Source organism: Lepeophtheirus salmonis, chromosome 8 (genome assembly GCF_016086655.4).
Source record: "Lepeophtheirus salmonis chromosome 8, UVic_Lsal_1.4, whole genome shotgun sequence".
Classification (NCBI taxonomy): domain Eukaryota; kingdom Metazoa; phylum Arthropoda; class Copepoda; order Siphonostomatoida; family Caligidae; genus Lepeophtheirus; species Lepeophtheirus salmonis.
The window spans coordinates 6,206,283-6,278,371 of NC_052138.2; the positions used below are offsets into that span (position 1 = coordinate 6,206,283).

General features: G+C 31.5%; 1 protein-coding gene and 1 long non-coding RNA gene across 2 annotated transcripts; both read left to right on the forward strand.

Annotated features, from left to right (window-relative positions):
* The first annotated feature begins 2,282 nt into the window (after positions 1 to 2,282).
* Positions 2,283 to 26,800, forward strand: LOC121122930 (uncharacterized). The gene is made up of 2 exons (XR_011781515.1): positions 2,283 to 2,412; positions 25,770 to 26,800. It is a non-coding gene; the product is annotated as an uncharacterized lncRNA (long non-coding RNA).
* Positions 26,801 to 69,049: 42,249 nt separating this feature from the next.
* Positions 69,050 to 69,592, forward strand: LOC121122902 (BTB/POZ domain-containing protein 6-like). Its single transcript, XM_040717981.1, has one exon. It carries the CDS (start codon positions 69,050 to 69,052, stop codon positions 69,590 to 69,592), a length of 543 nt encoding a protein of 180 aa, XP_040573915.1.
* Positions 69,593 to 72,089: the final 2,497 nt, after the last annotated feature.

The window sequence follows — 72,089 nt, forward strand, 5'->3', positions numbered from 1 at the left end:
TACCCTGCACACTTCATAGCTACAACAAAGTTTTTTTTACATTTTTTATTTTGTCAATGTAAAGGCTTCTAACTATAAGAGTCTAGACAACTACTATTTTTGATGCACTAGATTCATGCCCCTTAAAGCCAGCCCTACTTGACTCAAGTTGTCTAATACTAGTAACACAAGGGCAATTTACAATGACTAGTAACTTGTATTTAGTACTAATCCATTTAAGGACAAAATACAAAAAGTCAACTCCTGTATATTATACATAAATTATGTGCTACTTCTTACCCCCTCACCAAAAGATGTATTTAACAATAAAAAAATACACATTTGTACATTAATATATTAGTTAAATTTTTGCAGAGTTGTAAATCGCATTAATGTTTTAGTAATATATGATCATACATTGAATGAATTAATGGCATTGTAATGCAATTCATTACGGATCAATAATCAAGTATAATACACAAATAGCGATAAGTTATTCTTTACAAACATCATATACGGATGATAAATTTAATCAATTACACTATCCATTAGCATTTTTACCAGCTGGTGAGAACCTTCATTTATTATTCTTGTTTAAACCATACCACACAAAAATGAATTTAAAATTTCCAATTGCAGTAAATTGGGCTTGTAAAGTCTGTTTTTAAAAACCCCATTTTTTTGTTATAATTTCGATTCAGAGCCATATTTCGAAATGAAATAACTATTTCGAACAAAAATTGTAAAAGATATTACAACTGATGAAAAACATAGCAGCATTCAAAAGATAAAATATTTATGATACAACATGTTATTATAGTAATCCAAATGGGTTTAATTATACAAAAAACAAGTAAATTCAAAAGTCTTATTTGGAAGTTAATATTTTCTATATTGTAATTTAGATTTATATGACAACTTCAAAAAATTTGCTACCAAATAATAAAAATTATTAAACTTTTGAAAGAATATTTAATAAATTGTTTTTTGGAGCTCAAGGAGACTAAATAAAGGGTTAAACTATAAATCAAAAAGTAACTGCCTTATATATGTAAAAACACTTTACGAATTCTATATCTATAAAAATCAAAACAGTTATGGATAAAATAAGAAATCGGTAAAAGTTGCAGGTTCGTTTTTTTTTTTTTTAAAGGCAAAAAAATATATTTCAAATACAATATTGGATTCGTAGATTAAAAAAAGTTTGTATAAATTTGTGATATTTAACTGAAATATCTGACATTTTCTGAATTTTTTTAAATTTTTTTGATCATCAACCAATTTTCAATCTTTAAGCTAAAATGTAACAAAACAATGTATTTTAGACATAATTTTTTCAATACTTGCAAAAATAAACCAGTTATCCAGGATTACGTTTTCAATTACATTATTCCTCATAACAATTTTGGTTTTGCAGGTACGGATAAAAAATCTTCGTAGGTTTGTGGTCCTCTTTACAATACCAATAAATGTAATTTTCCATCTTTTATTTTATTTTTGGAAAATTAGTTCAAAAGAGTTTTTTTCAATTTTCTTTGCAAATTCTGATTGACAACTTTTTGCCAAAAATAAAAGATGGATTTCTCATCTAGGAAATTTTTCTTTAGTGTAATTGTTAGTATATTATTTGAAGTTTATAAGCCACTCCCTTCTTGTCGCAGCTGCTTGTAGCTAAGCCAAAGAAACGTCATTACAGCTGAGCTGCATCTAATACAAAAACATTCTTAAAATTGTCTGGGTTGCCTTGTACATTTTCAGTTTTTTTGTTTTTTTTTAAACATACCCAAAATAAAAACGATAAGCAACACTAATCATTTATATAAACAAAAACGGATTGAACGTTCGTGTGTGCTCATAAAAGACGAAGAGTAATCTTGAGGATTTGTTGCGTAGATATAATTGTAAACCCTTACTGGACTCAGAGTAGAATTGAGGATCGACATCCAAGTAATTCTAGCTAATGTACTTGTTTATTTATTTAAAATCATCCTCCCTTATCACGACGTCATGACAGCTGAGCTGCTCTCATCCAAAACATTCTTCAAATGTTGAAATTGTCTATAATGATGTTCAGTTTCTTTTTTTTTAACATTCCCAAATACACACAATTTTCATCACTAATGATGATACTATTTTTCTCTAGAATCTACTATTTACATATGTACATCATTGAGTAAACGAAGGAAAATATAGACATACGTATCTATGTAAACGTGAATAACTTTTTGTACAAATAGTAGATAAATTTCGCAATGGAAAAAAAAGAAAAACTAAACCCTGCCAAATTTTGAACTCAAAGGAGGGAGTGTGTTTAGTATTTGAGTTACATGTCAGTTGTAAATATGTTGTGTATAAACCGGTTTGATAGTTAAAGCGTTATTTATTACCTTTGTTCAATATTTTTTTTTTTAACGAGTGATGAGTTGGGCTGAGGTAAGTAGTTATACAAATTATATAATTGTGACCTGTCAACAAAAAAGAAAGCAGTTATAGAAAAAAACATTATCAGCTGTTTTATATTTTAAAAAAGGGATCCAAGTATTTTTTATAAACCTTTATTGGTCGATATTAGGTTAGTACTGGGTAGTCCATTGAAATCTCAACACTCACTAACTCACTCATCAATGAAGGTTGAGTGATAGAAGTTAATTATTATTTCAATTATTTAAAGCCTAAACAATTAGTTACAAAACAAAAACAAAGCCCAAGCTCTCTAGCTTACATACAAGTTGAGAAAATGACACATGCACGGGATCAACAAATTTCCTTACGTCACTCCAAACAGTTGGACGTCTCCAGGACCACTATTTAAGCCATCAGCAAGTCCGAAACGTTGTAGAGGAAGAAGATATCTGTCAAAAAGGCCAAAATAGATCCGGTGGAGTTAAAGAAAAACAAGCCAAGATTAATCTTCTCAAGTCCATGGGGTTCCATGTAATAGATATTGGGGGTTCACACCAAACTGTCCAGAGAGCTATTAAGAAGTTCAATGGAACGAGCCTTGTGAGGTTGGAGAGGTCACTTTGGATACCAACAATGAAATAAATCTATGTTAACTGAAAAAACCTAAAAGCCACCGTCAGTCAGTACGAAAAACTACATCCACAGGGGGTACCAGACCTTCTACCGCCGCCTGGTAGCCATTAATACCACTAAGGGTGGTTACTTTAATGATTTAGAGAGCTCAGACGTACATCTATTATAATATACAAAATTGAAATTAATCAATAATATCTAGTTAAAGTTTAAAATTCAAAGTGTTAAGACTTTAAGAGACCACTTGGTAAAAAGTAGAGTATTCGTTATTTTGTAGAGTTAACCAACCCCAAAATGATCATGAATCACGAGATGTGATTAAGTGTTGCTATTAATGATGAGACGATGGAAGAGATCTTAGACTCACTCATTCCTGCGTCAAAATGCACTGACACCATTTTTCTTTTGGACACCATCTTTTATTGTCCTTAATCTGTAGAAGAAACTTGTTGTACAATAATTATTTGTCTTTATTGCTTTACCATTTGAAAATACGGAAAAAATTTGGTAATTTATTTAGTCAGTCAATGAAAACTTTCTTAAGTTTGATTGATGGTTCTCTCGGATACACTGTGGGTAATACTTTGAGCTGTTTCGTGGTGATCTTCATTTAAAATTTTAGACTTTTGATATTGCGGTTTTTTTATTCAATATCAATCTATTTCTATATTTATAATTATGTATTGAATTTTGGTCACACAGAATAAAATAGTTAAAAACTGTGACTTCCACAAAATTAATATCAAACAAATTCTGAATAAAATTAAAAAGTTTCCCGTGAGAAAAGATTGGGCTTTGATAGACGTTTGAGCAGGTGTATCACTCTGCTGGAAAACCACGTCAGAGTAGTAGAATTGAGAATCGTGTGCATGGCTAACATACTGAATAAAAGTTGTGGAAAGCACTATTTTTAGATGATCTTTTTAAATAAATGTCGTAACAAAATATCTAGTTTAAATTTTACTCTTGATTAATTGTAAAAATATAATGTGTACCTCGAGATAAGATCAAACCTGTACTGGAAACATGTTAAAGTATGTAACAATAGGATAATTGAAACCATATAGACGAATTCAAAATATTCAAGACCACACTCTGTAATATTCAAATTGATTTAACATTTAGGTTATTTAACCTACTCCTGAATAGGAGATTATTTAAAAAAAAAAGGTCCGTGAAACTGTTTCTCATCTACAGCCACATTATCTTTTTCAAAGTCAAAGTAAGCAAAAGATTTTAATGAAAGCCTTCCAGGACTCCAATAACTTTTGGTCTATATATTAGACACAAATTATACACTTCTGTATAATGCATTAACTAGAAGTGCATTTAGGACACAAAATAGAAAAAACAAATGGAACGTTTCCTTTACATTTGCAGTATTAAATATTATTAATTTTCTAACAAGTAGACGTTTGCGTTTAAGCTGCTGTCAATCAATTTTTTAAACAGATAATTTTGTTTTTTTAATGGATACAATGATTTTACAAAGCTTTTTATCTTGTAACACTTGACAAAAAAGTTGAAAAGAAGAAGATCATCCCAACAAAGGAGAGCCTCTTTGAATGTTGCCGCTCTATTGCGTTTTTATTTTCATTTTCTTGAATAAAGTGCAATCACATTAGGGAGATATGTAAAAAATATATTAAAAGTAGCACTTTGAGTAAAAAAAAGTGAATCAGATAGCAATTGCAGATAATATCACTCAACACAAGAAAAATTTCAACCCTTAAGTATAACCCACTTATACAGAGAAAAATTATAGGCCCATTTTTTTATAATGATAATTATTTTTCTTCCCAGGTAAAGTAACATGAACTCCAAAAACTCGGATAGTGACAATATTTATCCATTTAATAACTGTTCCCAATTTTGAAAGTTAAATTCTCCGAATTTTCATCATTGTAATTGTTGACAAGATGTCACTTATTCCCCGTAGAAGACCATTTTAATCTCTTTCGTGTCATTTTCGGTCTCATCTGCTAGGTAGTTGAGAGCATCAAGAAGACTGATCTTTTTAGGAAGACATTTAGCAAAGACGAATTAAAATAATAATTCAATTTAACGGATAATATATATATTAAATGTGAATGTCTGTGTCTATGTGTTTGTCCCTCAATCACGACCGAACCAACAGATGAATTTTGCTGAAATTTTTAATGTAGGTTCTTATGGCTCCAGAAATGGTTCGTGTGACCAATTTTTGGGGTTTCAAGGCAATGACAGTCAGTACATAGCATTTTTTAGTACTTCAATTGTACAACGTGAGGGCTAGTGTGGATTTGGGATATTAGAAGGATTTCTTGAAGCTCAGAGAAGCAGCAGCCGAGAAATTTAACTTGAAGTTTCCTACACAACTCGTGGGCGGGGATATATTCTAGCATAGTCAAAAGGGTTCTTGGTGCTTAGAAATGGGATGGCGGTGCAGTTTAAACTGACTTAAGGTCCTGTACTTCACCTGTACTACCTGAGGATCGTGATGTATTTTGGGATATAAGGAGGGTACATTGATGCTAAGGGAAGGGATGCCGGAGAGATTGAGCTCATCAGTTGATATGTATTGTTCAGGCAGTGAGGCATAAAACATGTCCTATCGGTTATAAAAATAAAAGAAACCAAAAATGAACCTGGTAATCACAACAATTTGAAAAAGGTTTGCAAGGAGAGCAGCTTAGCTTAGTTTTATTTAATAAGATCCAAGCAGCTGTTGGAGGAAGTAATTAAACGTAAACCCCACTCTGTATCAGCCTGGAATTACTACAATCCTCAGTTCTATTGTTTGGATATGAGCAGGATCCGAGATGAGCATTCTAAGTACCTCCATTTGGGACTATATTAGGTCCTATGCTATACTAAAGGGTTAAATTGAAGTAATTAATAAACAAATTATTTTATGGAAGGAACTTCAGGGAATATTCATTTCGAAATTCAATACATACAATGAATATAGATAATAAAAGGCTTTCCCATAAGAGGTATTATTTTGATATTCAAAGAAAAATGACATTTTTTTTTAGATAAACGATAGGTTGTTTATTTCAGTGTAACAAGAAAGGTATGCTATTAATAATCGAAAACAATAGTAGCCAGATGGCAGCCACAGCTAAACTTACAGGACCGTAGACTTTTTTATGAAAACTTCCATCACCAAATCGCAAAGTGGCTGTTGTATGCCCTCAATAGCTTCGCGAGCTCCAACTTTGAGATCTTGAATCGACGCTGGGCTGTTGGCGTAGACCTTATCTTCCACATGGCCCCAAATAAAAAAGTTGCAATGTGTTAAATCACAATATCTCGTTGAATGGATTGCACTATCGAGAGATAATTAATGATTTTTAATGGCGGGAATTCGATGGTATTGATCTGAACAATATTTACTTTTAACAAGATGGGGCTATGCGCCACACAAGCAACGAGAACATCGTTCTTTGACGGAAAAAGTTTACGGATCGTGTTATCTCTGGAAGAGGGGATTGCAATGAACCACCGAGATTTTGTGATTTAACACCTTCCTACTTTTTTCTTTGGAGCCACACAAAAGATAAGTTTATGCCAACAGCCCAGAGTCGATAAATTTTACACTGAAATAAACATCAGATCATTTATCTCAAAAAATGTCATTTTTCTTTGAATATCAAAATAACATCTCTTATTGGAAAACCATTCATCTTTTAATTAACGAGAATTAAACAATACTATAAGCTTTTTAAGATCCAATAAATCCCTCAGATCCTTTTTTAAGATCTGTAAAAAGATCGAGTAACGGAAGACGGTTCGGGTCTTGGATTTTTCGGGATAATATATGTTTACTTATACTTTATCTGGATACTTCGTATCTGTGTCTACGACTCGTCCTATCTCTAGTCATACGCAGTTACGTATACGGTAGTAGTATATGGCCAGAGTTGTATAAAATATGACCAGTTGGTATATAAAAAAAGAAAAAGGTGAATAGGAATAAGAAGAGAAGTTACATTAAGTGAGTGTTTATGAAAGGGATAAACTATTGAAGATATTGCAGAGAAAATAAAAAGTCGAAGAAAAAAAAAAAGAATTATAGGAGTGTATCAATTTTTAGCTTCTTCTCGCTATACATAAGTTGAAATCTGATATGTTCATATGTATAAAAGCATTATTTATGTACTCGAATGTACAATACAAAGAATGTATTAATATATTGTATTTAAAAAATGTTAAAAAATATTAATTCAATTGGCACAGCTTCTTCCTTGAGACAGAAATAAACACATTAAAAAATATCTGGAAGAAACAATATTCAAGTCCTGAAATATGTTTTTATATTGGATATTACAGATTCCTTGCATATTTATTACTAGTTTTATTTCTTTCGAGTGTGGTCAAGCCTTTTATAGAAGGTATATGTAATATGTTACATAATTATAATATGGAGCACATGAACATAAAAACAATTTGGACAAAAATCAAGAAGTGGAGAATATCCAAAAAATTAATAATCTATATACAACATACTGACCAATATTTCATAGTCAATCAGAGTGGGAACCCAAAACATGCAGAAATTAAAGATAACTTGTCAAAGAATATCAATATAATCCGCACTCAATTTTGAGAAAAATCATTCTATCTTGTTTTTATGTTGACGGGTTAAATTTGTCCTTAACAGTTGATATTAAAGGACTCTAAGGAAAGACAAGTATGAGTCAAGCACAGGCATATTATTAAAATTTTTGGGATAAGTTCAGGTACCCAAGAATTTTAGCATTCGTTTAAAACCTTTATGTTATTTACGAGACTTAGGTAAATAGACCCTGATATAGCCTTTGAAATATATGTATATAATCTTTTAATTTCTTATTATTTTTTAGGGTTGATCAATTTTGACTACTTTAAGAGTGCAATTTTCTGACACTTCAAAAGGCTAATATAAATAATTTATAGATAAAAAGTAATGATAATTCATCAACGAACACAAATGGTCTCCACACTCCATTTTAAGAAACAACATTCTAGCTTGTTTTTGTATTGACAGGCCACATATATATGATATATAATATTTTATTATAGCAATTAGTTATATAGAAATAATCCTTTAGTTTCATGCATGCATGTAAGCAAAAATATCTTGTTAATACACATATAGGGCTATTTTACAATCGATACCAAAACTTTTGTAAGGTTTTTTATATTCCTTGAAGTCTATAATTGTTGATTCGAGCGTATTTTGTATGTGAGGACTCAGGCATAAAACGGAAGTTACAAAATTATAATGCTATACCTATTATTATAAAAATAATATATGCAACTTAATAAAAAAAACAGACGGGTACTAATTTAATTCTCAAAATTTAAATCGATTATAAACTTTAAATATTATTTATTTTTTCATGAATAATAATTAACAAAGCCACCTAACTTAAGATTAACTGCAATATAGATTTATTTTTTCACAATGTCTAATATCATTCACGCTCTTAATTTATATTTACAAATTAAACAAAATTTATAAAACATAATAATTATAATTCTTCAAATGTTTATCATGTAACTAAATAAATATTATGTTTGGGGTTTTGTTTTATCCACCTCACTGGCCTCGTTATCAAAAGAAATTGCATTAACGTTAATAAATACAATGAAGTAAATTGACTTTTTTGAAAAGATAAATTTGTCAACAATATTATTAATGGCATCCCTCAAAAACTGATCGTTCCTGAAACAAAAAAGGAAAATAACTTGGTAAACGGCGTATGTATACTGCGTATAGCACGCACGAATCTGTAAACTCTAGATAGAATCTAAATAGATATTATTCTAAAAGAAAATTTAAACTCATTTGTGTATAAATATTCATATTATTAAAATCTTTTAAAACGTTATGTCGATTCTTAATTAAGACTGCAGTTTCGTCCAGTTTAGTCTTGGTCCTGTCTAAAATGCAACATTTTTGCACAATTACAAAAATTGTTATATTTCAAGTAATATTATCAAATTTGGAAATTTTAAATCATAAACATAATTTTAAGAGCACCTTTTTTTCATTATGAATAAACTGTTAGCATTTTGCCTTAATTACCAGATCTAGCCTGGAACCGAACTTTGCACAGCAGTTCTATACAAAGATCGGCTCTAAGTTGACTGAATCATTGATGATGGTGGCCTTCAATTGGTCCTTTTTTGTGTATCGGACTCTTTAAAGGCTTCAAAACCTGACAAGGAATTATCTTTTAGGTATTAAGATTTAAGTCTTGTTTCACCAGTTGGCGCATGGTAGTCTGGCTCCAATCAAATTCAGGAGGAATGTCATTGAATGCAACATTGCCTCTTGTTCCATCAATGCTGCATTTAACTGCCTCAACCAATTATTTAAGCCTCTTTGGCCTTGATCTGGACCTTAAGAAAGCTTATTGTTTTGCTACTGCGGTGCACGGTCATCCAGATTCATTCGAATTCATAATATTATTATTGGAGGAAGGGAAATATATTTCCTATTTTACAATTAATTACCCTCTAGAATACTGTCACTGGTAAAAATAATATGATTTCCTGCTCTGCTAAAAGTATATAAAACAAAAATGAAAGTGCTCGGCCTGACAAGTTAAAGAATGTTTGGGAGAAGAGCAGCTGACGTTTTATTAAACTAGCTGCAAAGAAATTTAATTTTTTGTATAATAACTTTTGTTTTTTGAAATTTCTTTTGAAAAATTTTAAAAGCCAAGCTCCACCTAAAATATAGACCTGCGGATGCCCCTGATTTTTTTTCTGTAAAGGAGATAACATATTCAAAAGTCGATTCCATTGTTTTCAATTTAGAAAACAATTATTGACTCTGGTTTTTTGTCCTTCGGATTTTTACATAACATGAAATTGTAGACCAATCACAACAGTTGCATTAAACTTCATATTGAACATTTATCATCCATTATTCAATAATAATTTTAAAGTTGGAAGAACTACCGACTAATTTTGACCTTTTGCTGTTTCTTTTCGGAGGAAAGGTTGCGAGATAAAATAAAGGTATCATGTTATTATAACAATAATCATGTTGTAATAGTAATAACATTGGGTTGGCAGGCGCTGAAGGGTCTGTAATCCCCCCCCCCACTTAAAAAAAAAAAAAAGTTATAATATTCTTTAAAAAATCTGAAAAGCTATGGATTTTTTAATCTTTTTTTCAAAATACTGAATAACTGAAATTTAATTTTAGACGAAATTTTCAAAATATTTTATTTTTTGTGAATAACTGGATTTTTGAAATTTTAATTTTAATATTTAATAATTTTATATCCATGGATTCAGTTTTATTAAAATTATAAACTCCCTCGGTTGGGAGAAATTGAACGTTTTCTAACACTTTGTACAAATGGGTCATTTGCAACAAGTGATGCACTTTACCTCGTATTGTTTATTATTTTATATTTTACGCTTCACGGCAAGAATTTTTTTTAGTAAAAGAAGTTTGCAAGAAAGTATATACCTTTGTATAAATTGCATAAATATGCATATACCTTAACCTACTGAAACACATAGTAAGGTTAAAAAATTATGATTTTGTCTCATTTTCTTAATTTATAAATCAATCCCCTTTTTTTAAAACTACTGTAGACGTCCTTGGCCACGGAGACAGTTGCAAAATTTAGACATTAGGCATTTCAATTCCATTTGTTGAAAATCTAAAGGGTGTTATAAGCTTGAAATATATTCAAGCAACAGCAGGCATATCAGTATATGTTGGTTGAAATTTTTACGTGTCTGCTATAGAATAGTTATGGGACAATTGATCAGAGTTGGAGAATCGAGTGTTAATTCAGTATAGGGTATCCAGAAGATATGATCTTATTTCCAATTCTCTTATTCGGATTCTTATGAATTATAATTTTGTTACTTTTCTAAGTTAAAGAAAACAAATTATGAAATATATAATGTGCGTAATCGATATATGAAGAAATGCTAATACATCAATATTTGATCATATATCTCAAGACCAATTCGAGAAAGAAACTTGAAATTGTATTTAATAAATTAATTTATAGTTAAGCTGTAATTTATTTAATATAATTCCCAATAGCTGGCACAACAGCCTCTAAACGGGTCCTACAGACAGATAATTTTTTTCTAATATAGGCTTTATCGATTTTGGGCTAGGTTGCAATGATGGAAGCCTTCAGGTCATCCACATTCCCGAGGGAGCTTCAGCAGGCTTACATCTCCACAACGCCCCATATACTGTTATCAAATGGATTCAGATCTAATGATGATGGGTGATAAATGGAATCACATAAATTGGATTTCAGCTTTAGGCCTTTAAGTTGACCCAGATACCTCAAATCTGTACCTAACTACATACACAGTGGTGTAACAATTTTCTTTATAACATCAGATCTTAAAACTTCGTTATTAATTTCAAACTTGTAACTTTACTCTCCATTTAAGCCTGTCATTATTGTTCAAATTTCGGTTACGCACACTGTAGTATCTATTTAGGACCGGAGTATTGGTTATATTTGGAGCAATATGCAAAACAAAAATAAGATAATATTCATACTAGAAAGGACTCAGGGATTGACAATCATGAATTTTTTGATAATAATATATATATTTTTTAAATAGATGACCAATTAATTAAAGTTTATTTGAATTATTTCGTAAGTAGAGTTACAAAAAATATGACCTTGTGATATTTATTAATAAATGAAATTGAAAATTAACATGGTAGTATTTCTAATGTGATAAATGTTTTGGATGAGAATAGCTTAGGTATCGGGATGTTTTTTTAGAACAGCTGGAAGCACCCCTTAGAGGAAGGGACTAAACACAATTCTCACCACGTATATAGTAAGGTCATATAAGCAGGAACTACTCTTGGGGTGTTGGAACCATTGGGGCATGTGGTCATTCTCCTCCCACTTTTTAGACTAAGTGTAACATTTTCTTTAAATAAAATGTAAGGTTGCGTGACGCTGAAGTCACCATTGTTTATTTTTTCCCCGACTTTAACTTGTAAATACATTCCAAAGTTGCTCAATTACTCCATTGTCGATCTTAGATTATTATCTAAATCAAACAAGTACATACAATTGGAACTCACAAGAAAACCCTGTTACTCTCTGTTTTTCATGAGTACAAGCACTAGTTATTACTTTATTCTTACAAGTTCTCACCTCAAGAAGTAAAAGGTACACTGTATAAGTTTGACTTTACATCATACTTTCTTTTTCTAACTCAAAATTGAAGATAGGCAGAGCGGAAAGTTGACATTCAATTATTGCAACCTTTTGCAACCTTTTGAAGCAAAACGACGCAGATAATATATTATTTGGAAATGAGGAGAGGGATTTCGAAATTTTGAAAATATTCAAACAATCAACACTTTAAAGAATCGTGAACATAGATGAAAGGTCTCTTTATGCGGAGGAGAAAGAGTATTTGAGGGGCTCAGAGTTGATACGTGGACTATGGGCTGTGGCTGAAGAAGATCATTATGTAAGGGACAACGAGTTTTTCTTATTATTAAGAGACTGCAATAATTGAAGTTCATTTTCTGCTTTTGCTGTCTCCAATTTTAAGATAGATAATGATAGTATGACTTACAGGAACTTATACAATTTACCAAATAATGATAGCAACTTTGCAAATATAAAAAACTATTCAGAACATTAACTAAAAAAAAAAAATTCATACCCGTTTTAGTCATATTTTATACACCTCTAGACATAGGTATAACACATGCACTGAGTGGAATTTATGCTTAATCATTATTAGTGGATGTTGTTTCTAAGAACAAGAAAGTAGATATTGATTTTTTTTTTCCTGTTTTCCTTTGTTAAAGGAAATAAATTTATTTCTCTAAGCCTAAATAATGACTATTACGACTATTAAACACAATTTTGGAAAAATAATTTTGTAGTTAATTGCTTAGGTATAATTTAACATATTTTAATTTTTGAAAATTGTCAAAATTGCACTTCAAATCATAATTGATCATTATAAGTATTTTTTTAAAGGATTGTAAATATAGAACTTAATGAGTATAACCATTTGAGCTGTAAATTTCAAACACTGACAAAACCCGATAAATTATATGGCAACCATGACAAAGTTGTGAACTAACTTAATTGGCATGTGGCTCTATTACATTAGCAATAAGAAGCTATGAGAGCAAGTGAATAGACACAAATCCTTCGATGGAAAAGACTGAGGCAGGAATTACTCTGATCCAGTGTTAACTTCGTCAAGCCTGACGAAACGAAATCATTTCGGTAACAAAACTTTTTTTTCATGACGAAGACAAAAATCCGACAAAAACCAGGATGAAGACGAGTCGAAGACGAAACTGAGGAAGACAACATTCTGACCAAGACAAAAATCTGGCGAAGACAAAAATCTGGCGAGGACAAAAATTTGACGAAGACGAAAATCTAACAAAGACGAAAGTCTGACAAAGACAAAATAAAAGATAACTACGATGAAACAAAGAAGATCATTATGTATTTCAAAGTCTCTTTTTAAATAAACATGTGTAGTATTTATTTTCTAGTCTGTATCTTTTACCTAATTGTGATAGAAGCTAGTTCATGATCCATATAAAATTATTATAAAGAAAATGTATCTGAAGGAAATTAAATATATACTTCTATGTTTAGAATATTTTTTTTTTATGAATGTCTAGTGTCTAGTGAATTATAGTCATTCGCCCAAATGTGCATTCAAAGACATCGTACGTAGATACAAGTATTTACTTTTTTTAAATAATGTGTCCAAGTGGATCTCAAAGTCATGTTAAAATATATTCCTTATTGAAAATAATTTTGATATTTTTTCACTTTTATTTTATCCTGATTCCTATAAAAGTTTAATTAAATGAGATTTTTTTTAGATAAAATTGAGGCAGTAAATAGTTAATGATCAGGATGCAGTTAAAGTGTGGTACAGATCTACTTGAACGATCCTGTAATTCCAATATACCAATGCAATTAATTATCTATTTTTTAGCAATCAAAGGAGGACACTTATTCCTTCCTCAACTGCTAAGAAAAATATTTTTTGGGTTTGATTTATTTATCTTACGTCATCCAAACTCAAAAACAAAGTCATTTTCATTTCTTAAGGTATTCATTACACAATTGTGTTTTTTTAACCATCCCCTCTTTTATTTTAATAAGGATTCTACTAATAGAAAACATAAAATCACCTGTAATTTGTTAGTGTAAGTAGGTGTAAAAAGATTAATTGCTCTGCGTATTGAGTAATATTTCCCCAAAAATAATAAATAATCAACAAAAATAGAATATATATATTAGTTAGGAAAAGTACTTCCATATTTTTTTGTTAGGCCCATTTTTTAAACTAAGTATATCTTGTTCATTGTTGGTCACATTGGATCATAGGATCGAGCGTTGTAAAAGTATGAGTGTAAGCTATAAAAACGATTCAAACAGTATTGCGCTTGTCAATTTCAGCCTTTAATTATCATGCATCGAGTAGAAAGGTCTCAAAGGAAGAAATTTGCCATATATTACATTTTTTAATACCTTAAAAGGGAACAATAACTCATTTCGAAATGGGATTGTGACTGGCAGTGAAAAATGTATAGCTTATGTTAATGTCAAGGAACATAGATCGTGGTTTAAAGCCGACAAAGGGGTCCAGACCGTAGCCAAAACAGGTTGACTTCCAAGAAAGTATTGCTGTCTATTTAGTAGGATTGGCAGGGAATAATCTACTATGGCTTCCAAAAATTATCAGCAAAGTTATATTATTATTCACATATATATGGCTTTATTTTAGTTATATATTAGTAGAAGGTGTCCAAAGTTGCAGGACTTGATAGAAGGGGGGGGGGAGTGCAATAAAGAATGGGGGAAGAAGAAAAGAGACACAGAGAGAGAGGGGTGTAGAAAGAAACAGAGATAGAAGAGAAGAGGAAAAGAAAGAGAGAATGAGAGATATATAGGAAGAATGAAGGAAAATAGTTTCTATTTTGTTCAAAACCAGGACTTTAATGACCTCAGAGACCCAAAAAAATATGATAATGTCATGCTTGATTATTTTATAAGCCTGCTTGCTAAATTTCAGACTGATCTGTTCAACCTTTTTGGATTCCATATGTGATAGCATATATATATAAGACTACCGAGAGGTTACCCGGCGTTGCTCCGGCTAAGGAGGGAGAGGGAAATGCCAGTGAAAATGGTCAAATTAATTGAGAAAATTAAATAAATATAAAAAAAATACTTGTATATATTTCTATTTACTAATAATTATAATATGAATGATTCGTTGTAGTGGGAAAAAGACCCTGATAACACTAATTATAATTCTCTTGGATTCTTCAAACTATATCAATCCGGTGAAGTAAAGTAATCTACAAAGTTGCATCATAATAATTCCCCCCAAAAAACTCTTATTATTGCCTCTTGTAACCATAGTATTGTTATTATGAATATTAAAAAAAATGTGTTATGAACTTTAAATAATATACCACAAGATATATGCATCTAAAAAATTGTCTGGATGAGAAGTCCATCTTTTATTTGCTTCAAAAAATTCCCAAATCGAAATTAGAGAAGAAAATTGCAAAAAACTTTTTTTTGCACTAGTTTTGCAAAAGCTTATTTAATAACGTTTATTAGAGTTATAAACAAATACAAACCTCCAAATATTTTTTTGGCAAAAAAAAAAAGTTATGAAGAATAATGTTGTCGAAAAAGTAACACTCGATAACTCGTACATTTTTGCAAATATTGCAAAAATTATTTAAGAAAATGTTCTTGAAATTTACAATTATCTAATAAAATTGAAAGATCATCATTTTTTTAATGTAAAAAACCTAGTTTTGAGGCGGTTTCTTTTCAAAAAACTGAAAATTGAAATTTGATGAAAAAATTGGAAAAAAGAGAGAAAAAATTGAAATTGAAAAGTTATTCAAAAAATGACCGATATTTCAGAAAAACATCAATTTTTCTGGGGCAAATTAGTATGCAAACGAATCTCCAGACAAATTTCTACAAACATCATATTACATTTACAATGAAATAAATCTGAAATAAACGAAATCGTAATTTTCACCGATTTCTTTTTTACCCTATAACTTTTTGGATTTTGAATAAATTTTGCAAACGTATAGTTGTTTATTGAAACGCCAATCACTTATTTATAAATAACTCAAGCCCCTATCTAGTCTCTTTGAGCTGCAAAATTACAGGTTTCGGATTTTGGGTAAAGCTTTTATGACTCACCAAAAATTGAAACCTCTGTCTTAGCTTATCCATGCTCAAAAGAGGGATCTGTGCAAAATTTCAGCCTTCTAGGTTCAATGGTATGGTAACGTATAAAGGACTTCTTCACACAAACATACACAATCTACCTTTTGTATATATACAAAAGATAATAATATGATAAAAATATTATGTGGCTTCAGAAACGCCACTGAATAAAATTGCACACAATTATCCAATTGCTTTCAATGAATTTGTATCATAATCAAATTCGGAATGATGAAATTACTTGCAATAAATTTTTGAGTAATCAAATTATCCACAATCATTTTACCTCACAATATAAAGGAATTTAAAATGACATCACTTTGGAAATTTTATAGATTACCTAGGTTTGCATAGTACCTGCATTAACGGGAATATTTTGCACATTGCCCGTAATGCTAAAAGATGTTGGGGAGTGGGTTTTACGTCAACCCCCAAAAAAAAAAAAGCTAGCAATGACACTGGTGTACATTCGGGGGAGTTGCTAGCTTTCATCATTGGGGTTGGGGGCTTAACCCCGGAAGTTATCAATAATGTTTATTGATTACTTAGAAACATAGGGTAATTTTACATATATACATATACTAGCAGAGGATGCACTTGTTGTGAGCTGAATAGAGGGGGATAGAAACAAAGAATGATTGTAGAAGAAAAGATATAGAGAGAGGGATGTAGAAAGGGTTAGAAAGAGAAGAGAAAAAGGCAGAGACGGTGGAAAGGTGATATATATAGAAAGAGAGAAGGAAATTGTTTTTTTTTAATTGAAAAACAGGCTATCAATGATCTCAAAGGCCCAAAAAATATCATAAGAACATGCCTTGTTATTTTATACGTCTGCTTCCTAAATTTCAGACTGATCTGTTCAACCATTTTGGATTCCATGCCGGATAACACATGTATAAGATATGATAAAACTACTATGGGGCTTATAAAACCCCCCGTTGATTCCAAGATCATCAAAAACTAATTAAAATTCAATCAATCAACGCTCAGAACACTGATAGGGAGAAAAAAAGTAGAAAAAATGAAGGCAGACATCGAAATACAAGGTAAATTTTTATGTGAGGGGGGAAAGCTCTGACTAATTTCTCATTTTCATGAGTAATTAAGAAATTACTCTAATCTTAACTGCTTTTTAAAAAAAAAAGACAAACAAAGAAATTATAAAATATGTCATGTAAAAGTAATTTGTAGGTGACATCTTTTTGTCATCCCATTAGTCACTCCCTATTAGTGCTGTTCGAATTACCGGGACTATAGAATTGCCGGAGTACTGGCGCATTTGTAGGGTTGCTAGAATTATTTAGTATTGTTTTCTTTTTGCATCCTGTTCGGAGACCTTTTCACAATGTCTTATCTTATGAAGAACAACATGGTGCGTGTTAAAAATAGACTTAAATAAAGAATTGAAAGACAAAAGTGTAGTGTATTTAGAAACAACAAAGGTTCTTCTTTCCGTCCTTCTTCCCCTCCTCTTATATTTATTTAATATGTGCATATGTAAAGTACTGTTTTAGCTTTTATCTTAATAATATGAATAGCTCTAACTCTCATGTATTTATCAGAGTAATGTCGAGTAATAATGATGTCTATAAAATACTTGTTTATAAGTATCATTACCCTACGCATTTTTCTTGTTTCTCTCAGTCGTCCTAGATTTCCGGTATTGAATAGTTTGTGTCTCTTAATACAGAACAAAAAGTCCAAAGTATTTTTCTAAAAATTAACAAATCCAAAAGTATTCTTGATTCAAAAATATAATAATTTCCCATCTCTTTTACGTAAGTTCAAAACATGGCATAATTTAGTGTTGTGTCAGTTCTTTTGTATCCGTGCCAGTCCATTCAAGCGTTAGAACGAGTCCTATCAGTTCTTGGGTCCAGTCTTTCGGACTGGCAGTACCAGAACTGATTTAAAAAAATGAGTGACGTACATCAAGTACCAAACTTAATCAAATAAGTACTGATATGCAGAGCTGAGCTGGACGGGACCGACACTGAATTGGATGGGACTGTAATCTTCAGTTCTAGTGTATAGATTGTCGCAAGTTTAGTCGTATTGAATCGTTACTCATATTATCATTATGGAAGACAAATCACGATCGTCCATAAAGATTTTTTCTTCGGGAGGGGGATAGGGTTTGAAAAGATATAACGTAATTACCCTACAAAGGATACTCGGTTTTTAATTAAGTGTCGTCAAGTTCCTGAGGTAGATAAACAATAAAAAAGGTATTTTACAAGTATATTAGATTGAGGAAAAAGTAATTTCGTATTTCCCACTTTTTTTAATTTTAAGTATATTTTGTTCATTATTGGTCACATCGGATCATACGATCAAATGTTGTAAAGGTATGAATCTATACAACAAACACTTATTTGACAGTATGTCGCATGGTCAGTTCAGCTGTAAATTATAGGGGATCCAGTATGGAGGTCTGAAAGGAAGAAATTTTCCATATTTTACATTTTTACTAGAAAATTTGCAATGTGTACCGGGGACGTTACTCTTTCTGTTTGTGTTGCACAATAGTGGTTCGAACAAACTTTTCCCTTCTCAATTCTGCCCTCTCCTGTGAACAACTCGACTGTTTGAAGCTGTCGTTTGAACAAAAGTGGCAGCATTGGTGAAAAGAAGACAATAAGGCATCATTAAGACAACATCCGGCCACACACATCTTCGATTACGCCCCAGAAGCCTCTCTGAGCTCCGATGGGAAGTTCTTATCCATCCACCCTACAGTCTGGACCTGGTACAAAGTGATTACAACTTGTTCCCGTCTATGTTGTACGTGCTTGAAGGTACAAATTTTGCCTCGATAGGTGCATCTGAAAATTGGTTTTCCAGAATTTTTGCCAATTAAGTACAGGGCCTTCTACGAGAAAGGCATTAAGAAGTTAGATTCTCGTAGGAAACAAGTTATTGACCAGAACAGGGGATACTTGACTTAAATTCGATGATTGTTACACTTCTTATAAAGCAATAAAATAAATCGAAAAAAGACAAAATTACTATTTCGCAACCTGTTATCTTGTGTACAAGTTGTGAATTTGTACAAGTTGCAACCAAAAGATGAGATGAATAATTTTAAATGAAGTATTTACAATGGGATATTGAACATTCTATTAATGAAATTGTTATGTTAATCTAGCTGATTTTCTTTTGATTTTTTATATTATTTGAATTTATGAGCAACAGCGTTTTTTTTATTTTAAGATAGATTATTTACCAAATACGAGTTTGAAATATGAAAATTCAATACTTTTAACTTTAAAGAGATATATTTCCTTAGCCAATATTCATCGACAAAAAATATTTGGAAACCACCTGTAATACAATACATATTGTACCCTTTAATCTTCGATGTAGCCCCTTTGGTGTCCAGAATGGGCTCAATAAGCCTCCTTAAAACATGGAACGTCTTTCATATGTATTCTTTGAACATATTTGCCTATTGTTCGTTTATGATGGTCTTGATTGCCATGATAATTTCGTGCCTAAGGATACAGGGTCTGTACTGCACATGTGATCAGACGGCATAGGGGTGGCGTTGGATGAATAGGGGCTGCACATTTATTTTGGCCAAAAAAAATGATGTTATTGCAAAATCATCCTTGTGTACAGGAGCAATCCCTTGTTGCAAGATCACATAATCATCCGGAAAGTTATTCTGAACCGACAGTTGGAAGTGAGCCTTCAGATTATATTTCCTATTTCCTGTATCAAGAAGCGTGCCATTTTCTTCATAACTTAAAAAAAGATAAACAAATGAAATTTCTACATTCTAGTACTAGGTAAATTTTTTACGTGCCTAAGATGTTTAATGTCCGCCTCTGAACAACTCACAAGAGCCTCTGCAAATAATCCAACGTACAGATTTCAGTATCACACCCGGCACATATCCATCTTGACTTTATTACTACAGTTTTATAATCTGCACCATCTTGCAGACATTCTAATTTTTTTTTTTTTTAGAAATAGGGTGGGAATGTCTTCAAATTTTCAGAGTTATAAGCCTTTTTCTTATTTATTATTTTTTAATGTAGTTTGCCACATTATTTGTAGTAATGGGATTGTTTTAAACCTCATTTTTAAGCCTCCATACTCCTAATTTAGTCATAAATTCATCTATGAACTTAATGTACTAAACTCACACGGGGTATATATTATATTTGTAATGTCAAATTTATTAGGTCTTATAAAAGTATTTCCTTTAAAAATATATACAAGAAAAACTTTTATATTTTTTCGCACGCCCTACATTAAAGGCTTTAGTATTATTTATAATTTAATATAAAATTAACTACTATAAAATATTAATATACTATAGGAAAAATAATTTTAAAGTTATTAAATATTATAAATCACTGATTGTTTTATGTGGAATCATATTTAGGTAGAGTTATTCAGGTATTCCACATTAATTAAGTATTTTATAAAAAGTATTGGCACCAATAAAATAACTTATTGTAGTTTTTGACTTTTTTAGTGAAGTTTTGTTATTACAGTGTTTGGTCAATGGGGAACGTAATCTTACCGGTAGGATTTTTAGAACTTTCCTTTCAAATGTGTACAATCATTATGTAACATAAAACATAATTTTTTTATTGCCTTTTGGGGGAATGAATTTATCCTGTCCCACTCTATATATTCTAATTTACGGGGTGAATATTTTAAATCCAGAACAAGTTCATACCTAAATATCTTGATAAGATTTGGATCAATTAGCCATCGACATTTTTCGGTAAAATTGCAAGAACCAATAAGACCGATTCTAAGACTGAACCGGACCAACACAAGACTAATGCTCAAGACCAAGAGAGCTTAAATCAAAGAAGAGGATTCACGCATTCAAATAAAGTAATATTAAATATTTCTCCCGATATAGTATCCACTAAATTGTTAAAGTAATCGTCAAAGAGCCTGAGCCCCAGTACACTGACTGAAATATATAATATTTATAATACACAAACTGTGTAAATTTGTAGTCTCCATCTTGTATACATAGAGGATGGGGATTTTAAATGCGGAACAAGTTTAGAACTTTTTATCTTGGGAACCCTGAGATATGTGTTTAGGAACGTGTACTCATCAGATTTAACTATAAAACATGTTTATGAATTTATACAAAATCCTAAAAATGTCGAGAGTTAAAATTGATATAAACAGATCCAATGTCATGTTAGAATTTGGACAAATTGGTGCAGTTTGTCCAAATCAGGTAATCGAAGCCGGATTTATTCAGGAAGACCCAATATTTTAAATACCTTTATGTTTTGGACAAAAGAAATGTTACCTCTTAGATTGCTGGATATGAACCCCGTCGAATACTATGAGTGAGTTGTAACATTATTGTGTGCCTCCGCCGTAGGCACACACCCAAGGGGATTATTTGAGTTTACAAAGCTGTCCAAATCAACTGTTTGCAATGTTGCCAAGGCTTCTTGGAGAGAGAGTCCAATAAATGTGCACATAACACTGTTGACTCAATGCTGGCTTCCATTATCGAGACAGTAACCAAAATGGATAAGTATTTTCTCATCAAGGCCTGTGCTAGGTTCAGTGACAGGTTGGCGGCTGTGATTGAACCTGGAGATGATTGGTATAAGTGATGTACTTCGCTATGGACACCTTCATGCAAGAGAAAAAGATTTGTGAATTGCTGAATTAATTTTGCTAAATATAATAAAATATACATTATCCAAAAATTTACAAATTTAAAATCCCCACCCTGTAGACAATAAATTAACTATCTTATATTTATGGATAATTATCCTTCATTGCTCGTCCTTAATCGATATAAAACAAGGCAAATTGTACAAATCTATTCAGTTTATATGGATTTTCAATACTTATTAATTTGATTATGTTCCGATATCAAATATGTCTTTCTTTGGCTATATGTTGTATATTAAATCTGTTTGTCTATTTGAAGCTATTTTATGAAGTTTTTTCAAAATGTTTTTTCGAAATTTGTCAATTCTCTTTACCAGCGACAGTTAATTTATATTTAATTAAAAGTGTTGAATTTTTATTCAAATTTTAATATATCTTGAAAATACATATAAATTATGATATTCATTAAAAGGCAAAAACAAACAGAAACAGTGATACATATTCGATGCTGCACGTGCATGCTACAATATTTCATTTAAACGTTTACATTGATATGTCTTAGGTCTAAAATATGCTTATGATATACATTAGGGATCAATATATACCGTGAACCCCGGGAATGTTTTTCATACAAAAAGACGAACAAACTTTGACCTATAGATATAAATTCTATTCTTGACAAAGTTTCATAGAAACAAGCTTAGATTTGAATAAAAAGTAAGGGACATTGAACATTTTTATCATTTTAAAACGAATATGCACGTAAATGAAATACATTGAACGACGAATATTTTTTTTTAAAAATGAGCGGTTTTTATTAAGGAGTTGATTTTTTTTTAACTCTCCCAAAACATTCTTAAAGCTGAGCAAAAAGTATGGATAAATAACTATTTTAAGGTGAAAAAAAGAATAACAGATGTTGTATGATACCTTTTTTAGTTTTTGTTAATTCTTTGCCAAATCCTTGTTGTGACCAAGGTTAATGGAAATACAAGGTTATACCATAACGTGTGTACGACTGATATTTGACTTCCACCACAGTATTAATATTGACGTCATAGTAGATGAGGGGTTGCATGTTTTATCTAAATATGTTTTTCTTGTCCAGCAGTTGGTACGATACATTAAATTGAAAATTCTAATAATAATGACGTCATAGCTTATGAGAAGTTGCATGCTTTGTCAAAATCTTCCTACCTTACCCAGAAGTCGGTAAAATACATCACGTTAAAAACTGTAGCATGCCCGTCTACATGATGATCAAACCAGGTATTTCTATTAACCTTGGAGTAGAATCATATTTTTTTATTTATTTGAAAGTTAAATTTAATGGCATCCAATTATTTATAACAAGATCCACCTTTCTTGATAACCTTGAACATACGGTACTGGAAGCTTTGCAGGCATGGGCAACCTTGTGTGGATCCTTCTTTGCAGGCCTGAAAGACCTCGTGTGGATCCAGCTTTACCATTGTATGGACTTCTGCAGGGGCTCCACTAACGAATTATACTTGGGACAAGCATTATGCTCTCCCTCCCTTCAATGATAGAAATTGCATGGGGTCAGGTACGGGCTGATTGCAGTTACAAAATCTGGACTTCAAAAGTGAGGATATTTTTTAGCCGAGACCTCCGGCACTTTTTGCCAATTTAGGATGGTGCGCTGTCTTGTTCGAAGGTGTAATTCCTTCCTTGGACTGATCTATTCATCCAAAGATTAATCTTTAAAAGCACAAAAGCATAACCAGAACAATGGCAATGCAAGCGCTCTGGCCTACCAAAACTTCTGGGCCGTGTGACTGAGGTCAAACTTCATTATGAATAATTGAACACCATTAAATGTAGGTCATCTAATTCGTTGTTATAAGCTTCTTTAAAGATTTCCCCAATTTATTGGTACCACCCTGTATTTGTGTTCAGACAAAATTTCTATTCGAACCCGTTTTAAGTTATTTTTTCTAGACCGTAAATTGTTATTCTAAAAAAATGGGTCGTAAATAATTTAGACTTAATAAAAAGTCTTTTTGCATACCAAATTTTACAGTGACAGGAAAGATCAATATTAAATATTAGTCATAGGGTCACTCCCTGTTTAGAAAATTGGTAGTCTTTTATTTAGTACCAGGCATTGTAGTTACTCAATACATAGATGATTGATTTTCTTTCCTCCACAATGAAAAATAATAATAGTATTTCGAGACATGAAAATTAATATGAATTATTGACTGATGAGCCAGGGAGTACTTTATTCTCTAGAGCACTTCCTGGCTTAGCCTAAGCTCCACAATCTCAATTTTATAACTACATTGTTGTTTCTTTTATCAAAAATATGAATAGGATATTTCTTTTTTCAAACATTCAAATATACATATTGATATATTTTGCTTTATTAATATAAATAAATAATAAGGTTTAAAAAACTTTGAGCATTCCTAGAATATTTTGCTATAAGTTACGTTATTATATTTCATAAATAAAAGACAACGAATTATCCTATGAGGATAAAATTTTGCCTTCTAAGAAATTAATATTTTGGTATGATTGATGAGTACTGTTTATTTTTAGAACGCTCACTTATTTTAAACAAACCAAACTTATTTTAACATATTTAATTCAAATTTTAGCATATACTGGAAATGCACATTAATGATTAACACAGTACAGTTATTAATAAACTAACTAGTGTCTAAAGTTTCTTAATCATTAATGTAGCCACCCTTAGAGGTAATTATGGCTTCCAGGCGGAGGAGGAAGGCCTGGCAGCCGCTGTGGATATAGTCCTTTGCCATAACGTCCCAGTTCTTAATAACGGTGACTTTGAGTGCCTTGGTGTTTTGATGATAGAAACTGCAGGCCTTACCTTCAACATGAGTCCAAAAGGTGTAGTCGAGAGAGTTGGTATCAGGACTGTAGGGGGAGCAAAAGTTTATAAAAAAATAGTTCAAAAGATCTCGAAAGACTAATTTAAAACTCATTCAAAAAAGTTTTGAACGGCAGAGGCGGGTTTCTTTTATTGCTGGTGTCCAAAGTAGCCCCTCCGCCCTCCAAGGCTCTTTCCACCTGGGCTGCATTCTTAAGCTCCTCCGGATCTAGTCTGGCATTTTCGACAGAGCCCTTCTTCCTTTCCAACGTTTCGAACTTGCTTATAAATAATTGTTTATACTTTAATATATCAAAATATGAATTAATTTTTATCACTCAACTTTCACTATTGACTATTGGAAATGTTCGGATTGCAATGGAACACCCGGTTTATACAGTGTAGCTTGTATATACATTTGATGTTATATGCATCATATGCCTCCAATATTTCATTAATACGATTATATGTTTATTTCTTAGATCAAAGTATATTTCTGATAAACTATATGGAGCGCAATATATAGTCCTTCATGTGACTCGTTTTCATATATTCACACAGACAGACATACAAACTTTGTTTTTATTTTATACTCATGTTCATGTTTCACTAATTCCGGGGAATCCTGTATAATGATATGACAAGTATTTTGTTACTTTCTGTTTGAGTAATGAGACCTAATTTAAATGTCTTAAAGGAATGGCCCGATCTCATGGACAGATTTACGTTTATGACATTTTTTTTAAAAATCAATTTAAATCTTTTTGGCGTCATAACTCTTTAAATATAGGAATGAATTATTAAAAAAAAATTGTTATGAATAGTTTTTCAAATCTGAAGCTTAGTCAAATAGTCATACATTATTTTAGATTGTAACACCTTTTCCTACTTACTAAATATCTCCTCATACAAAAATAAAAATAAAAACTGCATCGATGAATATACATGTATTTCTCAAACTTTCCTAGAAACAAAAACATTTTTGCCTCATAAATCTTACATACCTAGACATTCAAACATACTATTTATATTTACAGTTAAATATGGATGAGGTCTCGACAAAGCAAAACTACCAAGTAGTTGCACAGGACGGAGTTGGAATTCTTCGAATTCGTGTCGGGGAATCAGGAGAAGAGGATTCAAAGATAGGAACGGTCCCTGTGGACTCAGAAGATGCCATTTGGGGCTTGGCCATGATTTCCGTATTCTTTTTTGTTGTATTTATTTTGTGCTTAATGGCCAAGTGTTCCATGACGCATGGGGAGGGACTTAGGGGACGCGGACGGCTAAGGCCTGAGGCTCCCTCTTTCAAAGAACCTGATTTGGAAGCGCCATTCTCTTCAACTTTATATAAATATGATTTTAATCACGAAGAGCTCGACTAATTTGAAGAAATTTCGAAACTCTTAAAACCTATAATGGCATATTTGATACAATAGTTTTGGAATCCTCAATTTGAGTAGTTTGAATAGAAAAATGACTCAAAAACTTCATTGATGTAATTGCAAATATATATCAATGGACTATTTAATTTTTAACGAATGACGTTCTAGTGTTGCTAACACTTTGCCTCACCCAAAAAGTGATATAACCCTTCGGTTTTTTTATATAAAAAATTTGTGCGTCAACATAAAAACAGTTATTAAAAAATCCAAAAAAAAAATATCCCAATATATTTTTTACTTCATATATACCAGGCAATATTTTATGTACATGCTTGAGTTAATTTTAGGCTTTCAATTCAAATTTGTAGTATGAGTTAAGATACCCAAAAATTTTAGGTATAGTTTAAAAGTTATATATCATTTATAAAATTTAATAAATTCAATTGAAATATATCCATTTCTAATTATTTTATTTTGATAATTAATTTTGTATACTTAATGTTAAATTTGTGAGTCCTCCAAAGACACTTTGACAAAAACTTTTTCCCTGAATCACTACTTTAGCGAAAAAAAATTATAATTATATTTTATGATGATTCTAGCTGCAATACTATGTAATTATGAGTTTAATCCATGTTTATCCAATTTTATAAAATAAAAAGTTTAAATTATTCTTCAACAAATTGCATGATCAAGTTTTCATTGGTTAATTATCGTCTGAGACGTAAACAGGGGGTGGCTGGAAAAAAATTAACGAATTTTTGTTCTTTACTAAAAAATATTTTTGTCATTCGGGCAAATTGTGCAGCAGAGCAAAAAATTTAGTATTTGAAATTTTTTGTGAATAACTATGGATTTTTGAAATTTTTTTGTAGAAAACTGCATGTTTTTAAATTTGATTTTCTGTAAAAAGCTTTGGATTTTTGAAATATGTTTCTAAAAATTTAATATTTGAAATTTAATTTATGAATTTGTTTTCCAAAAAGCTTATTTTTTTTCAAAAAAAAAATTTAAACCCCTCCCCTTTCCCCCCCCCTTTCCCCCCCCCCAAACTCTATAATTATCAAAAACTTTTTTTTAATTAACAAGCAACTATAATTATCAAGAACTTTTTATTAATTAACAAGAAACTTTCAAGAAATATGGAGCACAAGTCCCTTTGAAAAGCCAAACGAAAATAAAACCTTAAGAAATCCAAACATAGACAACCATTGTATTTATTTTTTTACTAAGGTAAGGTATATTGGGGGAATGCCATTAGTTTTGTTACAAGGGTTCTTAACGACATTCAAACCAACTTTTGAAGGATCTTTATAATGATAAAATTCAATCAATTATCACCGAATTATTGCAATACGCGGCAAATGATTCAAATAAAGATTTTATAATTTTAATATTTCCTTTTATATTTCAATAAATATAATGTTATGTACAATGTATATTGAATTATGTAAAAAATATTTAAAAATAGCATAATGCAGTTGAACTTAAATTTTCAAAAAATACTTTTAAATTCGGCCAACTGGTTTGTGATTGATTGTAGGGGTCATACTTATGAAAGAAATATGAGTTTGGTATCAAATTATATATTTTTGGGGTGATGAGCATGAATTTGAGGGTACAATTACTGTAAAACTAAAGGAAACTTTTGAATAAATCAAAAATGTATTTTTTGCAAAATGCAGTGCAATCCTTCATCTTTTAATTGGGCCCCAAAGATATGCCTCATGAAACATAAAAACATTGAAAATCATTGTGTTCCCTTAGTTTTACACTAATTATTTTATCTAATTCAAGCTCCTCAAAGTATATAATTTGATACCAAAATCATGCTTCTATCATAAATACAACCTCTAAAATCAGTGATTAAAGTTTTTCAATATAAGAGTCCCACGTTATGGTTAAGATTTAAAAAAAGGCCATATGTTGTTTTCCCATAGGCAGATTTTGAAATTATTTTTTATGTGATCATATTTAATAGACGTGACTATAAAATTGTTTGAAAATATGTTTAAGTATGATGGAAATTCCCTTGGAGTCACATAAATAAAAATCATAAATTTATTTACAGTATCAATCATCATCAAATATATTTAATATTGACCATTTTTTTCGTCAAACTGTCCGTTCTGCAAATGGTATTCAGCTAAGATGGCTTGCTCCAAAGGAATAATAAGAATAACTTGTTGATAAAAATGGACGATAATTCAATCGTGTGTATTTTGGGCATCTCAAATAAAAATAAACAGAAGATCAACATGTTAACCCTGACAATATAAATAACGACTTGGAGGAGAACAGCGTAGCTGTCATGATGCCTCTGTAGATCCAAAATGACTATGTAAGAGACTGGTTATTTTGATGATGTCACAGAGGAGCCCATTTAGGAGGACATTCGATTAAACAAATCAGATTTTTAGTGTCAATCTTTACATTTCCACGAGTAGGGTACTAAAATTATTTAAAAAAATTAATTAATAGTTGTTTTTTTATTAAAAATTGGTTAAAACATAAATGTTTAAGTAAATATGCATAAACAGTGGTCCTTTGATGGATTTGTACCGGTTGCTACAGCACAAATACGCCTAGTACCTCCAGAAGAAGACACAATTTTTTGGAATAATATGATTTAACACTTAGCAAGTTTCTTATAGACACACCTTATGTATAGTCACTTTGGTTATATCAACTACAATCAGCTGTGATAAGGGAGGAGGGGAAGAAGGAAAGAAACAAGGACAAAGGTAGGAAGTACTCCGATATCGATCCTCAATTTTACTCTGAGTCCAACAAAGAATTATAGTAATAACTCTGTAACAAATCCTCAATGTTACTTTCTGTCAGGCATGTTTACACATGCTTGTTAAATCAAGTTTTGAATGTAGTTTAATCGATTTCTAAAAGGAAATTTACTACACAGGAATTAAATAATAATGAGGGCAGCTAAGAAAAAGAAAATTCATTTTTCAGAAACCCAATTTTTAAAAAAACAGACGGCCACAAAATACACAGGATTTATATCACTAATGATTCTTATAAGAATACAAATGTAATCCAAAGTGAATTTTGACTAAAATCATCCTAGCTTGTTTTTAGGTTGGCAGGAGAAAAATGTAATTTTAGAAGGACTTTGAATCCAAGAAATAATTTCTCAATTTCTAACCAAAAACTACTCAAAATCTTGACTTTTTTCACCAATTTATTAAAAACACTCGTTTTATATATAGAAATGGACCAGTAATAAACACCTATGGGCACTTTACATTATACAAATAGCATTTTCTACAGAAAAAAGAAAAATAATTTTCAAATTGATTCATGTAAAAATATATTATAAGACATTTTGGAACACATTCAGAGCCAGAATTATTAAGTATTATTGTCAAAGAATAATAAATGACGTATACCTCGTAATTTAGAGAGAAAATATATAAATTGTCTTTTACACACAATGAGATTGGTTTTATTTTATTTGATGTGAATATAAAGTGTAAGTAAATTATGGCTCATATTATACTATACTTTTTTCCAGAATCTTATCAACATTTATTGTTATTAGGTATGTTAAATACATAGAGAGCCCCAGGCAAAAATTATATTTCTTAACTCTCATGAACACACACAATACCGAGTGGTCCATTCAAATCGGAACACTTTAAATGTAAAACTTTAGCAAGATATGATAAATTAATTAACAATATCATTTCAAAAAAAAATAATACTACAAATAAATGTGTATCTGAGATCCATGTTGCTAACCTTAGAAGCAATGATGGCTTCCAGGCAGCGGCTGCAGAAGGCCTAGCATCCTCTACGAATGTAGTCATCTGTCACAGCGTCCCAGTACTGGGGGACAGTGGTTTTGTGACCTCTTTGTCTGGCTGATGTGCACTGCAGGCCTTTCCCTCGACACGAGACCACAAGGTGTGGTCGAGAGGGGTTTATGGCATTGCTGGTGTCAAACCTCTCCACCATACAAGGACCCTTCCACCTACATTTTTGATATCTCTCTGGACAGTCTAGTGTGAACCCCTGATATCTATTGCTTGGGCCCTCATGTACTTGAGGGAATTATCCTTGGCTGTTTTCGTTATTTCCTCTAAGTTTACGTTGACCTTTTGAGAGAGCCCTTATTCCTCTCTAAAGTTTCGGACTTGTTGATGGCTTAGCCAGTGGTCCTGGAGATGTCCAACTGCTTGTAGTGCGTGAAGGAAAATTCGTGGATGACGTTCAAGTGTCATTTATCTGACTTGTACATTAGCTAGACAGCTCAAGTTTATTTTGTTTTATAACTAATTGTTTATGATTTAATACATCGAAATATAAATTAATTTCAAACACTCAACCTTAATTAATTATTGAATTAGTAAGGGTTCAAATTTCAATGGACCACCGGGGAGTGATTACTTTATACTTAGATATTATATAGTCCAGAAATAGAGAATAATGATACTCGTTATAACTTTGGAATGTTAAAAAAATCTACAAATTGCAAATTAGAAAAAAATAAGTGGGAAAAGGATTAAGTTTTTACTTCGAAAAAGTAAAATTATTCAGACATTATATAACTAATAAAGGTCAATTTTTTATCCTGTTATTGAGACATTTGAGCCTAGTAATTATAAATATAGTTTAATTTTATAGCTATCAGTAGTTATAAAATATATGTAGTAAATAATTGAACCAGGTACAAAAAAAATATTTATAGCCCTAAAAAACCTGCCTGGGTTCTATTTTTAGGCTGTTAAAAGAAACTTTATAATAAATTGGAAACAATTTCATAAAAATTAAGAACATCATTTTTACCAGTAAATTAGAGCCCTGTACATTTTAGGACCCCTAGGTTTGCCTATTTTGCTTTATGTAAGCTACGCCCTTGAGAAAAAAAGGGGTTTATATATTAATGAGCATTTTGAAGGTTGGACATTTTTTACTCGAGAAATATTAAATAAATAATTCAAAAATGAACAGTTGAACGGAAAAATGATCAAATGAACGGAAAGAAAAAAGATCGAATGAACGACAAATAGAAAGTTTTTACACGATGAAGGATTTAATAAATGAACGGGGAAAAGTGTGAATGGGTACACAAGCCTGGATAAAATGGACAAGTTTCCAATACATCTGAATGTGACTTCATCAAATGTCTTTATGTATAAAAGAAAAATATTTAACAGTTACATTAAATACTACTTAATGCAAAGGATTGATATTTGAATAATGTCAATGAAATATCAACTTAAAATACATGAAAAAAACCTAAATTTGTACAATGATTATTAATTTTTTTTTTTGGATCGATGAGGGACGAGAAAAGTAGGTTAGCAAGAAAAAAACATTTTATTCTTTCCATTGTAATAGTTACTTTTTATGTACAACACGGAAAATAAGTTTCTACAACGATGAAATTACATATTTTTAATACTTACAGGGTCATATTTTCTTATATTCATAATACATCGTTGGTTATTTATAATAACATCAACTCTTGCTTCTTTCCATCTAAAAGAAAAAAAGATAAAGAAAATAAGGGCATTGTATTATGTGACCATGAAATAGAATTTAAGTATTTAGTAAGTTGATACATTTTTTTTTTTTGCCTCAATCTATTATTATTATTATTTTATTCATGAGGAGAGAATTATTGAGTGATTACCTACGTGGAGTGTGCTTATCAAAAGCAGAGGGTCACACCAAGGATTTCTGGGTGTGTGATATTCCATATTATGAACGAAAAGTTTGTATGTTCGTTGACGCCTAATAAGTTAAGGAAATAAAGTAAGGTTATTGCTTAAAAAAGTTTTGATAGACGGTATGGTTTAAGTCCTTTCATTTGTTCGTCCCATTTTGAGATCCAATATTACTATTGTCCTTAATATTTATGAAAAATCGACTTTCATAAATATGAAACATGTATGTTTAGGCCACCAAAATGGACAACATTAAAATTGTGACGTCACGTGAAAACACTATATATTTTTGTACCTTTTCATTGCTATTGGAGAATGATAATTATTCATTAATTAAGGTAAATATATTAACTGTAAAAAATTACGAGGTTTGAATGGTTGAATGTCTGTAATCAATTATCTCTCCAACATGCCGTTGTTTTCGATTAATTAATATATGTTTTTATCCTAATCTAAATACTAATAAGCTGCATATATTTTTTTGACTATAATCCTCAACGTGGTATCATTTTAGGTTGTTTTTGTTCTTGAATGTAATTTGCAACCTTAATTGAGAAAGTAAGAAATATCTTGGTTTTAATACAACTTTTACAAAGTTTTTTATGAATATTTTCTCATTAGAGTTTGTAAAATTAGATATTTTCAATCCAAATAAATTCTTGTAATATGCACTGTAAAATGTATATTTTTGTATTTGGTTCATGTGAAATCATTCACATAAATCAAAATGTGGTTGAAGTAATCAAATATAAAAATATATATTGAGGTATTTTTGATTTATAAATTGGATAAAAAAAGAATGAAGGACGGTTTCCTCATCATCATTTTATCCAACATCAAAAATGCAAGAATCACAAAATTTACAGTACAATTGTAAGAGGAAGACTCAATAATTTTTTATCCTTATATTAGATAAAAAATGATATTGTAACACTCAGAACAAAAGAGACTGTTTCTAACTACCAAATGATTAAGGACCTTTTTTCCCAGGTTTTTTTTTTTTTTTTTGATTAAGGATTGCGTGATAAAATAAAAGTAACGACGTGATGTCTGACCATGTTTAGTTTTTTTTTTTTTTTTTTTTTTTTTTTTGGTAAATAACATTTTTGTTGTTTAAAATGAGTCATTCCTCGACAAACTTTGTTTTAGTACCATATATCAGCGGTTCTCAAATTAGGGTACTTAAGATTTTGAAAGAATATTTGACAAGTGGTACATAGCTCAGGGGCATCCGCAGGAGGTGGACTGGAGGGGATGTAGCCCCTACCCAAATAAAGGAATTTTAGTTTCTTACTCGAAAATTTAACGTTTGATTGTTTTGTTTTTTTAATTTAATATTTGAAACTAAATTTACTTCTCTGTGAATAGCTGTGGATTTCAAAAAAAAATTCCAAAAACGAAGCCCCCTCAATAATATAATCCTGTGGACGCTTTTGTCTCAGAATCAAAAAAAAATTGTGCTGGTAACTTATATTAAATTAATATTTTACAAGTTGTACATCACTAAAAAGAGAATCCCTGGAATAGATGATAACTAATTAATTGAAAATAGATTATATTTTCACATTCTATGATTTTCTCTTTTGACGCTTAGTCAATGAGTTGACATTACTATCTAATATCAAACCACTAATTTTAAGGCTAACATTATTTTAAGGCATTTATTTATACAAAAAGTTACCTCATTTTATCAAAAATACGAATTGAGTTATTATTTAAATCCAGTTGATTTCATAAATACTCAATTATAGTATTCATTATAAACCATTATTTTATTAAATTAGAAATGAAGTCAATTTAAAATCTAATATTTATGTAGACTGTATTCCGTTCATAATTAAATTATAAATATCCCTTATTAGTTGAATCATCATATTTATTTTATTACGCAGAGGATCTTTTATATGTGTAGCTGTTATTAATATGTGTGCAATGCCTGTGCGATTGTTTTTTTGTTAGTATCAGTCCCCAGAAGGCTGGTGATAACCTTGGTATCTCCAACTGGGCATTTCAGAGACAACAAGAAGTCTATTACACCCTCATACAGCCAAGAAGAATCAAAACTTATGTAGAAACTATATGGTGGACTTATAGGCTGCCTGCATATGTCCCTCACCAGCCCTTACCTCAGCCCTCTGGACTTTGCTGTATGAAGTATCTTGGAGAAGAATTACTCCAACACCTTTCATCAAAACTTGGATTCGCTCCGAGCTGCCATCATGACAGTGTGATAGTCCATGTACACGGCTCTCATCCTCAAAAGCTGTCAATCTGTTCGCTGGCGTGTGTAGGCAGTTATTGATTGTGAAGGAGGGCATATTAATAAAAAATATAAGTAAATATAATATTTAAATATACCACTAATTGGTTTGGAGTTGTCTTTTCTTGGATGATGACAAGTATTTCCTTGTTATGGAAAAAAAAAATCCATGTTTAGGCCATCTTTTGTTAAGACGTATTTTGTCTTTCGTGTTTGTAGACTCTGGTTTTCCTTATACTTATCTACGTTTTTGTTTTTTTTCATCAAATACAAAGATTTTATCAGCAAAAAATGGCCTATTAGATTTTGAAAAGATTGTATTGCAAGTTTTGTAGTAGAGAATTGGATTGAATTATATTGTATTCATATTTATGGGTTTGAAGTTATGTTCCCCTGGCTGCGAGCAAGGCTACATTTACAGTGAAAAGGACTAATATGAGTTTTCACTGATTTCCACTGAAGGATAATAAAATTGTGACTAAATGTCAAGAGAATATCTATGTGGACCAAACCTTCAGAACTAAATTATTGTTCATCCACACGACAACGCAAAAAGAGTTTTCTTCCTTATCTGTCCATTGCACAACTTTAAAAAAATATATACCATAGATGTTTGTCCAAACTTATACATCCCAGGATCGCCGATTCTGTACCTAACTTTGTTCATATAAGATAAATATATCACAAAGAATCAACTCTCCATGTATACCTGGCTCACAAGTTTTCATTTCAGATATTAAATCCAAGGAAGACTAATGTCAAATTCACCAACACCGTTTTCCATGAGTCCACCATTAGTCCACTCAAATTTTATTCTGATACTAAAAAGATATGGGTCTTATTACTATTCAAAATTTACATACATAGACTTTAGTCAAATTAAGGAACTCCTTGGGAACAACAACATCTTCAATTTTTAAGTCATACTTACGGACTGGAAGCCTTACAAATTGAAGACAATTATATCTATTGGAGAGAATCCTCATGACGTCTCATTATATCAGCTACAATCAGCTGTGGCAAGAGAGGAAGAAGAAAAGGATATAAAAAAGGACATTTACAAGAATTACTCTGATGTCGATATCCAATTCTACTCAAAAAGTCCAAAAACTACTTACTTAAACTTTTTTACAAATCCAAAAGGTTACGTTCCGTCTTTTACGAATATACACGAACGTTCAAACAGGTCTTGAATATAATTGAATTTATTTAAGAAAGGATGTTCATTACTCAGAAATTAAATAATAATGACAACTGCTAAGGAATAGAAAATTCCTTCTTTATACTTATATCACATACCGGTCAGTGCTTAAAATTTACAACTGTACACACTGATTCACTCTATATTTCATCTCCAAGCAGTATATAACAAAACATATTGCTTCCAACATTAATTTAAAAAAAGTATTGTCTAACTCCTAATTGAATCTCCTTTCCATGTTTAATATTTGAACATAAAGTTAACTTGCTATGGGGCATGAAAAATAAAATATAAAACTTTCGTAATTATTTTATTTATTTTGAGGTTCTCCTTAATTAATCTATTGCAAATTATCTTTTTTTTCTTTCCATTCAGAAAAATAAGGGTATTTGAGTGATGTGCCATAGTGACGTATTAAAAAAAAAAGTGCTTTTGAGATGGAAATTAGGAACCTCTTGTATAGCTCTATGTTGTGTGAACCAATTACAGAGCTTGAAATAAAGTCAGAAACTGCTGAGCTTATATTTGTTTTCCTGTATTACTCGCCACTTTTGGGGCTATAACTGAGCTCAGAAAAAGAGGTTTTGATCAAAATTGGTACACTTCTCTGAACAGAGATTTCACATAGATTTCTGACCTGTCCCCATTTTATTTTATATAAATTATCTTAAATTCCCACTGTCAGTCCTTAAAGAAGGTACAATTGATCCCTTGTTATGCCTTTAAGGGTATTTTTTCTTTTTTAAATTATTAAGTGATACAATAGTATCAATTACACAGAGGAACAATTATAGGGTCAAAATTTCTACCAACAAATTGAAGCTAAGAATTTAATTTATCTTTGAGGGCAAAATCCACAACCAATCTCAGTTTTTATCTAGTTTGTCAGGTTTCAGAAATATCTGAGATTATAGTAATTCAGGACAATTATCGTTCAGAATCACCAAGTTGAAGTAGAATGAATGAAACAGATGTAGACGGGTTTTTAAGATTATAAAAATGTTTGTATGGATTCTGTAACTAGTTTTGAACTCGATATATTTCCATTTTTAGGCTAAAAATCATGAACAGCAATACTCTTCTTTAGACCCTTATAACTTATTCATAATACATAGTGATGAGGAATAATCATAGCATATAATATAAGAAAAATATGCCATGTTTGATTTTTAAAAATATGCGTATTTAAAGACTTTAGTTATGTTTTGTATTTTGTGAGTGGTCCTATTTTTATGGAGGTGTCCTAGCACATAGGCAACATTATTTATATATTGTTTTCCATTTCAATGTAACGATAATACGTTATAATCCGTAATAAATCATAATAATTTTATATCACAATGTCAATCAAATACAGCACTTTGAATAAATTTAAATTAAATAATTACTAACTATAATTGAAATATTGAAATTCCCTACTCATCCTTAATGGGTTTCTTCATTGGTGCAATCCTAGAATCTTCATTTTCCAGAAAGGAGTTCCGAATTATAGTATCTGTTGAGATGGATAATCAAGTTAGAAGATGATTCGGTGGCTTCCTCTGTCTCCCTTTGGTCCTAACTCTTGGAGAACATAGAAGTCCACTTTTCCCCGTCTTAATGAAAGAACAATCTTAGGGCTTAACAATTCACAATTTAAAATTACTTCTAAATTTAAAATAGTTCTATATATTTTTTTTTTAGTTATAATTTCATATTGTTGTAGTATCTAACTAACATGACTTTATTTTATATTTCAGATATAGAGCATTTTATCTTAATCTGAAAGTAGTTTTGGATTCTGCACTCAAAGATAAATTATATACTTGGATTCATTTGATTCGAAGAAATTTTGTGTTGCTCAGTGTTATATAACTAATTTAAAATATGACATATCTTTGTTATATTGAAATATAACAAAATATGGTGTTTTTTTTGCTACATAAAAGTCCTATAGGACCGGTCCTAACTCTGGACAGGACCAATTATATAAGGGCTGAGACAACACTAAAGTAAAGTCATAGATGGGAAAAAATGTGCAATTTTAGTTTGTATTTACTTAAAACTGGATTAAAAGTCCCAAAAGAATTGGAAATTATTTTAAAAGATACTGTAGTAGCCCCTACAGATCTTAATTGAATCCACTTGGCTTAACAATCTGGTTGTACGTGAAGTCCATGATATGCATTATCTGCTACCCAAACATCTCGGCACTGAAGGCCTCCGTCAATGAGCATTAGGATGGCATAATTGAAGATACTATCTCCAATAAGTCCATACCATTTAGGGACTATTTCACAGTTTTTGTAATAAAAGATTAGACAGGCAATAGAATGGCCCGTGAAAGGTCTTAATTAAATTGCATTGCGTTGTGTAATATCCGTAACTTTACTTTGATTATATGTATGGAAAAGAGTCTTACTAATGATACCATAGCTGGTATCATTATTATTTAAATCTCGAGGATAGAACATGTAAGTATAAATTAATAACTACTGCTTGTGTTCATAAAAGACAAAGGGTAACAAATAGGGCCTGCTAGGGAATTATAAGTGCAAGTCCTTGCTGGATCTTTAGGAGCAATAATTAAATGTCCTATCAGGAAAGTTGTACTCTACCAAACATTTTTCAAATTACCAGAGTTACCACGTTATTTTTTTGTTTCTTTGATTACCTTTAGACGCTACCTACGAGTTAGTTATTTACAAATAAAATATTTGATCCCAGCATTTATTGTCTTGGCCTTAATATACAGCGTATCCAAATGACCTACCATGAGGATTTTACAGATACCACGTGTCTTTCTCATACAAGTCAATGTTTCCCGTAAAGAAGGCTTGGGCCTTGCAGATGTAGCATTCCACTGGATGTGCACGTTATTATCTGGGAAGTTAATTATATGACAGAAGCTCTCAACCAGTAAGCCCTGGAACGACGGTCTGCCAAGGAGCGCTATCTAGTGTAGCTATGTAGTTGAATTGAGTCGATAAATATCGGGTCGGATTTGAATTCGCATACATATTAAATTCAAAAGCCATTTTCTCCTTATAACGGGCAGTATATATATTTTTTTTACGTCTTACAGATTTTATTCTTTTTATACTGTCATCTCTATATATAGTACTTCTTCTTTTTTAATACTGTATTGGTATATAAATCAGGGATCACTATTTACAGTACACCTGGTGAAGTATTTTCATAATTTATTTTTTACTCGCTAGAAGTTTCTTAAGTTGAATCAATGTAATTTTCGGAGTATTTTGTACGACAATTGACAAGATTTTTTGCAAAAGAACAGATATTTCACTCAACTCAGTCAAATAGTATCAACTCACAAAATACTTAAATTGTGTCTCATGACCACATCATGAAATGTCCTTATTTCCTTAGCTTAACATCCTTTTAGATTAAAGAAAGTAAGAGTTAATGTTATAATAAATGTAGTGAGTTAGTTAAGATGGATAATAATAATTATTTAGGAATCAATGTAGGACTTACAAATAGAAACTAGACTGGATATATCAATATGTCTTGAGTTGACACATTTTCTGATTATCCATTGTTTCATTTGTTCTTGAAGCTTTGGAAAAGAACAGCAACTTGTATGAAATAATATAAAATACTTAGTAAACATATTTGGTAACACCAATGTGAATTAAATAATCCAAATCCCATTTGATTTACATTACATTAAGAAACATAGAGTAAACTTCATACAAATAGAGATATGTCAAGCAGTACTTGACCAAGTATATGTAAGAATTTTAACACATTTCATCCAATAATTTACATTGAATATAAATCGACAATCATTGATTGATCGACTACCTAGCTTTTCTTCTTTAATTTTTTTTTATCTTTCTAATTTATTTATAAGGATGTTCTCATGATTCGTGATACGATTATTCTAATAGTAGTTCGATCCAATATTTAAAATATCTTCATAATTAAATGAATCTATTAATTATCAATTACCATTTAATCATAGCAATGTCTAGAAAACAATTAAACATTTTATTTATTAAAATTGATGTAATATAAATGGGAATTATTAAATATATTAAATGGCATTCGGCAAAGTGTCTTCGAACCCATCAATCAATATCGACCATGAACCAGCCAATGTTTCAATGAATCAAAAATACAGAGTGTGCAAGCAATCTGTGTCTGTATGAGGAATTTTTTTAATTGCAATTATCTCTCCAACCCGTTGTCAGATTAAAAAATAAAAATAAATTCCGAAAGCTTGATAGGCACTAATTTATTTTATTTCATAAAATCATCACCAGCCTCAATTACAGTCTCTATATGAGGCCGAAATCCTCACCACTTGGTCCCATGGCAAATCCTGGCATAACTTCTTCAACAGATTGATAAGTTCATCTTTGGTTGTGCCAGGGGGTTTAGATGGGTTGTCATTAGATCGCACCAAATACAAAAAATAAATCCATCAAATTCAGATCCAACACGTTTGAAGGCCAAAAGTCTGGGGAATAAAGTTGTCAAAATTGTCTTGGGGGAATTTGATACATATTATTGAGGTGTGGCAGGGAGCTAAGTCACCCTTAGAGTCCCTCAAATTCCCTCTTAAACTTTCCTACGAACGTCTCAATGAGTTCCAGAGTTCGAACAATTGTTATTTTGTCGTTCCCAGCGGGGGTTTCCTAAATTTTTCGATTACGAATGCGTCAATTGATTCCATTTCTCCCTCCTTGCGCAGTTTTAAACAAGCTAACAACAAAAATCCTCTGCATAATTACCTGCATTTTCCCAAGAGAGGGTGCCAAAGTGGCAGTATAAATAGCTTTTGCACCCTGTACTTCAATTAGACCAAAATAAAAATTAATGACTAATTATTATTGTACACGAATAATAATTTAGTTTACTTTAATAGTTGAAGAAGTAAAATGAGATTATTAACTATAATATTAGTGAAAATGATAAATTGCAGAGGGCCCTTTAAAACTTGGGATGCATAACCTTGATAGAACCGGACGGAACGTAGGAAAGGACCAATTTGAAGTCACATACATTAATATTTCATGCAGTACTAGCTATTCACGTTTTACAATCTGTAAAAAAATTAAAAGACGCTGAACTCTGTAGAAGATGGATAGAAATCAATCCCAATTAATGTTTGTTAAAAAAAGAAAGTTTTCTCATTATAACAATACATTGAATCTTTTTTTTAATTATTTTTAGCCTCTTTTTTTTAAAGAATGTTAATATGTTTTATAAGAGTTAGTAAAAACGAAGGAAACATAAAAATAAAGATTCACTAGAAAAGTTAGTAATTTAGCTTTTCTTTTGTTGTTGACAATTTACATTATTGTAATGTAGACCGGGCCTTACATTTAAGGGGCTGTATACTTTATACAGCTGAAAATATGTACAGAAATTCAAGATGTTGAAAAATTATTTAGTAAAGATGAAGGTTAATTGAAACACAAGGTTATACCCAAACGCAGGTAGAATTGATGTTGGACTTCCACCACGCTTTTAATATTAACGTCATTGTAAATAAGTGTTTGCACGTTTTGTCTAAATCTGTTTTTTTGCCCAGCAGTACACATTAAATTGAAAATTCTAGCAATAGTGAAGTCATAGACTATGAGGGGTTACATGTTTTGTCAAAATATGCCTGTTTTTGTCAGTACAATACATCAGATTGAAAATTCTAGCAAGCCCGATTACATTATGGGCTAACCTTGTGAAGATAAATAATTAGCGTTCATTAGACTGGCGATTCTCCAATGGGACTCTGGGGTTTCCAACATACAAGTGATCCTGTGGCAATTTTATACCTTGTAAGCATTTGGCTAGGAGTTAATTCCTTTCATAGATTTCATATCAAAAATTTATCAACTAGTCCATTTCAGTTCCAGTCCTTTTTAAAAATGTAAAAAAATGAAAAATTTGTTATTTTCCCTCCGAAATTTTGCCCCTTTCAATTGGTTAGAATATTTTGTGGCCTCATTTATTAACTTAAGAGGTTCTTATTTTAGTAACTCCAGTATTAAGTGTAATTCCTTGTAAGACTCGGAGTTGAATTGAAGGTTGTGAACGGTGTAAGTCCTTTCTATATTATTGCATAGACTTAACAGAGCTCTGACATAAGGGGCGTAACAGCCAATTTTTAGCCTGACGACCATTTAAGCCCTAGAATACATATACTGGGTGATTAAAAAAACAAAGTTTTTAATTACACGGTATATGTGTATGAGTAAATTTTTTCTGATTACTTTCTAACTGTTTTTCTTCTTATTTTTTTCTTTTTCTTTCCTCGTTCTTTTGTTTTTCCTTCGCGCCTCTCTTTTCTCTTTTGAAAATGAGACCGACGCCAGAGACGTCACTTGAAGTGCCTAACATCCCTTCCGGTACGTTTATGCAGGGAATACTATAGTATTCATGGTCTACGTATCATTACTAGATACAGAGTGGAGTTTGCAGCTACCTCAAAGCTAAGCTTTACTTGCAGCTGATCTAATGAAACGCCATGACAGCTTACCTCTTAAACATTCTTCAAATTGTCAGGGCAGGGGGATACGCTTTTAAACTTTCTAACTAAACAAGAGCCTTATTTATAAAAAAATTATTTTATTGAAAAAAAATTTAAAAGTTAAATTTCAAAAATTAACTTTTTTTCCAAAAAATTCATAACTATTCCTATACACTAATTTTTTTGGAAAAAAGTATAAAAATCCATAATTGCACACAGAAAATTAAATTTTTTAAACAAAAATTTATTTAAAAAAAAAAAACTGAACTTAAAAGATTAAATTTCCAAAAAATTCATAACTATTCCTATACACTAATTTTTTTGGAAAAAAGTATAAAAAATCCATAATTGCACACAGAAAATTAAATTTTTTAAACAAAAATTTATTTAAAAAAAACTGAACTTAAAAGACTTAAAAGATTTTTTTGCCAAAAAATTCAAAAAGTTCAGATTTATTCATGAAGTTTAAATTTTTTGAAAAAAAAATGGAAAAATTAATTTCCTGTTTAAAATAAATTAAATTTATTATACTCAATTTTTTTAAAAACTTCAAAAACTACATTTTTTCAAAAACTTCAAAAATTAAATTTTCAAAAGCTTCAAAAATTAATTTTTCTCGATAAAGCAAAAATTCCTTAATTTGGGGGAGGGGGCTATAGCCCCTCCAGCCCTCTCCGTGCAGACGCTTCTTCAGGGTTACCACTTTAATTTTGGCATTCTTCTTTTTAGCCCCCCATTAGGTCATATATTTTACAACTGATATTTATAGGTGTAAGTCCTTCTTAGACTCGGAGTATAATTGAGCATATAAAACGGAGTAAATCCTGCCTATATCTTTGCTTGATAATGAGTGTGGTTAAGATTGATTTCCTTGATGTCACGGAGACTTGCAGCTAATCTAATTAAATGTCAAGACAGCTTAGCTGCTCTTCTTCCAAAAAGTCTTCCGATTATCAAGATTAACTCGTTGCTATTAGGGTTTCTTTTGACTTTTCATACCAAAAATCCTTAGAATTTAAAACCCTACAAATAACACTTTAGTTTATACACACTTTTAATAAGGACTAAACCTATTAACTAAAAAAATATTTTTAAGTAGAGATTACCCAAATATTGCATGGATATGTATATTAATAATAATGCTTTATATAATATGTATATAGAAGACATTAATGATGGTGAAAAATAAGCCTCTTGGTTTTGTTATTTCTTCGTCTTTCCTCCCCTCTTAGCACATCATATTCTCCTTATTAGTAGATGACATTTGTCTTCTTTATCGAACAATAATAATCATCAAATCTTCTTCTTTTTTTTTTCATATGGTTTTTTCTTTTAATCGTTATGATGGAACTACATATGTATATATATGGAAAGGAAATGAAAAAGATGGGGAGGGATCATTAAGGATGGTACCGGATTTGAGATACAAAGTCCGCAGGATTATGTATATATATATATATATATTTTTTAATTCAAAAATAAAATATATGTAATCCCAAAATTTAAAAGGACTGACCCAACATTAGTAATAACTACATTATTTCGTAACAAATAATTTGTTTTCAACTTTTTGTGCCGGATATGTTTGATATTTTTCGACTTCCGAGTCTCTCTGGTTTAACTGAAGAATATTTGAATATATTTGAGGTAAGTAATAGTCTTTTATATATTAATAGGCTTAATTTTATCAGGACAAACTTAATGAAAATAGTCATAATTTCACGTGAAATATAAATTATTAGTATTAATAACTTTGTGTTGATATGTGTTTTATAACAATGTTATCCAATTTGATGCACCATCTATTGTTCAAATAGATAGACCAAACAAAAACACATGAAAAGTGCGAAGGTTGCGGTTAATAAACAGTACTAATTTTTTGTCAAGAAAAGTCGCCTTTAAACTTGTCTATTTCCAACTACGTTAGGTAATTTTGGCAGGATTGCATTTTTCAGATAAAATTTAACAACATTTATTGTATAACAAATACAAAATTATAATTTTTGATTTTTTAGTAAACATACATAAACAAGGACATTGGCATGAAATACTCCAATGGCAATCCTCAATTTTATTCTTAGTCCAACAAGGACTTCTTCCAATTTACTCCTCTCCTAAAAATCCTCAAGGTTACTTTACGTCTTTTATGAGCCCACAAGAATGTTCAATCAGGTTTTGATTATAATTGAATCTATTTAGTAAAATAAGTTCACTACTCAGGAATTAAAGGATAATAACAACTGCTAAGGAAAAGAATTCTACCGATTACCAATGCCCATAAAGAATCTGGCTAGCTAAAAAATCTGCAATCCTCTGTCACAAGCAATACTAGCTTACACACACAGTAAACAGATTGGCAGGTCTTGACGATAAAGGCCGTGTACATGGCCGTCTTAGAAGGATTCGCCTGGAATATTTTTGCCTTGTCCGTTTTCGCCGTAATTATATTTCTTGTATTTTTCAACAACTAAAAAGGATGTTTTATTTAGAAAAGGTTTTGAAACTATGTTTGAGTACACTGTATAAATTTGACCCCAAGTCATACTATATCTTTGTATCTCAAAATTAAAAACAGCGACAGAGGAAAGTCAAAATTCAATTCTTGCTACTTTTTAATAATAAGGAAAAAATTAGAGGAGATTTGGAGTTTGTCTCTTACAGAGATATCTGGAAGTGGGATTAAAGGGAGGCGGAGTCGATAAGTGGAGTGAGGGATGAAGCAATATACACGGAAAAGTCATAGTGACTTACTAATCAGCTGTGATCTCCTCCGGCCTCATCATTTTGATGTATTATGACATCACTATTAAGTATCTATGATGACCTTATTTATCAGAGATTGTTGTAATTGGACAGCTTTTGCGTTTGATTCGTACCCATTCTAAAAATTTATGACTGTAATTCCAAATTTTGAGACTGATACATCCCTTGTTAAAATTTTGAAATCATGGAGGTTGCATAATAAATTATTCAAGTATACTCGACATAATAACAGTTATCAGGTAGCCAAGTAAATTTTGAATTGAATCGCCGTAGCCTATGGACATCGCGCTCGGAAGAAGTTATTCTCTTGAATTCTATGTGCGTTCGAGCCCAGGCGATTCCTAGAGAAAGAAATATACTATATGTATGTGGATTTCACCAAAAGATTCCTAGGTTAGATGGAGTAATTGTAATATTATATTGTTTACTTATACAGAATAAGTTATACTTAATCAGTGCAACTCCATCTAAACAATTAAAGGAACATAACAAAAAAGGAGAAATATTGATCACTGTTGTTTAGTCATAGCTTTTTTCTCATATGTGCTACATGAAAAATTGTAATATCGCTTTTCACGCCCTTAAAAGTAAGAAAATACTGTTTCTTACATTTGGGTATTAATTATCAAAGTATATGTGCGTCAAATGAATTAGTTAGTTAGTTCATCATTGAACAATATATCATCTTTGTCACTCTCTGACTGTTTCCACTTAAGGAAGATCAGACATCTACTCCGACAGAGTAATTTTGACGGCACTAAAGAGATTCTGTCTGGCGTGTAGTAGGTCATAAAGAAAATGACTGAAGAGGAGCTCTTGGAACAACTAAATACTTAAGAAACCCACTTCCACGACGTAATAGCATCTCAGAGCGAATATGTAATATCAGTGAACATTTATTTTAGTGTTTTTATTTTTTTTTAAATAGTTTTTTAGGGACAGGCAAATTATTTTTGACTCAGCCTCATACCATAAGAATTGATAGAAAACTCCATTTTGAATACCTTAATTTATCTTTTTACTTCTAATGTCATAAAGTATATACAATATGAATTAAAATTTCATTTAAAAACTTGTTGAAGGATGATGCTGGTATATAAATTAAATTATATACCTCTCTCCTTCTCTTTTATGGCATATTTCGAAGCATTTTGTATTTGGTTTTTATGTCATGTTGCATGCACTAAATTTTATCTTAATTTTAAATCCATTAATATTGGATGCCTCAAATGAGATAAAGTGTGTCAGTTTTTGCAAATGTATTAAAATATATGCATATAAGGAAATATAATTTCATAATTAAAGATCTAGTTAAATTATCATTATTTTTTACATTATAATTTCCACACATGGGGAAACTTGATACATGTATATACATATAAGTTGTAGAAAATATAATCTACCGGTATGTTAAAAAGAAGACGCCGAAAAAAGACATGGTAAACCTGACAATTTGAATAATTTTGGAGAGGAGAGCAGCTAACTTGCCACGACCTATAAATAAATTAACCACAAGTAGCCGTCAGAGGAAGGAAATAGACTCAAATCCCTCCTCGTATTAAACATGTACATAGGCAATCATTACTCTGATGTCGATTCCCCATTTTTTCCAATTCAAACAAGGACTTACTGTTATAATTATCAGGGGTATTCCTCGTCTTTCACGCACCAGTCATTACTTTCTTATGCGTATTACAACTCTGGGTATAGCAATTGGAATTAAACTCGACGCTCTTTAGTTATAAAATATTCACAAGGTCAATTCTAAGAACAAGTTTAGCAATTTTTGATGATTTTAATGTACCTATTGAATTGAAAAATACAAAATCAATTACTGCTTTCATGTTGCGAATTATTTCAACCCACTTGCAAAAATATTCCAAATTCTGTTTTTCTCCCTCGTACATAATATATAGTCATCATAGTGACACATAATTGAATTATAAACAGAAAAATTAATTTACAGAATTGGGACCCAAAAATTGTAAAATGTTAAAATGTCAGACAAACAAGAAAAACAGCAACGGGTGTGAAATCTCTTCTGCGCTGGTGTCAGGGCCGAGAAGGCTGCAGAGACCCTTGACATCCCACTCTGTACTGTAAACAACGTAAATAATTCAATTATAGCCCTGTAGAGCTAATAAAAAGTTCAAAACTTCTATAGCGACAATGTGGCTGATTTCTAGCCTGCCTCTATAAGGCCCTCATTTATCCCTGACCTCCACCTCCTGGACTGTGCAGTGTGGGGCTTCTTGAAAAAAAATGTCTTCTTCAGGAAATTTTGATTCGCCATCATAACAGACTAGTACGCCATGGACACGGTCTTCATCGTCAATAGCTGTCAATCTGTTCGCCAGCATGTTGAGGAATTTATTCTTTGTGAAGGAGAACATTTTTGTTCCTATAAATGATTCATCTAACTACAAGTTTTGGATGTCCCCCCACCCCTTTTGTATGTATGTTCAGGCTGTGGACTCAAAAATTATAGTATTCTTCGATGCCGTTAGCCCTCAGTTCTAAACGTCTGAAAATTTTGTAATTGGCCCCATTCGAATGAACTGACAAAAAGCTACAATTTAATATTTTTTTTGATTATGTGAGATCAACAATGTCGGAGAAACAAGCAAAATGGCAGAGGGTGTGCAATCTTCTCCGTGTACTAGTCGATCTCTCGGCTTCCTTTGTCCTCACCCGACATGAACCCTCTGGACTTCGATGTTTAGCGTATTGTGGATGGTAAGACAAACAATACTTCTCCCCAAATATCGAGGCCCTGAAAGCTATGATCACAGAGGAGTGGAACAACTTGCTTAGGACTACATCAAGGCAAGCTGTGCTTCTGTTCGTCTTCGTATTGAATCCATCATTCAGAATGGAGGGAGACATAATGAATAAAAAATATAGAAAATTGTTGAATTATCAACTTTTGCAATTAAAATTTCCCATTAAAATGGCATAAAATTAAAATATGTAGAAGTAAAAACGGTTTTAAAATTTTCTAATTTTTGAGTCCTCACCTGGTATAATAAGGAAAATAGCCTAAAAGGCTTATAGACAGTATAAACATTAAAAATGTAAAGGAATGCCAATCACACTAATGGCCTTTATATATTTTATGCATCTTTCGTTTATTTTATGATAGTAGTAATTGCAATAATATTTAACCGTTTTCATACGCATAGTTACAGATTCAAATGTATTTTTCCTTAGGATTATACAAAGCTGTGGACACCAGTCATATGACTTGTACTTGAGTTATTAATATAAGAAATTGTATCAAACTTTATAACAAATGACTTGTGAATCAGTGGATTAACTATTATCCAAAGTATACCAAAGAAAAGTATGGCGTTGTATGAGATATGAAAATTGGGAGCAGCTACCATGGCCAATGAGAAGAGAGGTTGAAAGTGAGAGACAAATGAGGTAACTAATTCCAAGAGTTGTAAAAATGTGTTCATGGAAGAGAAAGTACTTTTCTTTATTTCCTAACTGAAAAAGTGTATTTTTTTTGTTCCAAAAACATTATCCCCGAGGAGAAAAAAAATTTGTATAAAGTAATCACTTTGGTGTGAAAGACGAAGAATAAAATTGTGGATTTATTGCAAATTTATAAGTACAGGGTGTTAAGATCAAATCGGTCTCTTTTTCAAAAATATTCAAATTGTCACTGCGGCCACATTTTTTTGGTATTTAATGTTGAGAAAGAGCTCATTCGATGTATCTGCTACCTTCAGCATTAATCAAGAACTTGATCCGACTCGAAAATAGGAGCAAGCGTTGACAAGCCAGTTCCTTGAGACATTTAAGACCTTTCAATTTGACATCAGAGTAGTTTCTGTCCAGGTGTATTATTGCTCAATGCAAAGTTTGGTTTTCTGTTTCTTTCGTTCATTGAATAGCTGCTTACAGCTGCTTTAATAGAATGTAATGACAGCTAAGCTGCTTTTCTCCCAAACATTCTTCAATATTGATTCTCAGTTTCTTTCTTTTAGTATACTGACAGATCATATTTACAACTTTGAATAGATAAAGAATGTGGAAAGTCATCAAAATCATTAAGTCAGTTTTGAATCTTTAAACAAAACCTGGAGTCTGACTTCAAAAAAATAGCCTGTGAATGGAGTTAGACTTAACTTAAATGAATCATGCCTTGGCTTAGACTCTACTCGATCCATATCCTTACAGACAAAATGAAGACCACCAGGGCTGCCCACACCCAAATTACAGAACGATTTGAAGTACCATGGTAACCGAATCACCTTTTGTTCGGGTGAGAAACAATGGACTGTTGAAAGAGACCACAATATTCAGAATGACAAATGGTTGGGCAAAGAGAGAGCTAATGTCTCCCACGTCTTTGAGCTCCAGTTTGCGGTGAGCATAACGAACTTTGTGGTTATTGGGAGTAACGTCAGTGTCATGCCCTCTCTTCTTTACATCAAAAGGCACCGTCAGGCACTTTGAACTTTTGTCTGACCAAGTCATACCTTGGATGGAAGCTGAGGCCAAAGGTGTCGAGTTCTAGTTTTAACAGGACTCGGCCCTCTCTCACAAGGGCTGCAAGCCCCAAAACTACTTGAAAGAAGATTAGGTGCAATTTTGGAGCCCCCAGACTTACTCATCGATATGACTCCCATGGATTATTTCTTTTAGGGTGAGTTCGAGAGGAAGGTATCCGAAAAATCCACACAACAACATCTACTCCTTATAGGGTTCCATAATCAAGTACTTGAACAAAGTCTCTCCTGCAGACGTGGGCAAGGCCGGCAAAATCCTTTAGGCATCGAATCGAGAGAAAGATTGGCAAAAAATGCAAGCAAATGTACTTTTTGTATTATTAAAACTTGATAATAAAAATTCAACCTCTAATTGCTTCTTCCCTTATTGATCAGGACCTGTATATTGGTGGGACCTTTTTTAACGTTATTACCAATGTTTTCTTTTTTTAGTAACAAAATTTGTATTAATATATTATAATGCACTAATTATATTTGTAATCTTGGATGAGAACATTTTGGCTTCTGATAATTTTGCTGCTTACATTTTTACTTTTTGAATATTTCATCGATACATATATTTGTCGCATTTTTATGGATATATATTATATGTTCGAACTTTACCTTTAGTCCCTACAATTGTTCTATCGATTAAGTTTCATACGTTTATTCAAACATCCACATAGATCAAGACTTTTTTCGATACTTTTGTAGGTACAGCTTGTACCGTGTTTTTGTATATTCCAAAGCTGTTATCATTATTATTTAATGTCTTAAGGGTTAAACAACTAGGTATAAAGTACGTGTGTTCAAGAAATGACGGAGAAAAATAACTGATGATTTGTTGGAGGAGATACACGAGTTGAACGCCTAGAAATTTCTGTCAATCTCTTTGCTATTTACGGAGTGGGATTTGTGCTTATTTCCTTCCTCCAATAGCTACTTGCAGCTAATTTAATAAAACACCATGACAGTTATCCCTTCAAACATTCTTCAAATTTTCAGGGTTACCATGTAAATTTCGGTTTCTTTTGATATAGTGGGTTCAAGGAAATTCAGCAGTTTTTTTTTTGTTCTTTCAAAAAACTAACTTCTGTCTAAAGTCTTCCAAATCCTCCTTCAGCAACTCTCCTATGTCTTTTCAGGAACTTTCACCTCACTTGAGTACCTCCAGGTTGACATTGAAGCTTAGGCTTCAATTAGAACTAGAGTTGTCTAGATTTGAATTGTGTTATTCTTGTTGTTCTTGGCCTCCATGATCTCTTTTTATCTCTGAGAATCGTGTCCTTTTTACTCAACATGTTCCTAACCTTGTACACAGTCTTAACGTTCAGGATGAACCTCTCGGGAATGTCCTTGAGCTTATAACCTCCCTACATCCCTATACGATTTTCTACTAAGAGCCTCCAACTTCAATCGTTTCAGCAAAGGCCTTCAAATTCTTGTTTTTTATCAAGCTAGAGTCCAAATTATAAGGCAGAAAGATTTGAAATAAATTTACGTAACATCTGTAAAAATTCAAGTCAGGATCTTAACTCACTCAAAACCAAGCTAGCTATGATACTGTAACTTGCAATAACGGAATTTCCACGGGCCCAGCACATGCCGTCACAACTTCATGAGAATTTAGTTAAGTAGTTATTGTGCTAAGCGTGAGGACGCTACTTTGGTTATTTCCAAAACAATGGTTCAAAAATAAATTTTCGTTTTAATTTTACACTGCTTCTTGATGCAAAGAAATACAGTTGAAAGTAAGGCTTGAAAACTATTATGGGGAGTCCACTTTATAAAGCAAATAAAAGAATGAAATAATAAATATATTATTTCACCTAATAATAAGCCAATTTTGATTAAGAAAAATAGTGTTTTCTTTTTTATGGCCAGCACTTTTCAGTCCATGTGTTATATAAAATATTTACTAACAAAAAAAAAAGGTGTATTTAAATAAAATACTTAGATCTAATAATAAAATAAGTAGATATATTATTGTGCATTAATAATTATTTATTTTATTTAACATATTTTAAAATTAAAAATACATATATACAAACTGAAATACCTAATACCCGTACATAGTATATATTTTTATTTCATTTTAAAAATAAGTTAAATCCGTATTTGGTAGATATGTTCGCCCATACATACACATTTTAAGATATAAAGTATTTAACAGAAATATATTTAATAGAATTTTTTTATAAAATGGTAATTGCGTGTACTTTGGGCTTGTTAAAAAAAGTGAAACTGAAAATCGCGATGGTAACCATGATAATTTGAAGGATGTTTTGGATGAGAGCAGCTTAGCTGTCATGACGTTTCATTAGATCAGCTACATTCAGCTGTGAAAAAGGAGGAGGGGGAGAAGGAAATAATCAAGGACATTCTCAAGAATTACTCCGATGTTAATCCTCAATTCTACTCTGTGTCTAACCAGAAGTTATTATTTATGACTACCCATTAAATCCTCAAGGACTCTTTTTTTATCAGGAGGCAAGACAAATACCTCAAATTAGAGTATCTTATTTTTACAACTTGTACGATTTGAAATTTTTTGAAGTATGTTCCTTATTCAACTGTATGAACTAGAAAAAAAATTATTAATATTTCAATTCCATATGTTATTAACAAAAAAAAAATCTAGCAACTATTTATAGGATTCTCAATAATATGCAAATACTATTTATTAGCTGAATACTTCTTTATTAATAAAATAAGAGGTTTTCCATGTCAGAAAATGGATGCATAGCTGCTTAGTACGGGGTATCGCAGGAGCCCAAAATTGTTCTATTACACATTCTGACCCCTCAAAAGTTGCGAATGGTAAATAGAAAGTAAGTTGAATCCCTTACTTCTACAGCGAGATAAACGTTGCACGCCCCGAATTTAGTGTGAAAAGAGACGAAAAAGATAAAAACTACTTATGAAAAGAAGAAAATTCTGCCAATATCTTATTTTTTTTATTCTGTATAAGTTAGTATATAAAAATGTGGATAAGTATCCTTATTCTTTGCTGAATGCTATTTTTAAACATATTATATTTGAATATATCAAACTGGGTACGGACACTTAATTTTAAATTTCCTTAGTTTATCTCTTGATTTTAAAGTTGACAAAATGTATCAGTGTCTTTGGTTATATCCGTAAACCTTACAGGAAGCCTGTGAAATTAGTTTCACTGCCCTTTTCACAGATTGGGAATAGAATATTCCTTAATTTGAGTCAAAAGTTGATCGGAGGAATGAATTTAGTGATAGAAGGAAATGAAAAATATTTTTCATTCTCGAATTACTTGATTCAATCATCAGGAGAGGTTCATTCTTCATGGACTGGATATGAGTAAAATAAGACACTATGTACTCCTAAACTGTATATTTGTAAACCTATTAGAATACAATCCAGATGTCAAAAAATAAAATTATGTGAAAAACTCGGCAAAAAAGAACGTATGTCATAATAATATTAATGGCTCATTAAATTGCACCTTTATTTCAGACGGTAGACAGAAAAATGACTCTCTAGAGGCAAATAACCTAGTAAAAACAAATTGTTTATATTAAAAACTAAAAATAGCTTTTTAATATCATAATAATATTGTTCACTAGTGAACAAAATCCCTCTTTTTAAAACGTAAATATTTATTCCTTAAAGATGTTGAACAACTGATATTTTGATTAATATAAATATTAGATAATAATGAGTAATAAATTAGATACATGGAATACTATAATACAAGTTAAACTATAACCATCTTCTCTCATCTTCATTAAGATACTATTCTACTTTGCTAATGTATGTTCGTAAATTAGTGATCACCCGCAAAATAGAGAGAATAGAAACAAAGAATGAAGGTGGCAGAAAAGAGAAAGAGAAAGGGATACAAAAATAGACAGAGAAGGAGAGAGATATGGAAAGATAGAAGGGGAGGGGGAAAAGTAATACAAAAATTACTTTGATGTTGATCCTCAATTTTACTCTGAGTCCAGTAAGAATTTATTATCACAATATATGCAACAAATCCTCAGGGCTACTCTCGTATTTTTTTAGCACACGCAAATGTTCAATCAAGATACGAATATATACAGGGTCCTCGGAAAGTTCTGTTAAATGTTTATTAAAGTCATTTTAAGGGTTAAAAGCCTATTCCATAGTGAAAATATTCTCATAACTGAACACAATATTGGGATCCATGCCAGTCCTCAGCTTCTAAAGAAAAACATTGCTTCTCTCAAGTATTTTTTCAGAGTAATTCCATATTGTATTCTTGATAATATGATACGGAAAGTGATTTGTGCATATTTCTTTCTTTCATAGCTGTTAACAGCTGATCTAACAAAATGCCATAACTGTTTATTTAGATTCAATGATAAATTACTTTCATCAATCAAACAAATTATCTTTGGGTACTACAGCAATTCTGCCTAATGTCTCCAAAAAGTTATTGTCTGATACCGAATGTCCTTGTGTTGTATTCTCGCGTTAAAATCAATATGCCTTAATTTTTATACTGAGGTAAAAAAAATATATATATATTTCAGGTTACAAGAAGAAAGTATTAGGATAGGAAAATGTAGTAAATAATTTTGAAAGTATGGATTTACTTTCATAGCTGAAGTAAAAATTGAAAAGCCAAAATGTCTAGTTAGCAACGAAATTAGTAAGGCAAATCGATCAACCCCAATAAAATTAAACGCTATTTAACCATAAACATCCAAACATTGCGGGCAAAGATGATCAGTATTTTAAGCACAATGCTGATGGTGTCAAAAAAACTAACAATGAAAAATATGGCATCCATTAATTTATTTGATGGCTCTCTTAATCGTCAAGCCATCAAACCTCACACGATTCCGAGGAGTTGCTACTACTAGGAAACAAGAGAGATTGTTCGATTTATGCATGGAGCGGAATATGTTAACAAATGGAATACAATATCCGTGACTAATATCACAGTTAGTAAAAGAATAGCCAATATGCCTGCTGATATTATGGAACAAGTAATCCAGGAAATGAAATCAGCTTTACTTAAATTACTTTATTACTTGTGTATTCAGGTTGATAAATTAACAGATGCGGTAAGCTGTGCTCAGTTACTGGTTTACGTGAGGTATATTTATTATGGCGACATCAAGGATGAGTGTATTTTTTTTTAAACATTTGAAACGACATCTACAGCAAGTGATGTCTTTAACAAAATTAGTTCATTTCTGCAAGATAACGAGATTTCCTTAGAAAATGCTTGGAGTTTTTGCACAAACGGTGCTCCAGCAATGCTAGGGTGTTAGAATTACAAGATATAATGAAATGCGTTGTAAATATCATGAATTTTGTAAAAGCTAGTGCTTCAAACAGCAGTCTATTTTCAAAACCTTTCATTTAGTTGAATACATCCAATAATGGATGGAGGCCAATCTTAAAATTTGTTTTAGATTTTCGTAATGAATTAAAAACATTTTTAAATAAAAATGTAAACCAAAGTTTGAAGCACTTATCGGGGACAATAACTAACTTCACAAAATTGCTGATTTGGTGTACATCTTTGTAATCTTGAGAGAGTTAAATTTGTATCTTCAAGGACCAAACACAACATCCCTAGATGTGTGAGAAAAGATATGAGAATTTCAGTTGAAACTTCAACTTAAAGTAAAAACTAACGGATGAAAATAGAATTTGCATGCTGTCAGACTTATTTGCTTTCTTTGAGGAAACTTATATTGAAAAAAAAAGCAATGACCAAGACAATACATTTGAATAGAAAATTTCCAAATATGTTCCTAATCTACCTGACCCACCATTTTCCATTGCACGAAGCCCATTTACCGTCAGAGTTGAAGATGTTCCCGAAAATACACAAGAGTAGTTCATTAAAGTCATTAGCAGGAATGAAGCAAAAACTGATTTTCCTCTAATGTTAGTTGTCAAATATTTGATCAAGAGTTTTGTGTTATCTTGTTCTGTCTGAGATAGCACTGCAACCCTATCCTTCCTTTTCCAACAACATACCTATGTTAAACAGCCTTTACAAGCTTATAGCCTATCAAATCTAAATACAGGAGCAGACTTGTTGCAGAAGATGATCTGCTTTTAGTTATTGCAAGGAATGCTCCAAGGATTTCAGGTATAGCGAGAAAGAAGCAAACACAGTCTTCTCACTTATATTTGTAGGTATTTGCACTTAATATAACTTAATTTTTGAAAATTTGCAAAGGAAAAAGATTTGGCCTATAAATTTCCAAATAATTAAAAGTCAAATTTAATATATAGCATATTAATAGTTTGCTCCAAAAAGAAGTAATTTTATTCTTGGGGTCACTGCAACTTAGCAAATATTATGAAGGGACACCAGAAAGTTTGGTAACCGCTGCCCTGTACCTGTAGTGTTAGGAGTATATAATTAAAAACCCTTGCCAAAAAAAAATATTTCATATTTTTTTCAAGCTTTTTCCCCAAATCATTATTATATTCACTACATAAATTTGTACTATGGATTCCTTCCCTAAATAGGATTTATTGAAATTAATTGATTAAAGTAATTAATTATTGAATTTAAATTAACTTAGTCTATTAATTGATCGAATCTTTTATTCTTCATATTGCAATAAAAAATGATTGAATATAACTGTTTGCAAATTTTACGCATGACAGCGTTTGCATCAAAATGTAATTGATTAATTATATTCCAACATGATTTCAAGCCAATTTATATATTCTTTTGAAAGATGGTTTTAAAAAGATTGTTCGAGAGTTACTATTGGCATGGTTCTAGGACTGTGTTTCTATAAATTAGTATAAAAATCATAACTTCATTTATATAGTTAAAAAAAAAGGATTTCATCGATCATACATTTTTATATGATATTATAATAAGCTACCGCTTGAGCCCGGCAATGTCCGAGTTATTAGGCATAGACGAACATACAAATTTTGCATTTCATAATATAGAAGATAATTTCCAAAAAAAAACCTGTCTGTTAGTTTCTGTTTTTTATGAACACACTCAAACGTACCTAATCGCCCAGTAATTAAATGTTCAGCCCACGGCTACATTAATTCCAACTGTTCAAATTTTAATCAACCAATCGGCATATATATTGGCCAATGACCATTTATTATTTATATGCAGAAACTTTGGCTATCATATCCAAATAGAAATTTATAGCTACGGTTATAATTAAATATTACCAAGCAATATCATTATACGATATCGAATAAAAAACTATGTAGTATTTTAATATTATGAAATATATATATGTAATTTTTTTTAATTGCGGATAAATAGGGTAATAATGATTGTCTGATAATACTTAAGAAATAAATAGCAGTTGCTTTTATGGACTTATTTGGCAAATTAAAATATGATTTTGGGCCTTTTTCTCTAGGAAAGGTTGCATGATACAATAAAGGCAACAACGTGAGCTAGAAATAAAGAAAATAATAACGAAAAATAATAAATGATAGCTAGAACGATAGTTATATTTGAATATTATATTATCTAGTAACACACCTCTTATTTTAAGTTTACACTTTTGGTATCTCATATCTTTGAAAGGGGTTATGATAAAACTTCAAACAGCTGAAATGACCAATAAAAAGCATTTCTAACACTGGCAAAACTAATCATAAACGTACTTAGAGGGCATCAGTCTTTATAGTTTTATATAGTATTTAAATCAATTGTGTTGTTGATGAACTTCATACGAGGTTTGGTTTTCTCAAACGTAGATAATGATTTCTTTATAGATATTTTGTTTATTCGATTCACAAGACAAGCCAAGACTTTTTAAGGGTAGAGAACATAAAAGACTGTTAGTGCATTGTGAAACTAAATAACGTCATTCGGTCGTAATACATCTTGCAAACTTTTCTCCAAAAATAAACATAATATTTTTTTCCCCAATGGTATCCCTAATCTTCAGCAATTTATGTGACTTTATATATCAGCTGTAGATCTACTACTCATTATCAGTAAAAATAGGACTATAATATATATTGACAAAGAAAACACGCGGTTTTTTTGTTCAACGTTGGCTATTTTAAATTACTATTAATATTTTATTTATTCGCTTTTTGGAGCAGAGGCCTCATAACACTTTTCAAACCATTGCTTAGCTTGTTCCCATCAAGAAGCAGTGAAAATTATAACACAAAATGGTTTTTGATCCATTGTTTTGGAAATAACATAAGTAGCGTCCTCAGACTTAGCGCAATAATTTAGAAAGCTGTCTTTGAAGGTTAAAACTAACGGAAAATGAGATTAATTTAAAAAATAGCACAATCTATGTCCGAAGCCCGTTATTTTTTGCCCATATATGTATGATATACATGAAGGAGCACTACCATATACAGTGCACCCTTTATACATAGCTGACGCTTCATGCGCTTTCCTGCACTTTGTTAAGAAAACTACGTGGTTTTTAGATTAAAATGTGATTATATGCATCAGGGGACTATATACTAGTGATGGAGAAATGAATCGGAATTAGGAATCAGAGAATCGAGTGTTTTTTTCTGAAATCATGATTGGCATTGGGAAACTAATGTTTAATTTGTCATTCTGATTCTCATTAATCACTGGTTTAACTGGTTAACAATTTATTACTTGTTTAAAATGTGAAAAAAATAGCCTACTCCTTAGTTTAAGAATTTTTGTTGTTTTTTATTAAAAAATTTAATATTTGATTTTTTTCCCAAAAAAATTTAATATTTTAATTTTTTTTCAAAAAATTTATTATTTTAAATTTAATTTAATTTTTCAAATTTTTTTTCCAAATAAACTTAATTTTCTGTCAATTCTACTACAAAAAATTTAATAATTGAATGTTTTTTTAAAGATTTTCTATTAAAATTTAATGAAGGAAAAAAAACCTTCTTTATGAACAGTTGGGAATTTTTTAATTTTTTTTTCCAAAAGTCTAGTCTTGTGTAAGCAACAGGGGATTTTCGAAAAAATATTAAAAATCAAATTGTATATTTGAATTTTTTTTTTTTTTTTTTTTTTTTTTTTTTAATATTTGAAATTTTTTGAGTAAGCCTTGAAAAATGAGTCATATTTTGACGGTCAATGTTGTTACAGAATAAATACAGTTTTTCTATGAAATTACAAATTTTAATGTTTACTTAATTAGAATTACATCATCACCTTGTAATTGAAAATTTAACTAATTAAATTTATAAAATAAATCAGTTAGATACGCAATATCTGTTTTGAATTAAAAGAGGCCATCACTCAAATCACTGGATTTAATTTCCTCAAAAATTTGCAAGACTGTGTCGAAAAGTGAATAAAACTGGTTTAAACTGTTTTTTTAGGGTAACCATCTAAATATTGGTTTTTGAAGTTGTTGTTTTTTTCAAAAAAATTAATGTTATGTGAATAGTTGTGGATTTTTGAAAAAAAAGTTAATTTAAAATTGTATTATTAAAAAAAAAATTTAATATTCGAATTTTAATTTTTGGATTTAGCAAATTGTATTTTTTAACTATTATTTTAGATATTAAAGAATCGGCATTAGGTTTTTTTTAGGAATCACCCCATCACTACTATATACAGTGTACCCCGTGCTGAGTGTTGGATCAGTCCTAGGATTGTTGAACTTTCTACAAAAAACCGATAAGGACCAGTTCTAGAACTGGCAACTTTTTTGGACTGCAGTTTTTGATACCGATCCAACACTATCCGTGACTGTTTTTCACATATATGTACATACAGACAAACTTTGTTTTATTAGTAAGAAATTTTTTTAAGTAAATACATTCAACGACTTTTTTATACTTAGTTTTTTTACTCATTAAATATCTACTGCCTTCTAATATTTGCAGTAAAAGTGATTAAATGTGCGAACAAATTAATTCTTATTTTCTTATATAATTCATTCATGTTGTAATCTGTAAAACATATTCATAAAAATATTAAAAATAAATATTATGTAAATGTGGACGTTGATAATTTTCTTTTAATATAACATTTTACAGATCGTTCTGGTAAATCCTGATCATCTTTAACTACATCCTGAACAATAAGGAAAGCATTCAACTCAGATGTTTCAATTTTAAAGTGAGAGGTTGAGCCTTAGCTTCAAGTTAGTTGCGCAATTTATAATTCGAAACAAGTATTTTCGATATAGGATACCCAGAGGAACACTATCATCGAATTTGCTTGAATGGGGGACAGTTCAGCGTACATCATAAAGATGGTCATATATCAAAAGAGAACAGTCTACAACCGGTGGATACATGCGGGGCATATAAGTGAAAAGCCCACAAGTCCCAGAGTGATAAAAAACGTATTTTCATACTCCTGTAGGCCTGAAACGTTCCTTGAAGTCATCTCCTCCGACTCCAATTTACGCTCTTGCCAAAAAGCGCCAAGTAAGCCGTGCTAACACTCTCCAGGGCCATAAACACTGATCTGCGGATGAAGACATACCGCCTCTACAAAAGACATATCTTTACAGACAAAATGAAGGCCACACAGGATGCCCATGTAAGAAAATTGCGGAACGATTTGAAGTCTCATGGTAACTGAATCCTCTTTTATTCGGATGAGAAACAATGGACTGTTGAAAGATCCCACAACATTTAGAATGAGAAAAGGTTGGCCACTGAGAGAGTTGTTATCTCCCACGTCTTTAAAACTGACTTTCCGATTTTGACCCTTGGGGTAATTGAGAGCAACTGCAGTGTCATGCCCCCAGTGCAGTGTCATGCAGTGTTGGAGCCAAAAGGTACTGTGGACTCATATCTGAGCAAGTGACACATTGGATGAAAGCTGAGGCTATGGTATTGAGTTCCTCTTGCAACAAGTCTTGGCCCTTCTCACAAGGCATGAAAAGACCCAAAACTTGTTTAAAGAAGAGAAGGTGTCATTTTGATACCCCCATACCTGGCCCTCTAACTCCCTCTATATAAATCCAATAGAATACTTATTTTAGGAGGAGTTGAAGAGGAAAGTTTTTACCAATTCACACAACAGCATTAACTCCTTCCAGGACCTCCATCATCAGAACAAAGTCTCCCCCACGGACGTGTTCAAGGCCTGCAAATACTTTATGCCTCGTGTTGAGCGAATGATTGGCGAAAATGACAAATACATGACATGATTTTTTTCTTTTGTATTATTAGAAGTTGAAACTATTTCAAACCTTGACTTTCTCCCCTTATCAATCAGGATACAGTTAAAGGTAGTCTGGATGTATGAATGACCCTGTATTTCCCAATATTAATTCAGCAATCCAGTAACATTTTGCTCCTTCATAACTGAATGCAATAATGAAGTAAATCACACAAACCCACCACCTTTAGCTTGAACCATAGTCTCCAACCTGGCCATAACCCAGGCACCGGCCTTGATGATGAACTCCTTGTCCACTTGACCACTGCCTCGAAAATGAAAGCCTACAAGTAGTCAAGAGTATTATTTGCATATCTATTGGTCTCTCTCTCCAATATGGCCCACACATAATAATCCAAGGGGTTCAGATCCGGGTAGCTATGAAGCCACATTTCCTTTACTTAAAACATAAAGATCTTTAAAATGTTGGATTTTCTGCAATAAATCCAGGTCTAATTAACTTATTTGGACAAACTGTGCCAATTCAAAGTTTTATATCGACACAGGATTTGTTAAAATCAACTTCAACTCTCTAACAAAATTATCTGTTGAGTTATTTACGTCATTGGCCGTGTACCTGGCACGGAGGTACACAGTAATGACCACACGGCATCTCAAAGGATCTACATTTTATCTTTTACAATTTTGTAAGCTGAATCTGATGAGTGCACATATATATAGTTAGATTTCAGAGTTGCCATTGTAATGAGGTCTAAGCTTGTTCCAGATATAAAATCCCCACCTTCTATAGGGATCATTCTCAAGTTCTTGTCTAGATACATTAATAAAAATGTTTTATCGACAAAATCAAGGTCTGGATCTAATCCAAGGAGCTCTCCTTACGACACCCACAAAAAAAAAGTCTAAAGAGCTGTGTATTTTTTTTAAAAAAATCAAAAAAAATGAATATTTCAAATTTAATTTTTAAATATTTTCCCAAAAAAAATATTTTTTTTTTTTTTTTTTCAAAATAATTCCAAAAACCAAGCCCCTTCCCCCTAAAATATAAATAAAGTCCTGTGGATACTCCTGTTCATACCCGAAGATGCTTGTAATTTTAAGGGGGAAAAAATATTTCTGTATAAAAATATTCAAACATTATTGTAGAGTTGTATGAAATTAAAAGTACCCATTTTTCTGAAAGTAATTCATTCCGGCTTTCATAATCCATATTTCAAATAAATTTTATAAAAGTGTCTTGCTCCTTATCTAACTAAACGCAAAATATAAATAGGCATAATAATTGTGAAATATTATTTGACTCTTAAAATTATATTTATGACTTTACCTATTTGCATTGTTTAAGTTCAGCTGTATCTTTTTTTTTTTGCAACCTATCTGTGAAACAAAAAAATAAATTATTTGATAGATTAAAATGATGTTCAATTTCATTAATAAAAATATTTTTGTCATTTTTTCATCTTAAACTATATTAAAAAAAAATTATCATGAAAATGTTCTGAGTAAACTATTATGTCAAACGGTATTGACAATGGAGAGTATAAGGTTCAAAGGAATCATGTATATTAGTTGTTTTTAATTTCAAGCCGAAAAACATGTCCTCATTTTAAGTGATGAAAAAAATATACTAATTAAATTCACAAAGGAAAAATTCAACTTAATATGAATCCTACATAGTATCAGAATAATTTATGCGTGTGTTTGATGTTCGTCCCATTTCTATAAAAATGATAAAAACGTATTTGTTTCAAAAGCAGATATTGGACACACTTATTAGAAATAATATAAAGGTTATATAAAGGCTATGTTTCATTCTGATCATACCAGATACCTTGGCTCTGGAGTGCGAATTGTTTTTTCGCAATTAAGTTGATTTTTTTCTTAAAACAAGATCGACTCCCCTTCCCTCATTTTTTTAACGTATGTGTTGTTGATTCGAAAATGCACCAAAAAAATTAAATATACTTTAATACAAATTATTGTATTAACAGAAAAAGGAAGAACGAATTATAAATGTAAATTAAAAAAAGGAAGAAGAGGATTAGGAGGTTAGTCTAAATACGTATCTCTATTATAGTTGCAAAATAATTATATAATAATTGTATTTATACAAAAAATCATCCTAACTTCTGGTTGCAATGAGTTTTTATTTTTATGAAAACAGTTCCCAATTAAGTTAGTAATGGCAATGACAATAAATAAATCAAAGGTCAAAACATTTGAAAAAATTGCTTTATTTTTACATTGTCAATTATATACTGCATTTTCAAAAGTGTCAAAAGGGGGTCCAGATTTGGGATCTAAAAAAGATCACCAAATTTGTATTAGATAAAGCCTTCCCGGCAGTAGACTCGCCTTCTTTTATGTAATGTAAATAATAATCTCCCTTACTACTGACTAATATGTTCGGACCAGAAACAAAATAAGTAATATTAATAAATATATGAGTTTGAAAAATGAACTTAATTATCTGTTATGGATTATTCATATTTGCAAAGACTCATGGTGGAACGAACAAACATGACATCAGATTAGGCAAGAGCAGTAATTTCCTCTTCGTTATGAGCCAGGATGTATCAGTAGAAGAGATGGTTGGATGTGGTGAGGAATATCACTAAGAGGATTTGAGGAGGCACTCAAAGGTTGGATCGCAGGAGAACACGAGGAAATGAGAGAGTAAGGGAGGGAAAATGGTCAGCTCAGTAGATTTGGAGTAACCTAAAATTGAAATAGAGAGATGAGAACGATGTTCTTCGTCTCTTCATTAATCTTCTTTCTTATTTGAAGAGTAGGAAAGCAGGCTGCCCTATGTAGTCACTCAAGGGACTTGAATCACCAGGGTTATATACCTAGAACTGGGAATTAATACCTCCAATGGACTGGAGTGGTTGTGGTCCCTAAAATCAGTGAGTTTTTGTCTTTATCACCCCAAAATTATCAATTAGGCAAAAATTGTAAATCGAATAATGAATACCCATGAGAGTAATTAGTATTAGAATGAGTACCGAGTATTCCAGTGAGTAACGAGTATGGATCGTAATTCCTCGAGGGTTTTTATAAACTCAAAAATACTGGAGCAGCAAAATTCCGCTCGCGGCGCATGACTAGTACAACGATTAATAGAAATACAAGGTTAGACTATCATGTAATCGGGCTTGCTAGAGTTTTCAATCGGATGAATTTAACCGACTGCAGGGTAATACAGACATATTTTGACATAACACTGATAGTCTATGACGTCACTATTTCTAGAAATGTTCATTTTAATATATTGTACCGACTGCTAAGCAAAAAAGACAGATTATGGGAAAACACGGAACCACTCATTTACTATGAAGTCAGTATTAAAAGTGTGGTTGAAGTCAAACATCAGTTGTACACAGTGCCGTATGTCAGGAAGATTTTTTGGTCCGCTTTACAAGGGTGAACGGTTGATTTTCAGTGGTGAACGTGGGATATTTAAACAGGGCAAATGCTACAGCATAGATTAAATCTTGCAAGAATATCGTCCAATGGACTGTCTGACCATTATTTTCTTCAGGCAAACATTGGGAAAAATAAAATGAAAAGGAAAAACTCTTGATGGAAAGTCAATGCCGACCTATTCATAAAGGAAGGAGTATAATGGAGTATAAAATGCACGGTGCAAGAATGAGAGAAAATTTTTGAACTATACAATTAAGTCAAACAATTTAAACCTCCTTAAATATTTTTAAAATAATAACGGATGAAGATAATGAACGAGATTATAATATACCATGAAACGGTTACATCTACAGAAAATAAATTATGTTCACAAGTCTTGATGTTCTTAACTTGCATGTATACGTGGTGATGTGTTTGAAAAAAATGAAGAAAAAAATGCATGTGTTCTTTATCATGATTAAAAGAAATGATTTTTCCTCTCTTTCCTTCACGCAAAGGTGTCAATCAAACTGTCCATGTCTTCATGGAGCACCTTGTCCACCATCACCCTGTCCATGTTCAAGAGGGTGAGGGAGGAGAGCCTCTCCTGGTCCATGGTGGTCCTCATGTGGCTCTTGAGCCTTCTGAGACAGGAGAATGACCGCTCCGCCTCACAGCTGCTGATGGGCATTGAGGCCAGGATAACGATCACCTTGTATAGCTCAGGCATCAGGCGGAACACTCCCGAGCTTATTAACTCCGCAGCAATTTGTGACGAAACCATGTCTTCTGTGTCAATATCTGCCTAGAGAAACATAAATTTTAAACATATAATGCAAAATGAAACATTATAATATTAACCTTGAATTGCTGGAAAATTGCATGGTCTGACTGGAGCTGCTCCAGTTCAAGTCTGAAGTGCTTGGCGACACGCTCAATGACACAGGTCTCCACTTCACTGTCATTGACGATTGCAATGAGATCCATTGTGATGCTTGTATCGTCGGGGGCAAATCTGCTCTCAAACTCTAATACAATCTTATTGATTGCAACATCGAAATGTGTTTCACGGAAGTAGGATTCAGTTGTTCCTTTTCACTTTATTCTCCCTGGAATCTTCGCCTCATTGAATTCCAAATCAATTGAGTCCTCCTGGTCAAATACTGATTTCATCTCAGACGACTTCAACTCAGCAAGTTTCCAGATTGATTCAAAGATTTTCTCATTCTTAAGATCTTCAAGAGTCCTAATCACTAGGTTGACGTGTTTCCGGGCCTTTGTTAAGTCAACCTTTCTGCCTTGAAGTTCCTCTGACAAGCTAGTTGTGTGTCTGAGGAGTGTCTTCAACAGTTCAATGCCGAAAACAAATTCGTGACTAAAGATGCTGTTGAGCAGAGAAGGATGTTTGTAACTTGGGCTGTAGAGGATGATCTCTCTCGACTTTAGGCACAGTTTCCCGCTCAGTCTCCAATGTGGTTCTGGTCTGGATGTCCTTCCGCTTTGGCTCCCGCCCGGTAAGTATCGGGTCACCCAGCTGGCTCGTGAAGACGACAGGATACTCTGGGCCTCCGTCCACAAACTCCATCTCCTCAGTCTTGCTCTTCTCACCTCCCTGGACATTGTCGCTAGTCTCAGAGTCCTCTGCAGAGGGAATATTGTTGTTGTTGACTACAGAGAGCTGCTCGAGAGAGAAGATTGGTCCGAAATCGAGATTAAGATGTCGTATTCCATGAGAAATCCGTCCGCTGGGGTAATTTGATAAGTCGCCATTATTTTCTGTGTCTGCAGTAGCTTTCTCTTCAGCAAAACGTACTTTTCAGATCTTGGTTCAGGCAACAAGGCCTCAACTGGAGCAGGGTCATCGGGACAGGAGGAGGCAGTGACTGAGGATGAGGATGTAGCAGAGGAAGTTTTCTTAACAGCAAAGCTCAATGTTTTCTGCTTCTTATGATCAATTTTCACTTGATACTTGCAGCTGGGGTCATTCTTATGGAGTTTAACTTTTTGATCATTAAAGTTGTCCTTCTGTATTTCCTTCTGACAGCTAGAACAAATCACCAACTCTCTGTTAAAATGCGTTTTCCGCTTCCCGTGATACATTTCTGATAATTAATAAATTACTGCAACAATCCACTCTAAAAAGTACATAACTATTATTTATGTCCCTTTTAAGCAGTAATAATTTAATTTATCTTGTATTCAATGAAACAAATTCTCACACTCTTAAATATTTCAAGAGTACTCCATACGAAAAATGTTGTGTGCGTCTTTTTTTTTTTTTTTTTTGGCTGTAAAGTACTTCACATTTGCAACCAGTAACGTTAAACGTAATATCTAACTCAAATATCCACTCAATGTGAAGTACTTTAAATCCATACGAAAAATGTTGTGTGCGTCTTTGTTTTTATTTTTGGCTGTAAAGTACTCTTGAAATAATTGCAGTAATTTATTAATTATCAGAAATGTATCACGGGAAGCGGAAAACGCGTTTTTTATTCAAAGGTTCAATCATTTATATTTATAAAATGACAGGCAATATTTGAAAGAGATATTACGGTAAATTACAGGATTTGAATTCAAATTTCTGCGATGAATTGAGATACCCGAGAGTGTTAACTGTAGTTTAAAACCTCCGTTTTATCTATCTGACTTAATTTGGCCCCAATATTGTCTTAGAGATATAATTTATTAATTTACTAATTCTATAAATGTGCCGGTGAATTTTGGCTACTTTAAGTACAATTTGTGGTGCCTCCAAAGGATTAATCAGAATCATTTTTTCATTTAAATGAACTATAATTTGTTGGAAAATGTATTCCATGTTCAATTTTGAGAAAAATTATCTAGCTTCCTTTTGGGTGGACGTGCTACAAATATGTAATTTTATTATAATGGCTCAGTACTATTATGAGTTGGTCATAAGTTACATATATATAATAGATTTTAATAATTAATTAGGACTTAATTCATCTATATTTACATACCTATATGATTGGTGGACGGTTGAGTAAGGTTGTTTTTTTTTTTGGTCCGCTGAAGCGGACAAAGCACAATACTGACGTACGGCCCTGGTTGTACATGCGTTATGACATAACCTTGTATTTCTATTAACCTTGACTAGTACAAAATATGTGCTGTTCAAGTTCAGCACATCATACTCAAAAGAAAAGAAGAATGAATAAGTATATCTACATTTCTAAAACAAAGTTCATCGACGCCTAATAAATAATAATTCTGAGCAATGCTCCCTCTAGTACATTTATATTGACAAGCTCTTACTTTACTGGAGTTGTTGCCATGTAGTTTCATTTTTACAGATCCTACAATAAGTTAATTCTTTTATGTTTGCTTTTTGTATCTAAGTGCGCTTTTTATTTATTAAAATGAAATCAAGTACTTTGATAAACATAATTTGTATTCAAATAAACAAATTACATCATTAATATATTAATCATCCATAGAATATTAACAAAAATGTAATAATCCACATCTCAAGGACTGTAAATCCATCATCTTATTTTTGAATTGCATCTTGTACAAAATCTCTCCTTCCACGCATTTTTTATTATATAAATATACAAAAAAAATACACCTATATTAGTGTTAGGTTTCGGTCTGAAAATCCTAAGCCGATCTTAAACTGTTATGATTCATAGAGGACTGAAATAATTCGGTCCTATAAAGAAGTTTGGTCTGGACCAGTCTATCATCTGGATCGGTTTTGCAAAAAATCTGTTGGGATTGGTCTTATTTAAAATTCGGTCTAGACCGATTCTATAGGGGAATGTGTGTTTCAAAATTTTGAACATCGACACAATACAGTCAAATGAAGGTTAATGCAGAAATCTGATTTGTACAACTCATAAATCATGATAAGAGAGAAAATAGTCCATAGATTAAGACCGAAAAAAAATTGGTCTATATAATGGGACAAAAAAAAAGTCCAGATTTTGAAAATGATTAAATTTCAGTCCACGGTCTAAGATTGAGGACTGGATCGATTCGGTCCAAATCGGTCTTAAGACCGAGACCAAGCTGACAAAGATATGGAATTACTAGAATCAACCCATCAAATTCTCAGACACCGTCAGTGAGAACTTCTCTAAAGCCATGACAACCCCTTCAAGAACAAGGTGAACATTGAGTATGATTCTGTCCAACGCATTAGGGAAATGAAGGACAAGGATGGAAGCTCTTTCCAATCCGTCGTAGCAGCTGCCAATGTCAGACCTTTCACGCCCCAGTAGTACAACTTCATGGATGAATTATTAATTGCAATTAAGCCTATGGCAGATGCCTTAGATCACTTGCAAGGGGATAAACCCATATTTTTGGAACACCTCCTTCCGATAATTCAGTGTCTTAAAAGTTACATTGGAGAAAGTTGAAAAAATGCAAAGAACTCTTGACCTTCTGGTCAACAGTATTGTGGCCAAATGAAACAAAAATCAAGCATTTTGGTGACAGCTCTATCCCAGTCGTTTGGAATAAATCTGGAGAGGCCTTCTTTTCTTGTAACACGATATATATTGTCCGACATATTCAAGTACTTTATATTATTTTTGTATTTTTCAATTGTTTTTCTTAATATTAATATGTAAATTAAACATTAGTTATTATATTGTTAATTCATCTTATAAAATATAATTTATCTTGAACTTAAAATAAATATAGTATTTTATAGTAAATCTTTGAGAGTGGGTCATTTTGACCCATAATGCAAGGGGTGTGTATAAAAAGTAAAGACCACAAAAGGGATAAAGTCTTCTTTATGACAGATTTTTGAGTAGTTCTACGAAACTTATTCGCTCAAAAGTCAATTTTACTACATAGTATCTATTTTTAAAAATCTTTTGAACCAAAATAACTAATTTCCCCTAATAAATACAAATGGAAAATACCTCAATAAGTTTTCGATTTCTGAATAGTTTTGATTAAAATTTTAAGATCAATTAGTAATAATGAAGTACTACACTTTTAATTTTATAAACATATCTCAAACTTTTAGTTGTCGTCGACTAATAGCCATTCAAACTTCTTTTTTTTTTTTGTAGCCAACCAAGAAATGGAAAAATTGTTTTTCTGAATTCTCCATAATTAGATTTCCAAAGTTTTGTAAATGATTTCGACGAATTATGTTGTTACAAGCGTGAGTATATAAAATAAAACTATTGACCCCCCTAGTATGAATGTGAATCTCCGCACATGGTCTTGGAATCAACATTCCTAATACCTATTTGGCATTTTTTTCCCCACGTTTAATTGTGAGTGAGAGAAATGAAGGGAAGAGTCAAAGAACTTTGTTGTGCATTGATTTATTCACTACAATCAAGAAGACCAAAAAAATATAACCTAAGAAGACTAGTTACAGGTAGTCCTTTGACAGTGTGATACAAAGTTTAGAGGATTGTCATCATCTAAGTTTTTCATTCTATGCTTAAGGATAATAATACTATTCTATATAAGTAATTTAACATTAATGTGATTTTTTTTACTCACTATAATTGCATATAATAGGACTCTAAAATGCAATTTGTAACCTTATTTCAAAAACACCTTCTAACGAATATGTCAGACACGGTTTTTACTCGGAATGGACATCTACCAGAGACAAGACTTTTATCTGACGTTTCTTTTCTGGTACGGAGGGACACAATGGTAGAGTCTTTCCAGATTATTTATGTCTACAAAAACATTCTAAAATCAGCCAGTACTGTATTCGAAGAAATATACACTGGAGATTTGAAAAAGTCAAAGAAGGAGAACAGTGATCTGGAGATTAAGGTTAAAGATATGGATCCCTCTGGGGATATGTTGAGATGGATATACACAGATGAGGTTACGTTGAGTCTTAATAGCGTGTGTTCTCTTCTCTATTCTAATGAGAAATATGATTTATCCTTTCTCAACAAAATGAGTATTTCCTTCATAACCAATGCCCCTAGTGAAGATTCCTGTTACTTCTTAAATGACTTGAAATTACATTGTGCCACTCATTTGGTTCCTTGGCTAATACAGAGGATTGTACTTAGCCCATCTGTTACACTCTCTTGTGACTCTCTTCTAGAGATAAAAGATAGCGAAGTATTAAATGACATTTTGTCATATTAATATATCTTATTATAGATGAGATTGATGTCTTTAAGACTGCTTTCAAATGGGCTTCCTCTCAGACAGGTGGTAAGAAGGGGGACTGGAGAAGGACCCTGAGACCATCCTTTTATTGAATTCGATTCCCTATTATTTCTCCGTCTGAATTCGTGAATGAAGTAATTCCAGCAAAATTATTTAAGGATACAGAGGTTATTAATATTCTGAATTACATCTACAAGTGTCGTTATAGTGTCTCCAGTAAGTTTTCTTTTCAATTCAGGAAACAGTTATGCTTAGTATTTGAAACAACATTTAGGGAACAAACTAATGACCTGATATATGGATAAGTTTTATGGTGGATCAGTTCATCAACATTCATGGCTCTAGGATATAGAATTATATGGTAAAAATAGGTTCAAAATTATTATATTCCTGGATAAGTATGGCTCCAGGCTAAAACAAGAAGAAAAGTGTTTAACTTCAACAACATTAGACTATCAGCATAATAAAGAAGGCATGATTGACTTAGTTATAGAACCAAAGAATCGTTATATTGTCTCTATTGAATATCCCAAATCTGTTTTAAACGAATATATTTGTCTAGGAAGAAAAATGACTCACAATGCGTGTCGGTTTAATTATCAGGATATTACCAATATAAAGTTATTCTCCAAACCTATGCGAGAGGATTGAAATCTATATTTTAATCAACTCCCTTAGAAACAAAATTGAAAAACAATTTAAATAACTTAATAAATATCTTAATTAATGATTAACACAAGTCTTAATTCTACTTTTCTTACAATCTTGTAAAGTTTATATTCAATTCTAAGTATCGATATACTGATGACACGCCTCTTAAAATACCTAGTAGGAATGGGTTTCGAAAGTTCAGGCCTAGTGTTTCCTTACGGCTAAAATCTCTCAATATATCAACTATGTAACTAAGTAGTACAAGAAGATTTATCTGAAAGAAGTATTTTGTTCATAGACCAAAAAAATTGTATTTATCTTATAGGAAACACGTTCCTCACGTTGTTATCTTTATTACATCATGCAAACTTTCATACGAAAACAAACAAAAGAAAATATCTAATCATCTGGTAGTTAGTAAAATAAGTCAACCATAATTAATAACTACATATATACAATTAATAAAATGAATTGTATATATGTAGGTATTTCCAAGATTAATAGAACTACAAGGTTATCCCATAACACTTTTCCAACTTATGTTTGAATTCCACCACGCTTTTTAATTGTGACGTCAAAGAGTATATACTGTTACTGTTGACTAAATAATGTCTGGCAATGTATGCTTTTAATAGACCTATTTTGATTTGGTATATCAAATTGAAAATTTAGGCATGCCCGATTCCATGGTGGACGTCATAGCCTTGGGGACTCATTATATGAGTGTCTTACACAGTAGTTTATTCAATACTGAATTATAATATTGCTAGCTAACATTTTTTTTTTAAACATAGCTATGCAATTGTATTTATCAGGCTTCTTGGCGTTCAACTATCTTAACCGTTCACTGTTCACTTTATAATCGACTTTTTGTTCCGTTTTAACCAATTTCAGAATAATGAAATACAATTACATATAGGTAATAAATAAAATAAAAATCCAACATATTTTAAACAGGGGTTGTCAAACTAAGACTCTCTAGTAACATCTGGGTCGGCATCCCCTTTTGATAAAGAAGGAATTGTGGCGTGAGAAGAGAGCCTAATTTTTTTCCTCGGTTGGTATAACAATTAGCTTCCTAAGCTCTTATAATTTTTTAAAGGGTAAACATTCTTGCTGAAAGTAGGGAGGACGTCCCCCACATATTTAGACCACTTATAGGCGGTTATGAAGTTTCTAGGCACCTTTCCCACTTTTTAACAACTTTAATGATAAATTATGTTACAAAATATAATAATTTTAACCTATAAGCGAAAGTTCTAGTGGGTCTGCTACAAATGGGGTTCAAGAACAAAGAAATTACTACGATGACATAACATAGATTCAACATTTTTCAACCATTTGTCACTTTTTCATGGAAAAATTATTTATTTGATTTTAATAGTCAAATATATACTTATGTCAAAAGTCAGGACTGTGAAATTCATAAATCACAATATTGTGACCATCACATACATCTTTTTTATATTATATAGTTATAAATTCCACTATTTAATTCTAATAAATTGCTGTTTTTCATAAAAATATGACAAAGTTGGTTGATATTAATGGCCTTTTGAACTTATATTACCCCATTTGTAGGGGGCTGGCTTTAGCACTAACTTACAGTTTTTCAATATTATACCAATAATTACATTTAGCTGTTGTTCAAGCATTACTCTAGTATTTCATACACTATTGTTCTCCGTGGCCACTGCATATCTTTAATGTTTTATTTAAAGTACTAGAAGACTTTTAGAACATGGGCTCTCAAAGGGAGTTAAAATCACATCAAGGGATGAATCTTGTGTTTTTAGGTCCTTTATGTTCAGAGCTCGCGTCC

What these genes read in the sequence shown, in the direction of transcription:
- LOC121122902 (XM_040717981.1), top strand. Translation starts at nt 69,050, where the DNA reads ATGTCAGACACGGTTTTTACTCGGAATGGACATCTACCAGAGACAAGA.